General features: G+C 43.6%; 4 protein-coding genes across 7 annotated transcripts in view; 2 read left to right on the top strand and 2 right to left on the bottom strand.

Annotated features, from left to right (window-relative positions):
* The first annotated feature begins 2,434 nt into the window (after positions 1-2,434).
* On the top strand, positions 2,435-24,387 carry ppp1r1c (protein phosphatase 1, regulatory (inhibitor) subunit 1C). The gene is made up of 7 exons (XM_054750426.2): positions 2,435-2,574; positions 5,405-5,462; positions 14,189-14,226; positions 14,812-14,866; positions 17,948-18,151; positions 20,296-20,313; positions 23,860-24,387. The coding sequence occupies exons 1-7, from the start codon at positions 2,494-2,496 to the stop codon at positions 23,925-23,927; spliced, it is 522 nt and encodes a 173-aa protein (XP_054606401.2). The 5' UTR covers positions 2,435-2,493; the 3' UTR covers positions 23,928-24,387.
* Positions 24,388-35,639: 11,252 nt separating this feature from the next.
* LOC107396801 (putative leucine-rich repeat-containing protein DDB_G0290503) lies at positions 35,640-40,908 on the bottom strand. Its single transcript, XM_054750425.2, has 2 exons — positions 36,030-40,908; positions 35,640-35,904 (listed from the first exon to the last, which is right to left on the bottom strand). The coding sequence occupies exon 1, from the start codon at positions 40,634-40,636 to the stop codon at positions 37,076-37,078; it is 3,561 nt and encodes a 1,186-aa protein (XP_054606400.2). The 5' UTR covers positions 40,637-40,908; the 3' UTR covers positions 35,640-35,904; positions 36,030-37,075.
* Positions 40,909-41,094: 186 nt separating this feature from the next.
* On the top strand, positions 41,095-43,831 carry LOC107396955 (uncharacterized). The gene is made up of 3 exons (XM_054750802.2): positions 41,095-41,112; positions 41,238-41,510; positions 41,887-43,831. The coding sequence occupies exons 1-3, from the start codon at positions 41,095-41,097 to the stop codon at positions 42,391-42,393; spliced, it is 798 nt and encodes a 265-aa protein (XP_054606777.2). The 3' UTR covers positions 42,394-43,831.
* An 11,603-nt stretch (positions 43,832-55,434) lies between these two features.
* Positions 55,435-60,948, bottom strand: part of nckap1 (NCK-associated protein 1) — a 59,432-nt gene continuing 53,918 nt past the window's right edge. For all 4 annotated transcript variants that reach the window (XM_054750418.2, XM_054750419.2, XM_054750420.2 and 1 more), the window contains 8 exons: positions 60,922-60,948; positions 60,755-60,837; positions 60,594-60,674; positions 60,427-60,520; positions 60,241-60,357; positions 56,274-56,383; positions 55,752-55,841; positions 55,435-55,663 (listed from right to left, as the gene is read on the bottom strand). The exon at positions 60,922-60,948 is cut by the window's right edge and continues 67 nt beyond it. In XM_054750418.2, the coding sequence (XP_054606393.1) occupies positions 55,547-55,663; positions 55,752-55,841; positions 56,274-56,383; positions 60,241-60,357; positions 60,427-60,520; positions 60,594-60,674; positions 60,755-60,837; positions 60,922-60,948 (719 nt within the window). In that variant the 3' untranslated portion in view covers positions 55,435-55,546. The remainder of the gene's footprint in view (positions 55,664-55,751; positions 55,842-56,273; positions 56,384-60,240; positions 60,358-60,426; positions 60,521-60,593; positions 60,675-60,754; positions 60,838-60,921) is intronic.

The raw sequence follows: 60,948 nt of genomic DNA, 5'->3' as shown, positions 1-60,948 counted from the left end.
AATCTGGATTGGGAGGTAACATCAGATTTCGATCGAGCCTGAAACCAGGTGATTAGTACCGATTTCCAATCAAGTGATCGGATCTGGACATCCCTAACGTGCCCATTTGTGGCCCGCTGGAGGTCATCTTGCAATTAATATAGTGGTTCTCTCACATTTATTTAAAAGCCTCCACCAATAACAGCGCTCGGATCAAGAGCTACTATTGGACCATCCGTTTGTTCGTCTCACTGAATCGTCACACTTTCGCCCTTCCCAGTGCCTCCACTCATTAGCACCAGCTTATTTAGCAACAGAACACCACTGGTGTGAGAGGTCCTTGACTCAATAGAGAAGCTGCTACCACTTCAACTTTAGTACAAACTACCAGAGTCCCGAACAAAAAATCACCAATTGAAGTCACAGACAACAGAAGACATTTGGACCTAGAAAACGGTGACTGCCAGGCAATGAGCGAAACTAGGAAAGACACCCACGGGGAGGGGTGAGTGGCCCGTGACTGTTTGCGTTCAAAACATAACTTGTTTTGTAGATGCACTATAGACCCATTGAAAGTTACTGTTTACATCTGGGTAACTGCGCACATCCACACATGCTGGAGGACAAGAACGTGTCTCCAGCCGTGATCCAGAGCTGTATCTCTGCAATTTAAGCTAACAAAATTAAACCTACGGCTTTAGATGCCACTACTTTAGATAATCTAATACATCTTTGTGCAGACGAACAGAAAAAATAAACATTTTAAAGCTAACAGTGTTTTGCACCAAGCTTCCAGATCCACGTTTGAAATAGCTAGTGAGCTGTGGGCCAACAATCCTCAGAACCGGCCGTCTGGGCCTCTCACAGCTGAACCGAAGGTGTAACCGGATCTCTTCTACGTTTTGTAGGTTAATGCCGAACGATCGCCGTGACACTGCTCGTCTTTAGAGATTAACGGCTGCTCTGTTTATTCTGATGAGCAACGTAAACAGAAACACAAAAAACAACAATAGCGCCTGTCTACTCCAATTACACAACCCATTTTAACCCTAACCCTAACCCATTTTAGTGTAATTATTAGGCGGTTACCGCGGGTTACACACAGAACTACACACCACACTGGCGTGTCTCTTTCTCACACGTTTATTTCTCAGGTCTGATCAGCAGCACTAGGCTCGGTCGGTCGCATGTCCTTGTACTCGTGGTCGCGCATAATAAAAGCATATGTCATTAGATGGCGGTAACTTGTTTGTTTCTGATCATGTGAGGCAGACATTTTACTTTTTCATTCTGCCCTGAGACTTTGTCTACCACGATGTGGGTGTTTTATCCACTAGAACTGGCCGTTAACCACTGCCGTCAGCATATTTTATCAGCTGGAAACCAGTAAAATGTAACTTTACTGTCCTTACATGTGCAGCCTACAGCTCTATGTGTGTTAACCATGCTGATCGATTTCATTTCACCGCTATTTAGCTCCGTTTACTGACAACTAACAGATAAACAATGATGGTCAGCGAGGAGGTGCCGGCTTTTCGCCCTCCAGCTGGGTGCTGGGGGTGGGGGTGTGGGGGGGTGACGTCAGGCTTCAGTGGGTCTATAGCAGCTTTAAGAGTTGTTGTTTGAAGTTTAGTCTCGTTTTGTCTGAAATGCTGAATCAATCAGGCGCTCGCTGATTCACAGACACGTTTTCATTTGAAAGACTTGACGTAACTTTGAGTCTTTGAGGCAGAAATACGTGGTTGTAAGAGCAGCTGTGAGAATCCCAGCTTCCCTCTGCTTTTATCACATCAGATGAGGACAGAGTTGTTGACGTCATGCCTCACACTGAGCTATGGGAAATAGGTGCTCCTTTACTACCAACAACAGAGCAGTCTTCTGTCTCACCTTCTCACAGCAGAGGTGGACGCTTTCCAACAGAGTGGAAAATCACACAAGAGGCTCTTTGTACAGTGTGAGAGGAGTTTGTTCCTCCTACTTTAAGCCTCTCCAGATGTTTTCCTAACAGACGTGCAGATAGACTCTGGTGTGTGAGGGACAAGCAGCTTGTTGAGCTGGGGACAAAACCTATAAATGAATTCTCTCTAGTGCCTCCTTCTGGTCAACATTTGAATCTAATCAACATTTTCTTATAAAAGAGTTTCTAGCTTGAGCAAATATTACATGATGGAGTTTGATGATGTCATCATCTGTCACATGGGCTCTTCAAGCCCAATGGTACACTGAGAGCAGTTGGGATGGATCTGGGACTGAAACATGCAGAAACATGCAATCAGACTCAGAACTAAACAAAAACATCATAAGCAAAACGATGATTTCCCATCTGATCAGATGGTGGTTTGGAAAATGCTGCAGTGCCTTGGCTGTTGTTCTTGCCTCTCTCGGCCTGTCAATTAGTGATAATGGACCCCATCAGCCCAGAGAAAACCACTCCCTCTCCCTCCCTCCCTCCTTCTCACAAACACACTTTCTCTCCCTCCATCTGTCTCTTTTTCCACGTCTCAGTCAGTAGTAATGGAGCCCGGCAGTCCAAAGAAGATCCAGTTTGCTGTGCCTCCGCTGCAGGGGCAGCTGGACCCACAGGCCGCTGAACATGTGAGTGTTTTACAGTTTCAGATGTTTGGAGTGAAGCGGGAGGCTGAGTGAGTCTTCTGAGTCTTGTCTGGAATTTTCTGTGTGGGAATGGAGCAGCATGCACGTAGGAATCAGAGCTCTGCACACTGACTTTTGTGTATTTAAACATCAGTGGGGGAACTTTTGTTGCAGTTTATTTTTTTATTTTTGCAAATAATTAAAAAATTTCCATGAGAATTAAAGAAATTGCTTCCCTTCCAGGTTCACAACCTCTCTTGTTTTCCATAGATGGGAATGCAGGTTGAGACAAACAATTTGTATCCGGTTTACTCAGGTTGTGATGGATAGTTTACGTCTCTTTTAGAGAAATAGGGATTTTCCGGTGGAGGAGAAAGAAGGAATTTGTAAGCAGAGGAGCAAAATGTGTTAGAACTGCAGCTTGGAGCTGGTCCTCATGCCTCAGGAAGTTAAAAGTGCTGCTCTTTGCTCTGCTGACATCTTTATGAGGCGTTTAGTCGATGGATGCAGAGATGCAGCAAATAGTCACAGAATCCCACCTCTGTCTTCACTGGGAAAACCTTTCCCTCGGCTTAACGACGGACTGTACTGGATAGTTTTACAGGTACATCGCTGAGCCAAATCTGGCCTTTCTGCAACTACAAACAAATCACAACAGTCATGCAGATACTGCACAACCTTCCTGTTCATTTTCAGAACATACAGGAAAGTCAGATTCTGGCTGGTATGCAGCATTGCAGAAGATACAAGTTACAGAAATGTGTTCGATTTTTCAGTAACCAAGTAACGTAAAGCATAAAAACAGATGGCAGTGTGGGATAAATAAATAGAATAATAGATATCTTCAGGATCTGTTAGATCATTAGACGAGGATAAGGAAGAAAAACAGGTGGTCCGAGGAACTCTGAGGATTGTGTTTTATTCAGCAAAAAAAAAATAATTAAAAAGCGGGCCGTGACCGAAACGCGTCGGCTTTTCTTTCTCAATAAAATACAATCCTCAGGATGACCCGTTTTTCTTCTTCGTCCTCATTTAATAACGTAAAGCATGACTTTAAAGATCTTGTTCACTAAAAAAAACTTTTTACTTGTTATTTTTGAAATGTAATCAGTCATTCTGAGTTTAACATGCAGGTTGAACATGAAAATAGTCTCCTGCACCTATCTCCTGAAACGCTCGGATTGAAAAAGCCAGTCAGATCTGTGTCACACTGTATACCAGCATTCATGGACTCACCCATCTGGGCTTACAACCTCAGAGGGATGTGTGGGTTTAGTTTAGTGTGGGTTTAGCGTACAGGAAAGAACAGAGTGCAGTGTGTAACTCAGCTGGTAGCTAACTGTTAGCATTAGCAACTCCACCACACTGCAGAACTCCTTCAGGCTTGTGTTATTTGTGGAAAGAAAACATCATTGTTAGTTATTCAGATAAAGTGTTGTACAGTGTGTACACACACACACACACACACATGCACGCATACACACACACACACACACACACACACACACACACACACACACACACACACACACACACACACACACACACACACACACACACACACACACACACACACACACACACACACACACACACACACACACACACACACACGCACGCACGCACACACATATTCCAAGCTCGTGTCCTTTTCCAGAGACGGGGGAGCTTGAGGGTTCTGCAGTATCTTAGCTGTTCCTAAAACTACACTCTTCTGGACTGAGATGTCTGATGTTTTTTTTCTGAGATCTGTTTTAGCCACTCCTCCATTTTGGGGAGAAACAAATGGCAACCTCAATGAAGCCAGAAGTAAAGGAGCCACAGCCAAATACCTACAACAAATAAGGCAAGTCCTAAGAAGACAGCTCAATGGCAAGAACAAGATCTGGGCAGTAAGCAGCTACGCTCTGCCAGTAATCAGATATTCTGCAGAAACAATGAGCTGGCCAAAGGAAGAAACACTGACCACGAATGTTAAGAGATGGAAGCTCCTAACCATGCATGGAGGGTTCCATCCCAAATCCAGCACCTTAACAGTGTACACTAGCCATAAGGAAGGAGGCCGAGGAATAGTGAGTGTGAGAGCCACTATTCAAAATGAAACATCCAAAATCCATAAGAACATTAAGGGCAAGGCCCCGACAGACGTGCTACCTGAATGTCTCAGACAATGATGAACAGAGGAGAAGCTGGAAATACCATCATGGGAGGACATGGGATGTACCACAGACAGATAATTGAAGTGGCTGATATCAAGAAATCCTACCAGTGGCTAGAAAGAGCTGGTCTGAGGGACAGCACAGAGGCTCTCATCATGGCTGCACAGGAACAGGTCCTGAACACCAGAGCAACAAAGACCAATATCTACCACACTCAGCCTAGAAAAGTGCATCAGGAACAGCTAAGATACTGCAAAACCCTCAAGCCCCCAGGCCTCTGGTAGAGGACCCAAGCTTGGAAGGATGAGACCACCAGCAGAGGGTGAGATGGGAATTTCACACATAATGTCTGGGGACACTTTCCTACTGTAGTGTGGGGAGCTTCGACTGCTTTAGGTGATAAAACCATCTGGATTAAGATAATTTAGCCCACATTAGCTTTAAAATTTGTATTTTAAAGATTTATTTCTTTTGATAACCATTTTAGTCAGGTTAACAAATGTTGCGAAGGCTGGATTTATCACATTTTGATCATTGATGACATTTAGGTCATCTTTGTTCATCTGGAGGGGCCAAGGGAAGTCTTATTTCAAACATTTAAAGGTTAAACACTGTGTGTGTGTGTGTGTGTGTGTGTGTGTGTGTGTGTGTGTGTGTGTGTGTGTCTGCCTCAGATCCGTCGCAGAAGGCCGACTCCTGCTACTCTGCAGATCTATAGACAACCTGGTCCAGGTGAGAAGCAGAGCCAGATTGAAGGACTGTGTAAGGAGGAGGAGAGCAGAGCAGCAGTAATGGGAGTTTTATTAGATTACTTCTGGTAACGTGATCTGGATGTCCAGGCCTGGCTGATGGATTCGTAGTGAGGGTAGAGTTTGTGTGTTGCTCTGAGCTCCTCTAAATCCTTCTACAGGGGAACTGATTCAATAATGGGCCTGATTCCATTCTGTAACTGGGTGTTCAGAGTCGGGTTCCAGTTCTGGTATGTTCTGAGCTGCTGTTCTCAAAAGAAAAAAGAAAAAACACCTTCAGATGATCCATGTCAACAGAATCTAAAGTCTTTTTTCCTAATTATTAACCCTCTCAGGCTCAAAATAAGTTTTGATAAAAGGACGAACAACTAAGTCCTTCACGGGTACTTCTGAGTTCAAAAATGCTCATGAAACACGTATGTGGAGTAACCAGGTAGGTAGGTTTTAATGTTGCAAATCTGCAACGCCTGCCTCCAGAGGGTTAATGAGGTGAATATGGGTTTGACTTGTTTCTGATTCAGTTTGGTTCCAGCTGGCAGCTGAGAAAACACAAAACCCCCTCGGCTCTCAGCCTGGAAACAAACAAGCTCCAAACACTCAAGCTGTTATTTTTAAACCGATTTTGCTCAAAGAAAGGACATACTTTCTATTTTTACTGATCAGCAGCATGGATTTACTACACAGTGCTTTGTGCTAAATTCATTACAGATGGCACACACACACACACACACACACATATATATATATATATACACATATATATGTGTATATATATATATATATATATATATATATATATATATATATATATATATATATATATATATATATATACATACATATACACTCTTGGCATTCTCTTGATGAGCTTCAAGAGGTAGTCACCTGAAATGGTTTTCCAACCGTCTTGAAGTACTACTACTACCTCTTGAAGCTCATCAAAGGAATGCCAAGAGTGTAGTAGTAATCAGAGCAAAGGGTGATTTTTTTGAAGAACATAGAACATAAAACATGTTTTCAGTTATTTCACCTTTTTGGTAACGTACATAACTCCACATGTGTTCATTCATAGTTTTGGTGCCTTCAGTGAGAATCTCCCAATGTAAATGGTCATGAAAATAAAGACAACACATTGAATGAGAAGGTGTGGGCCAACTTTTGGCCTGTACACACACACAAACATAAAATAATAATAATAAATAATGTGAATCGGGTGGCAGACCAAGGCGGGAGCCTTGGCGGTCCAATCCCCGGACAAGGAAACTAGTTTTTGGGACATGGAACGTCACCTCGCTGGCGGGGAAGGAGCCGGAGCTTGTGGCAGAGGTTGAGCGGTACCGGCTAGATATAGTCGGACTCACCTCGACACATTGCATTGGCTCTGGAACCCGAGACCTGGAGAGGGGTTGGACACTCTACTTTGCTGGAGTTGCTCCGGGTGAGAGGCGGAGGGCTGGGGTTGGCTTTTTGTTAGCCCCGAGACTCTCTGCCTGTGTGTTGGGGTTTACCCCGGGGGACAAGAGGGTAGCTTCCTTGCGCCTTCGGGTCGGGGAACGGGTCCTGACTGTTGTTTGTGCTTATGGGCCAAATATCAGTTCAGAGTACCCACCCTTTTTGGAGTCCCTGGGACGAGTGCTAGATAGTGCTCCATCAGGGGACTCCATTGTCCTGCTGGGGGACTTCAATGCTCACGTGGGCAATGACAGCTTGACCTGGAGGGGTGTGATTGGGAGGAACGGCCCACCTGATCAGAACTCGAGCGGTGTTTTGTTATTGGACTTCTGTGCAAGCCGCAGTTTGGCCATAACGAACACCATGTTCGAACATAAGGATGCCCACCGGTACACTTGGTACCAGGGCAGCCTAGGTCACAGGTCGATGATAGATTTTGTAGTCGTATCATCTGACCTGCGACCGTATGTTTTGGACACCCGAGTGAAGAGAGGGGCGGAGCTGTCAACTGATCACCACCTGGTGGTGAGTTGGATCAGATGGCAAGGGAACATGCCGCGTAGACCTGGCAGACCCAAACGCATAGTGAGGGTCTGCTGGGAACGCCTGGCAGAAGAACCTGTCAAGACGGTCTTCAACTCCCACCTCCGGCAGAGCTTTGACCACGTCCCGAGAGCAGTGGGGGACATTGAGTCCGAGTGGGCCTTGTTCCACTCTGCGATTGTCGAGGCGGCTGTTGCTAGCTGTGGTCGTAAGGTGGCCGGTGCCAGTCGTGGTGGCAACCCCCGTACCCGCTGGTGGACACCAGAGGTTCGGGGAGCCGTCAGGCTGAAGAAGGAGGCCTACAGGGCGTGGCTGGTCTGTGGGTCTCCGGAGGCAGCAGACAGGTACCGGATAGCCAAGCGGGGTGCAGCAGTGGCAGTTGCCGAGGCAAAATCTCGGGCGTGGGAGGAGTTTGGTGAGGCCATGGAGAAAGACTATCGATCGGCTCCAAAGAGGTTCTGGCAAACTGTCCGGCGCCTCAGGAGAGGAAGGCAGCAACTCGCTCACACTGTTTACAGTGGGGATGGGGAGCTGCTGACGTCAACTGAGGCTATAGTCGGACGGTGGAAGGAATACTTTGAGGAGCTCCTCAATCCCACCAATGCGCATTCCGAGGAGGAACCAGAGCTGGGAGGCCTGGGGATGGACTGTCCGATCTCGGGGGCAGAAGTTGCTGAGGTAGTCAAACAACTACACAGCGGCGGAGCCCCGGGGGCGGATGAGGTTCGTCCTGGGTATCTTAAGGCTATGGATGTTGTAGGGCTGTCATGGTTGACACGTCTCTACAACATTGCGTGGTCATCGGGGGCAGTTCCTAGGGAGTGGCAGACCGGGGTGGTGGTCCCCATCTTTAAGAAGGGTGACCTGAGGGTGTGTTCCAACTATAGGGGGATCACACTCCTCAGCCTCCCTGGAAAGGTCTACTCCAAGGTACTGGAGAGGAGGGTCCGATCGATAGTTGAATCTCAGATAGAGGAGGAGCAATGTGGTTTTCGTCCTGGCCGTGGAACTGTGGACCAGCTCTATACCCTTGCAAGGGTGATGGAGGGGGCATGGGAGTTTGCCCAACCAATCCACATGTGCTTTGTGGATTTGGAGAAGGCTTATGACCGTGTCCCCAGGGGCACCCTGTGGGGGACGCTCCAGGAGTATGGGGTGGGTGGCTTTCTGTTAAGGGCCATTCAGTCCCTTTACCAGAGGAGCGTGAGTTTGGTCCGCATAGCCGGTAGTAAGTCGGACCTGTTCCCAGTGAGGGTTGGACTCCGCCAGGGCTGCCCTTTGTCACCGGTTCTGTTCATCACTTTTATGGACAGAATTTCTAGACGCAGCCGTGGTGTGGAGTGTGTCGAGTTTGGTGGCAGGAGAATCTCGTCTCTGCTTTTTGCGGATGATGTGGTCCTCCTAGCTTCATCCAGCTCTGACCTTCAGCTCTTGCTGGGTAGGTTCGCGGCCGAATGTGAAGCGGCTGGGATGAGGATCAGCACCTCCAAATCTGAGACCATGGTTCTCGACCGGAAAAGGGTGGCTTGCCACCTCCGGGTCGGGGGAGAGGTCCTACCTCAAGTGGAGGAGTTTAAGTATCTCGGGGTCTTGTTCACGAGTGAGGGTAGGAGGGAGCGGGAGATCGACAGGCGGATTGGTTCGGCGTCTGCAGTGATGCGGACGCTGACCCGATCTGTCGTGGGGAAGAGGGAGCTGAGCCAGAAAGCCAGGCTCTCGATTTACCGGTCGATCTACGTCCCAATCCTCACCTATGGTCATGAGCTTTGGGTAATGACCGAAAGAACGAGATCGCGGATACAAGCGGCCGAAATGAGTTTTCTCCGTAGGGTGGCCGGGCTCAGCCTTAGAGATAGGGTGAGGAGCTCGGACATTCGGGAGGGACTCGGAGTAGAACCGCTGCTCCTCCGGATCGAAAGGAGCCAGTTGAGGTGGTTTGGGCATCTGGTCAGGATGCCTCCTGGACGCCTCCCTGGGGAGGTGTTTCGGGCATGTCCTGCCGGCAGAAGGCCCCCGGGTCGACCCAGGACACGTTGGAGAAGTTACATCTCCAATCTGGTCCGGGAACGCCTTGGGGTCCTGCCGGAGGAGCTGGTGGACAAGGCCGGGGAGAGGACGGCCTGGAGCTCCCTAGTTGGGATGCTGCCCCCGCGACCCGGACCCGGATAAGCGGAGGAAGACGAGACGAGGCAATCTGTGCTTATGCACCATATACAGTTCAGACTGTGCACCCTTTTTGGAGACCCTTGAGGGGGTGCTGGAGAGTGCTCCTTCCGGTGACTCCCTCGTTCTGCTGGGGGACTTTAACGCTCACGTGGGCAACAACAATAAGACTTATGGGACATTCCCATCTGTACCGGGTCGGCCCGGGCCGGGTAGCGTATGCTGTTTACATATCTGGGTGGCCTGGTATTTTTCCGGGCCAACCAAGGCTCATTCTCAGCCCTCTTCTCGAGAGGGTCTGCTTCAGGCCGACCAGGGCCAACACACCCACTGCTGACAGCAAATTCACACCTTCCATTAGAGCAAGCCTCTGATTGGTGGGTAGAATCAGCCCACATGGGCTTAAGACAAGGATGTGTGGAATCAACCGGGCCAGGCTGGGGCCGACTGGGGCTACCCGGCCCGGGCCGACCCGGTACAGATGGGAATGGCCCAATAGAGAGGCAGGTTAGGGATGCTATTAAGCTGAAGATAGAGTCCTCGGCTGGGATGAGAATCAGCTCCTCTAAATCTGAGACCAGGGTCTTGATTCGGAAAAGGGTAGAATGCCTTCTCCAGGTCAGGGATGAGGTCCTGCTCCAAGTGGAGGAGTTTAAGTATCTCGGGGTCTTGTTCACGAGTGAGGGAAAACTGGAGAGTGAGATTGAGAGGCAGATTGGTGCTGCAGTGATGCGGGTGTTGTACCGGTCTGTCGTGGTGAAGAGAGAGCTGAGTCAGAAGGCGAAGCTCTCGATTTACCGGTCGATCTACGTTCCTACCCTCACCTATGGTCATGAGCTTTGGGTAGTGACCGAAAGAACGAGATCGCGGAAACAAGCGGCCGAAATGAGTTTTCTCCAAAGAGTGGCTGGGCTCTTCCTTAGAGATAGGGTGAGACGCTCTGTCATGTGGGAGGGGCACAGAGTAGACCCGCTGCTCCTCCACATTGAGAGGAGCCAGTTGAGGTGGCTCAGGCATCTGGTCAGGATACCTCCTGGACGCCTCCCTGGTGAGGTTTTCCGGGCACGTCCAACCGGGAGGAGACCTAAAGGTAGACCCAGGACACGGTGGAGGGACTATGTCTCTCTCCTGGCCAGGGAACACCTTGGGATTCCCCCGGAGGAGCTGGCCCAAGTGGCTGGGGAGAGGGAAGTCTGGGCCTCTCGACTTTGGCTACTGCCCCCGCGACCCGACTCTGGGTAAGCGGATGAAAATGGATGGATGGATGGACATACATATGTTTATAGGTATTTATATATCACATTTCATACACATAGGTGAATCAGTGTGCTTTCCATTAGCAGAAAAACAAGAACATTAAATCAATATGACAGCACAATTAAAATACACACAAATTAAATTAGGATCTAAAAATTAAAGATAAAAAGACAAAGCTACATAGTGAGCAAGTACAGTGCAGAAGGTGCAGCATACAAACATTTGTTCAAAGGCTGATGAAAACATAAAGGTTTTCAATTTTGATTTAAAGGTTATTAGAGTTTGGACACATTTGAGGTCATGAGGAAACTGATTCCATCTGTGTGCATCAGAGTAGCTAAAAGCAGCTTCACCCTGTTTGGTTCTGACCCGAGGTTCTACCAGCTGACTGTTTCCCAAGGATCTTACCCCGGGTTTCCACGGGAGCCGTCAGCAGCACGTTACTGCAGCAGCACGTCTAGCTGCTGCTTGGCCCTTCCCACGAGACGCGAAGCAGCAGGGGAGCAACTGTCACCGACCGAGCACGAAGTCACACGAGTGACTTCGTCAGTAAACACAACAACAAGCAGGAGAAAATTACAACATGGTTTGTGTTTTATGTTCTGTCCGTTTTATAATCGCCAATACGGACCTGAAAAACAAAGGAGCCCGCTAGCTAGGTGATAACTTCTCACGGGGCCGCACAGTTAGTAACTTTTTTTAAAAGTAAAGCAACCGGAAAACAGTACGTTCTTTATTCTGAAAATCTCCGGAGCTTCTCTCCATTTCCGCGTCCGATTTCCTGTCTTTCCTTCCCCAAAAATGTCGAACTTGACCCGTTTCAGAGGCGTCGCGCGTAAAAAATAGAACCGGCGCGTAAAGGCCGCGACATGCTGCTCCTGAGACGCGGCCGACTCGCGCTGCTGACGGCTCCAGTGGAAAAGGTTCTGTTGACCACAGCGGTTTCTATCAGCAGCTATGACGTGCTGCTGACGGCTCCTGTGGAAAGCCGGGGTTAGAGCCCTGCTGGGTGTATGTACCTGAAGGAGATCTGACATGTATTCTGGCCCCATGCCATGGAGTGATTTATAAACTAGTAGAAGTACTTTGAACTTGATTCTGTAGTTTACTGATAACCAGTGCAGAGATGTAAGAACAGGAGTGATGTGTTCAGTTGTCTTAGTTCTTGTTAAGACTTTAGCGGCAGCATTCTGAATGAGCTACAGTTGCTCCACAGCTTTTTTGGGAAGGCCAGTCCAAAGACCATTGCAATAGTCCAGCCTGCTGGAGATGAACATATGAATGAGTTTCTCTAGGTCTTGTCAGGACATGAGATCCCTGAGTCGTGCTATTTGATGCAGATGATAAAACACTGATCTAGTTATAGCATTAATGTGACCAGTGAAGCTCAGGTCTATATCAATTATAACACCAGGATTTCTAACCTGGGTCTTTGTCTTTATTTCTCTGGAGCCAAATTGAGCAATAATCTTCATCTTGTCCTTCTTATATCCAAAGACAATATGTTAAGTTTTGTCTTTGTTTAGCTGGAGGAAGTTTGACTGCATTTAGTCATTAATTTGCTCCAATCACTGATAGAGTGAGTGTAGGGGACCACAGTCATATGATGGAGCTAGGTAGATCAAAGTCAAAGTCATGCACACTGATATTTGTGCAAATTTGTTCTCTGCATTTGACCCATCCCCTGGGGGAGTGGTCAGCTGCAGACAAAGCCGCACTTGGGAACCATTTGGTGGTTTAACCCCCAATCCAACCCCTTACTGCTGAATGTCAAGCAAGGAGGCATTGGGTCCCATTTTTCAGTCTTTGGTATGACCCAACCAGGAATCGAACCCTGATCTCCCAGTCTCAGGGCAGACACTCTACCACTAGGCCACTGGGGTGTCATCTGCATAACGCCGGGGACACACTGGCCGCGGAAGCGCCGCGAAAATAGGACCGCCTTCATTCGGCGCCCTTGTTAAGCTATTCTATAGACCACATGGGCCGCCGAAGCGCCGCGAATCGCCTCGCGCCGGCGCTCCAGCCCGCGCCGTGCAGCGATCATTTCGGCGTTGGCTCTATTTTTTTCGCAAGCCGTGGGTGAATCGCGTCAATTCTGGCAGGAAGTCAAACGTAGACATAAGAGGCAGGCCGGTAAAGTTAACAAAATAAAGCATTTCAAAATAAAATTCCGCAATAGTCAAATGTGTTCATAAACAGACACTGCAGAAAAACCACACGAACACACACACACATCGAACTTGTGTGCGTGTGTGACCACGTGAAGGGGTGTGTGGTTTTGGGTGTCTTTTCACCAGAGCAAACAGGACAGAGAGGCAGAAAGTCTGAGGCAAGCAGTTAGGATGGATGACTTTAAATTAATTATGGAAGTTGAGAAACACAAGGAGCTGTACGCCCCCCGAAAAACATGCTTATTTACGTACCCATGTCGGAAGAAACTGCTAGGATACAGCTGCAGAATTGGAGCGGGTTCCTAGAGATTCAACTGGCAGAAACAACTCATACCATAGGTTCACACACACACACACACACACACACACACACACACACACACACACACACACACACACGCACACGCGCGCGCACACACACGCACGCACACGCATACAAACACTCAAACGTAGAGGAAAAGAGCTGAGAAAAGGCAGAGAGGAAATGGAGGACACCAAGTGTTCAAAAGAAAAACTACAGCTGAGCCGAGGCGCGCCTCGACTGGGGCGCGTCTGATCTGAACTGAGGAGCGGCGAGCAGCGGCCGAATTTCGTGAGCGATTCGCTTCTCGGCGCTTCGCGGCGCTTCCGCGGCCGGTGTGTCCCCGGCGTAACTATGATAGGTAATGTTGTTACTGTTTATGACCTGACCCAGGGGGGCATGTAGAGATTGAAGAGCAGTGGTCCAAGAATTGAGCCTTGGGGGACCCCACATGTCATATATAAAACCAACATAACCCCTGTCTTCGATATAAGAAATATATTACATTTCTTTTTTTGTAACTGAAGCTTCTACCAGCTGGACAAGTCTTACTCATTACAGAGGAGATCACCTGCATGAAGGGATTACTGAAGAGGCACAAAGAGACACCAAAACCTAAAGGCTGCTAAATGGTTTCAGAGAGGAAAATAAAGACCTGTAGGAGTATCGTCTCGCACCGACAAAAGAAAATAACTTCATGCACAATCTGGAGATGATTCACGGTTATTGTCACATGATGTTGTAGCTCAGTGTCTGTAAAAACATTGTTCGATTACTTGTGGCGGCCATCTTGAACTGATGATCTGGTCTCTTCTGCAGATGTTGGAGATCATCAAAGCACCAGTGGAGAGTCGCAGGTTTGTATAAACGATCAGAGACACACATGAAACAGAGGGAGAGGAAAAACCATTTCACCACTCAGATAAGCTCTTTGCTTTACACAAGAGCAGCAGGTAACACCTGGTGACAGACTTCCTGGTTTCAGCATAAAAAATGTTTATTCTCAAACAAAAACATCATTTTATGGAAATAAAATGAACATTTAATTGAGTCTTGAAAACAAGACTAAACAGATAAAATGTGTCAATGATTAGAAAAAGTTTAGTTTTATTGACTAAACATAAAGGGCTTCAAATCCCCATAGAGAATAATGGGATTTTGTTACTGATATTTAACTTTAGAGCTTCCAGAAATTAAGCATATTTACACAAATCTAAACTTATAAGACTAAAATTATTATTTAAAAAACATTTATCCTGCACCATCACAAACTTTGGTTCGTGTTTATGAATCATGAATTTGAACTTTTTCCAATTGTTGATTCCTGTAAGCAGAAAGTTTTCTCCTCACATGCTGGGAGGGAAAACCTCGGCTTCAAGTACTTGAAATGATATTTTTCAGCATTTGGTCACGTGGTGATCCTCGTCTCTTTTGTTCTGCAGAATTCAGACACCTCTCAGAGGAAGCAGAGCGCTTATGCCCCGCCCACAATGAAAGGTAAACACAGGACAGTTTTCATCGCATGATTTAACTGCATGTGCATAATTTATGACAGATTATCAGAGGGAGAGGAAAAACCATTTCACCACTCAGATAAGCTCTTTAGTTGCTTTACAGATTTTGTGACATTAAATGAAAAACTGGAGATAAAAAGGAAGATGCTGAAAAAAAACTGAGTGATTAATGATTAAAAGTTTCATTTTGCTGAGAAATGCTTTTGGAAGCTCAGAGAGCATCTTTCATGCTCTTTAATCTGGATAATTAGCAACTGAAGCATGTTTTGTTCTTTGTGCCGTTTTTAGAAAGTCGTGATTAAAGTTAAATGAAACCATCTGAAAGTCAACATCATGTTGTAAAATGTTGTTTTATGGAGATTCGGACTATTTGAACCAGTTTATAAATCAGAATAAACAACAAACTTGTGTGTGTTTTTAGTGTTTGATGCTTCTTCCTTCTGAGTTTGGTTTTGTTTCTGTTTTACTTACAGGATAAAAGTTTGTTTGTTTACTTTAGCATCTTCCTTTTTCAACCTTGGTTTAAGGATTTTGTGTTTGCCCTTTGGTACAGTGGGTCAGACTTCTTTTATTACAGCCAAACAGACAAAAATCAAAACTGCACCGAATTTACTAAAGTATGTTTTGCCTTCAACCCCCCCTTGATTTTAAGGAATCAAGTAAAGCTTGAAAATGATTACATTTATGGGGTGGGGGTTCATCGTGGAAGTTTGTCCATGGGAGTGTGTTTTGTTGATCTGGAGAAGGCTTACCAGGCCTTTACCCCAGATGCGCTAAGTGTCTCACAACGTCCGTGAAGCGTAGTATGCAGCAATTAGCTGCCAGTTTAGTGGATGGGTGCATTTCCACTGAACGCTAAAGCATTGCTTTTTGAACGCATCCCACTGCATTGTAAACACGCTACACACGTCAAAGTAGGCCAGGCGGGAAGTTAAACTGGAAGCAGTGTAAAGCATTCAAAGACTTCCAAATTAAATGCATTTGCAGATTTTCAGTTGCTTAACTAGTAAAAAAAAGTATGTTGTCACTTGTGAAACCTCCATAGCTGTGGTAACGCCCGGGCAGCCCACTAGTGGAGCTGGTGGAGGTTGATGGAGGACCGTTTGGGCCTCTAAGCTGAAGCTGCTGCCCCCCCCAACCTGGGCTCAGATAAATGGACAAAAATGGAAGAATGAACAAACAGAATTGAGTTAAACTCTTAAAAAGTCATTATTGAATGAAAATCTAAAACTAGTCAGTAAAACGCTCTGGTCTCCTGAGATCTTTCACATTTATCTTGTCTTAAAGCTCCAGATAATTGTCATATTTCCATCTGTCTAAACATCTTCTTCCTTGTCATTTCTGATCATTATTCCTCCACTCACTTTTTGAAGACCTGAAACTTTACATTCTGCTTTAAGTAGAAAGTCGTGGTTGACTGAAAAAATTTTTAATTATTAATTCTGTTTATAATCAGTCACTCTGAGTTTTTTATGCAGGCTGAACATAGGACAGTCTCCTACACCTATCTCCTGCGTTAGCTTTCGATAGAAAATAGACGTAAATGCTAGGATTTGAAAATCCTCACACTGCGATGTCACACTGTGAATTTGCATTCATGGCCTTATCCGTCTTGGCTCGCGCCCACCCACAAGACAGCTTTAAAAATTATTATTTTTTGCAACACAGAGAGAGAGCGGAGTGTCTTGGTGATAGTGACTTTGCAATATGACTGTAAGCATTCTGTTAGCCAATCAGAAGAGAGGGGAGTGCACATCGTTAATAATAATGAGCAACACTGCTGTTTTCAGCCCACCTCTGCACCACCAAGCATCTACATCTCAGAACAGGACCATCATAGCTTTTTTTAAAGACTCATCAGGCATTGATTTACACTAGAGAACGCTGCAAATGTATTGATTAAATGAGTAAACCACACCTTTAATAAACAGGCATGATGACAACCTTTGTTTTTACTTTCAAATCCAGACTGAAATTTTTATTTTATAAAATAAACTAACCTCAAGCTAAAAGTCTTCAGTAATTTAATTAATATCCAATATTGTTTATTTTGTTGTCAGGTGACCTAAATCTTTTATGTCTTTGCTACAAAAAAAAATATTTTTAGGAAAATAAAAATATTTTTAGGAAAATATAAAAAAAATCAAACCCAGGTAATAAGCTGCTTTTTAGGGCACTTCAACTGAATTTGTTAAACCACCAACATCCACCTGTAATAGCCCGCTAAAGGAGATGTAGCCAAAAACAAATGTAGAAATAACATCATTTTTGTTTTTTATCAGAAAGTATTTGGAACATTAATTGAGTATCAACACTTCAATCAAAGCGTGATTCACTTGGTTCATGCGGTAATGTTTTTGTTTTTACAACTCATGCTTGTTGGTGCATGTTGAGCAGCTCTCCCTCAGCTTTCTGCACCTGTCTGATGGTTTTTATCTCTGAATAATTGATCTGAGAATTTCCTGCAGGTCAGATTTTTTTAGCTTACCTGATGAAAAGTTAAAAATTTGACCAGAAATGTGGCAAACCGTGTAGGAACGGTCACAGGGAGAAGAAAGCGAGCTATAGATGTGTATGGAGCGCTGACTTGGTTCTGGGAAGACTAAAAGCTTCTAAAATCGATTCAAGCTGTGTGTGTGTGTGTGTGTGTGTGTGTGTGTTTGAGAGACGTTGCTAAAAGCATGCTGAGGATCTGCCAAAGGACCAAACCCATAGTTATGTTTCCATTCTGCAGGATTAAAATGAAGTTTGCACATCAAGTTCTCACAGGATCAACATTTTTATAAATATCAAACCTAATAAAAGACAACCTTCTTAAACTCTTATCATTATATTATTATTATTATTATTATTATTATTATTATTATTATTATTATTATTATTATATTAACTAACTGTGAAGCTGGAATCCATTTTAGTCCGTTAGTTGTTTTTAGTTCAGTTGAGATATTTTTTTATTTCACTATCATTTAAAGTCCATTTTAGTTCCAGCTGTTTTTTTGCCTTTCAGAAATGTGCTTGTAGTTTCAGTGTTTCTCCACTAGAGGTGATCTTCTCTTCTCAGAGCTCCAGCTGGGGGTGGAGCAACACCTTCTGGGGACGGGGCTCTGTGAGGCTGACAGCCAGCTGAGCCCAATCACAGCGCAGGGCTATGCTACTGCTTACACCTGGGCCAATCACAATGAGCCAGAGGAAACCAATGGGAATGAGGCGTGTTTGCTGTTAGCCAATCAGGAGAGAGGAGTGGCAGAGAGCAGCAGTTCAGGGGGTAAAACCCTTTTCAGATTTAAAACAGTAATAAATGTCATTATCAAACATTCACAACATCTAAAACAAACTTTCTAAAGACTAAGGCCCTGTCCACACGTAGCCGGGGATCTGCCAAAACGTAGATATTTTTCTACGTTTTGGCCTGTCATCCACACGAAAACGAAGTTTTTTCACACGAAAACGGACCTTTTTAAAAACTCCGGCCAAAGTGAAGATCTGCGTTTTCTCCGTTTTGGGTGTCTGCGTGTGGACGGACAAAACCAGAGTTTTAATGTCCGCAGCGTCACTTTCTGCGACAAAAAAATGCTGACATCACATGTGCGACCTGTGTTTACACTAGCCGACAGCATGGATGCCCTCAGAGCTGCGCTCTGTCACTACCCGATCCATCAATTGTCCAAGCGCTTTCTGCTTGTTTGTTTTTGCAAGTGGAATTACTGCTCCTTGTGAAAGACCACAGACGAAGGACGAGGTTAAGAACGGGGGAAGTACTGCCGCCTACAGGTCTGGCATGTCCATAACAACGTATTTATCCGGGTACGTGTGGACAGAGTTTGTTTTTAAAACGCGGTGGTGTGGATGCAAGTTTTTGGAGGGGCGGATATTCGTTTTTAACAAACCCCGGCTACGTGTGGACTAGGCCTAAGTTGACCGAGAAACCATTTTTACTTGTTTGCTTATTTTTAAATAAATAATAATATATAAATGAATAAATATTGAATGGTCACTCAGAGTTTAACCCTCTGGAGGCAGGTGTTGCAGATTTGCAACGTTAAAACCTACCTACCTGGTTACTCCACATATGTATTTCATGAGCATTTTTAACTCAGAAGTATCCCTGAAGGACTTAGTTGTTCGTCCTTTTATCAAAACTTAATTTGAGTCTGAGAGGGTTAACATGCAGGCTAAACGTGAAAATAGTCTTCCACCCCTAATTCCTGCATTAGCCATCAGTAGGATATAGACGGGAAATGTTTGGATTAGAAAAACCTGAGATTTGCACATCTATTAACATTCATGGGCTCAACCATCTTGGCTCACATCGGGGAAGGCTGTTGGCGGTTTAGTGTCCAGGAGAGAGCAGATCCAAGGGAACAAACAGCTGCAGCAGCCATATTGGATTCAGTGTGTCCAATCCCAATACTCGCACTTCCACACTTACGCCCTTCAATCGCACGATCCCGACCAGAGCAGAGAGTGCGTAGGCTGTCCCAATTCTCAAGTGCCAAAGTTGATCACACCCCTTTTGCACCCTTGATCCGCACGTCACCCAAGTCTGCATCGATGCGGACTTGGGTGACGTGTATTACCCACAATCCTTCACAGCGGCCTTTTCTGGAAATATGTATTTTCTAATGAAAGAAGTTCATTTTAGGACGATTAGTTGATGCTCTGAATGTTTTAGACAAAGCAGCAATAAATTTAAATTTATTTCAAATAATTGTTTGATTGAAAGTTGTTAATAAAGTTTTTTTTTAAATGTGTCACAGCGACCAGCATCCCGACATGCGTTGTGTACTTTGGTACCATGCACTCGAAGCCTCGCTGCACACTTCCCCCAAGTGCACTTTGCTGAAGACCGCAGGGGCAGTGCGAGTGTCGGGATTGGGCGTTAGAGAACAGTTCTGTCATCTGATTTTCAAATTTGAAGGATTTTATGATATTATGAACCAATTAAGGAGAATAAGTTTTAGCTTGTTGCTCAAATTGAAGTTTGAATTTCAGTCTCTTTCAGTGTCTTGGAACTAATCCATAATAATAACCAGCATCAAATACTTCTTAATTCTTATGTTACTCAACTTGAATGGTGACCATGAATAAAGAGCTAAAATAAACACTGATGTTCTTAGTGCAGAAAACATTTTAAACACCAACTTCTCAGTTAAACATCAACCAGATAATCATCCATTTAGTTAATCAGCATGTTCTTTTTGTCTCATAGCTTTAAACACGCCATCCCAGTTGGATACCGCTGACAAACAGCACTTATGTTTACATTTGCTACAGTTTATGACACTTCTGCATTTGGTTTCTGAGAACGGTGGACTAACAGCTCTAACTGTGTCTCTTCCTCTTGTCCTTTCTCTCCTTGTGGCTCTGCATGTTGCTCCTGCACCTTCACCTTCTCTCCCTCCTTCTCAGACCTGTCCTGCTCTCAAAGTAAGGAAGCGCCCAGTCCTGACTCCATCTCCCGATAGCCGCCTTTCGTCCGACTCCGCTGTCATTCTTTTGTCTCTCAATAATCAACTTTCCCCCTCATCCACACTGCTTGCTGTGCAACACTTACACTTTTATTTTCCATTAGAGGTCAGACTGACACGTGCACATGAAGAGTTTGAGTTGAATGTACTCAGTCTGAATTTAAAAACTGTGGTTGTGAATAAAGGAGCATTATGAACAAACATTGGTGGAAGGAAGTGTGTTTTCATACGGTGACCCATGATGGTCCGTCCTCTAGATCCCAGATGAAGCAGCTGAAGTGGTGTTCAAACCCAAAGCCATCCTGATCATACGAGCTTCTACCACTACGCTTTATGAATGTGCTCAATGGGAACACGTGTGATAACTGGGTGGGCTTGAAGCTGCACCAACAGCTGCAACAACATGTGTGTTTATGTCTGCAGGGGGGGGGGGGGGGGGGGGCAGCATGTTTAACCACCAGACCCAGAGAGGGGCAGGTTATTTTCTGTTCGTGGTACCAAACCCTTTCAGCAGGGTCCATCAGTCATAAGCTACAGGATGCAGCCAGGATTGTAGACCAGCATCAGGGCACCATGGGAGGAGGAGATTCACCTAGTGGGGCTGAAGACTCTGGATGTTGTGGCATAGAGGAGCAGACCTGAGTGGTCCCATAGGAGGACCAGCCATCATGAATCACAGTTCACTGTTGGAGGCTCTGAGTGATCAAAACTGAGACTGAGAAGAAGATGTGTTGCTTTAATCCGGGTTGTGGAACAGATCGTACCACTAGTGGAGCTGCTGGGGAGTCAGGAGAGTTTGGCTCTCCAGGTCATGCGTGTTTAAAGAGGCATGCTAGAGCAGGGGTCACCAACTCCTCGAGGGCCACCATCCTGCACGTTAGCTCTTTCTTTGCTCCTACACACCTGATTGAAACGAACGAGTAATTAACAGGCCTGAGCAGAGTTAAACGAGGTAAGGAGAGGATCAGATTGTTCTATTCAGGTGTGGTAGAGCAGGAAACACAGAAAACTAGCAGGATGGTGGCCCTTGAGGACTGGAGTTGGTGACACCTGTGCTAGAGTCTCTTGGCACCCGCATTCTTCACACAAGGTTGAGTCAGCCGGAGTTGCCCCTTGTCTTCAGTCTTGTCTGTGGTCTTCATGAACTGGATCCTAACATGTTGTCATGGAGAGGACAGTGTCTGGGGGCCTCGGTCTCATCTCTGAGATTCACTGATGACTATGAAGCACACCTCCAAGTTGGAGGTCATGGTTGACCAGAAAAGAGCAGAATGCACTCTTTAGGATGGAGGTAAAGGTCTGCCTCAAGTGGAGCCGTGGTGTCTCGTTTCTAAGTGATGGTAGGAGGAGGATGGACCGATGGACTGGGGCCTTTGTTTGCAGTAATGATGGGATTACTCCAGAAGCTGAGCCAAAAGGTAAACTACTGGTCCCTCCATTCTCTAATACTCAGTAGTGGCCCTGAGATTTGGATTAAAACAGAAAAAAAAACCAAGATCCTGGAAACGAGCAGCTGAATGGAGGTTCCTCAGTAACGAAGGCGCTCCTTTATCTAGGACCATGTATTGTTTTCCTGCTTTAACACACATGGTTTTAATCAGCAGGTGATTAGCAGCCTGAATGAGTGTTTCAAACCATGTGTTGGAGCAGGGAAACATCTAAAGCATGCTGGATAGTGGCTCTCATGAACCAGTGTTGGAAAATCCTGATCTAGGAGGAGCTCAGAGTAGAGACATTGCTCCTTCTGATAAAAAGGAGCCAGCGGAGGTGGTTTGGGATCTGATCAGGATGCCTCCTGGTCGCTTTCCTCTGGGAGACATCCCAGGGTAGACTCAGAACTGGCTGGAGGAATTCTAGACCTTGTAATCTGGGAATGCTTTGGTATTCCTCAAGGGGAGCTAGAGCCAGGGAGGAGGGGGTCTGGGTTTCCCTCCCGTTGTGACCCACCCTTGGATAAGGGAAAGAAAATAGATGGAGATAAGTCTTTAAAAGGTTCACATAAGAACCATAACCCAACTGTTTTGTGATCTTCGTAATATGAAATAATTTAATCCTATGATTTATAACATGTACTCAGACACGTTGCGGTGTTCATCTAATCAGCCCTGGCAGGACCACATTTAAGCTTCTAAGTGATGAAGAAGACTGGCTAAAGTTCAAACTGAGCACCAGAACGATGAAAATGAGATTTAAAGGACTTTGACTTTGGTTGTTGGAAGCAGATGGGCTGGTCGAAGCTGCTGATCTACTGGGATTTGAACCCAGAACCATGCCTGGGGTCTTGAAATGAGAGCAGCAGGTGTGTGGATGAAAATATCTGGCCAGACTGGCTGTAGATATTAGAAAGAACTCAGATCAGCACTGGTTCCCACCAAGGTCTGCAGGAGCACCCCAGCTGCTCCAGGTGGACTCCAGCAGCAGAGGACCTCATCTGGACACCCCTGATCTTCACTACCTCTCACACACGTGACCTTGGTGCTTTGGAAGTGTTCTGTAGAAACCGTTTAACAACATGAGAAGTAAATAAATGCTGCTAGAATGAGCTGACCTAGAAAGGTTGGACCGCATCTGGCTTCTGCTTCAGACAGTTTAAGCTTTTTAGGACCTTGTGGTCTTTTAACCTTGGAGGTCTCTGGACATCCATTTGTCAGGTTAGAAAATGGAGGTGAGGAGGAGCCTTTCTGCAGCAGAGTATAAATGTTCCAATGGCATCACAGAGACTTTATTCACTCCTCTTCAAACAGTTTTTTGTTTTGTTTCAGCTTCACAAATTAGGACTGTTACCCTGATGCTGTTTGAATCTCATCTATGGTTCTTACTTGTACTTTACTAGTTCTCTTCAGCAACGTTTGCTTTTCTTAACGTGTTTAAACAAATCCAATGACCAGTATCCAGAAAAAATCCTGTTCACTTTGGGGCGTAACCTGTTTGTTTAAAACAACGTTTCTTTGAGACCTTAGTTAATTAGTCCTGAGAGGGACATGTTTTGGGGAAGTGAACCGGCAACCATCTGGTTGGCTGTCATCTGCAGTCCCCATGTACCGATGTTTTTGTAAGATTAATTATTAATCTAATTTTTAAAGTAACCACTTAAAAAATTGTGACATTTTTAATCTTTGGAATTATTTTACTGTACAATAAATAGAATTATTGTAAATCTGAGCTTCATTGGGAGCTTAGATTGAGAAAAGTCTAATGGTAGATTATTTTTTTCAAATGATAAAACAATATTACCATTAATGTTAATAATAGTGTGTTTCTGGCACAATAATCCCATGTCAGCAGTAACTGGCACAATCTGTGTGATATTGAACATCAGTGCGTTGAAAAAAAGGTTGAAACCAAACTAAATGGTAGAAAAACTGTTAAAATGATCTCATCCTCTGTATGTGTTTATTGGTTATTTAATAGCTCACTTCTACTCTGTTTTGATCATTTCTCAGTGAATTAAACTGTAATTCTATCATGGAGAGTTTTAGTCATGACTGTGTGGTTTTGCATTTAGGTAAATTGGAAAATACTGTACCGGAGGAAGAGGGGGAAGAGGAAGAAGGTAGCTCTCATGATGTCTGATCCAGCAACACATCAGCTCTGAAGAGGCAGTCAGTATATTTTTGATACCTGGACATAAAGACATGGATCCTGACATCCGTCTGGTGTAGCACCTGGATTTATTAGGCCGGAAGTTGACCCATTGTGCTTTTAAAATGACAGAAGTTCATGTTTTAAGTTGAGCAAGTAAAGAAATGTTTTTATGGTCCCAAGTGTGTGACTCAAAAAAACTCACCCAGTCCCACGGTCAGTGTTTTCTAAATGAAATACTTAAAACAGTCCTCAACAGCTAACCTGTTTTGCCCATATTTGTATTCATTAGACATTTTTCAGGCAGGCAGCAACTGAATGTCATCTGAGCTGACCACTGCAGTAATGTTTAAACTTTTGTTTATTATCAAGAAAAGTTCTAAAGTTGTCATCTGACACCAACTTTTACCAAATTACAGGTAAAATATGAATAAAATGAAATAAAACAACATGAACCGTTTATTTTTTCATTCAGTCAGTTAGCTAGGTGGTATATATTTAGCTAGGGTTAAGTGCTTCAGAGATGGCAGCACAGAGTGAAAACCTCACACACACACACACACACACACACACACACACACACAAAGTAGCAAAGTAGGATGCAATATCTGAGTCAGAGAATCTCCAAAGCAAGACTGCTCAGGCCGCTTTTGTTTAATAATGGAGACTTCTCTGCACTCTTTATCTCCGCCCACATGCTCCAAAACGCACTCATGACATCACTGATATCTATTTTTTGTGCTAATTTTGGAGACCGCCTATGTGCTCAATCACGTCTGCATTCCTAAGGCAACGTGGGCGGAGCTGAGTGGGGTGGAGTGGAGCCAATGCTAGTGTGTAAATGACATTAGTAAAAGTGGAGCAGACATGGAGCTGTAGTCTGCTTCCAGCACGTTTGAATTTTTTAGATCATGAACCCAGCTGATTAGTTTGATTTAGTGATGAACCAACCCTGTAGACGCTAATGAAGGCCGAGGAGACATTTAAACTGTTTAAGGTGTTAAATAGACAAACACACAGCAAGAAGATAAGCTTCACGTTTGCTTTCACTAACGAACACGAGTGGGTGCTAAAATCTAGCCAAATCTGCATAGTTTCCCTTTAATGTCAAAGAGGTACTTAATTGTCAAGAAAGAGAGAATTAGCTTAATGAGTTCAAATAAGGGTGGTGGCATGTATCATGTTGGACTACATTTCCCAGAAGCCCTGTCAGAGACAGGTGGATGGAGCCAGCCCCATTGCACAGGTTTGAAGTGCAGCAGCATTGGAGTTGGTGCCAGTGAGGGTCTTTCCACACAGGTCTGAGTCCAGGCACCCACGGGTCTGCAGCTTCAGTGTCCCAGTGGTGTTAGACTCTGAAGCAATCAAAGCCAATGATAAATGCACAGATAAAAAATGTTGTTTTTTTTAATCAGTAAAATCCTTCATCAGTTAACTCAGTAATTACCTCTGTTACAACTGATTGATTAGTTTTACTTCCTTTTACTTTAAATCAAAAAGTGTCTTTTTTAAAGGTAGTTTTCAGTCTTTCAATCTTTTATTTTTGTGTAAAACGTAACTAAAGATAATCTACCTTTTTCCATTCCTGGAATTTATTATGACGTCAGTTAGACTTGTTTTATAACTTATTAAAAGAGGGGTTAAACAAGGGTGTCCTATCTCTCCCTTTCTCTTTATAATTGCTACAGAAATGCTTTCTATCTTTATTAAAAATTCAGATATTGCTCCCTTAAATGTTATGGGATTACCTGTAATCATTAGCCAACTTGCAGACGACACAACTATTTTTATGAAACATCTTACAGAGACTCCTAAGATAATAGAAGTTCTTAAGGTGTTCTCCCAGGCCTCCGGACTTAGTCTTAACTTAAAAAAATGTGAGTTAATGCCAATTCATCAAAGTGATTTAACAGAAGCATATAACATTCCTATTAGGTCAACGGTAAAATACTTAGGAATACATATATCCAAAGACCCAACTGAAAGGGAAAACTTGAATATATGGAAAACAATAGCAGAGTGTCAAACTAAACTAAACTCCTGGTTGTTGAGAGACATCAGTTTACTTGGGCGTGTCTTTCTTACTAAAATGGAGAGCATATCTAGATGTATCTACCCCACATATTCACTGACCATTCCTAACAGAGCCATTAAAAAGATCAACCAAATCAACTTTGATTATATATGGAGGAAAAAAATGCATTACATTAAGAGAGCAGAAATGACCAAAGAATATAAAGATGGTGGACTACAAGCTATAGACTTTGAGATCATGGATGGAACACTGAAAATTAACTGGTTAAAATCCTTCTTTAACAATAAAAGCTTCTGGTATCATATACCCAGGGAAATCTTCAAAAGGTTTGGAGGCATTGACCTTTTGTTAAAATGCGATTTCAATATTAAGAAACTTCCGATTAAATTATCCCAGTTCCACCAACAAGTCCTTTTATATTGGAAACTTTTATACAACCATAATTTCACTCCACACAACACGCCAATTTGGAACAATAGATATATTACAATTAAAAACAAATCATTATATAAGAAGGACTGGATGGACAAAGGCATTTGGTCCCTAATTCATTTAACTGATAATGATGGGCGTGTGATGACCCATGAAAATTTCTGTCATAAATATAATATCACAGTTGATCAGAATTCATTCGCTTCCATAATAAGAGCCATCCCTATTCCTACATTAAATCTAATTCAAGAAATTGTTTCGAACTCTCATTCAGTCTCCCCTGCTCTTCCTCATCTAGTAGCTGGGAACTTCGACTTCAAGAGCGTTAAAACTCCTAATAAAACAATTAGAAAAATGCTTGATGATATTTCACACCCTTCACTGCCTTTCAGAAATTCCATTAAACAAATTTTCTCCATAGATATTATATACTCATTACGCTCTAAATACCTCAAATTTCCTATAACTCCAAAAGCCAAAGAAATCCATTATAGAGTTTTAAATGACGTATACCCATCTGGGGAATTCTTACGACAGAGATGTGGTTTTGAAACAAATAAGTGTGTATTTTGTGATGATATAGAAACCTCTGTTCATTTATTTTTTCAATGCATCTACTCTGAAGCTCTCTGGACTGATATACATGACTGGCTATACACAAAGATGCGTATTGAACCCTTGTCGGAGAACGATGTCATTTATGGAGCCATATTAGATAATACTGAGTGGGACTTTCTGGTAAATAACATAATCATTGTTGCTAAATTTTATATTCACAAATGTAGATATGGAAAGGTGAAACCTAGATTCTATGCATTTCATAACGAGTGTCTTTCTTTCTCCAAAGCCCTTAAATTTATGAAAAGTAAACATGCAATGAAACTCCTTAATCTTTTTGAAAAGTATGATTTGAAAACAAAGCCCTAGCTCTGTCTCTTTTTTTGTTTGTTTAATTTATTTATTTATCTTTTGTTTGATTGTTTCCTTCACAAATATTCTTGCTCTCTACGCAAAATCTCTTTTGTTATCCTTTTTTGCACCTGATCCCGGGTAATGTAAAGCAAAGGAATTTATGCCATGTTGTTTGTAAATGAAAAAGTTCAAAAAAAAAAAAAAACAACTTGTTTTATAACTTCCAAAAACATGGTGGGAAAAAAAAGTCTGAACTTGTTTTGAACTTCCGCAATCAGGTGCTGCCTGGGCTACAGCACCCCCTGGTGGTGGATGAAGAACATTGTAAATTACAGTCAAAAGGAACCTTTAAAAACTTATTTTTTTATCTGTGAACAAAAATATTAGCAATAGCACCCTTATGGAGGTAAAAAGATCAAAACAATCTTTCAACAATAATTTAATTTCTTGTTTTTTTCTGTTTATGTGTTAACTAATGTTAGCATCTTAGCCTAAAAGCTACAAGAACCCAAAAAAATACCAGTAATGTGACACTGACGTTAGTCCAGGCAGTGTTCAGAAAGAAAAAGTTTAATCTGGTTGCTTTGAGTGTTTTGACCTCTCCACTGGACAAAAGTAACAATAATTGCTGTAAAAATGCTCAAATAACAAGAAAAAGTCACAAGTTTGGAATAATTACTGACTTCTACTGAAAAAATGGCTTTCTTATATATATATATATATATATATATATATATATATATATATATATATATATATATATATATATATATATATATATATGTTTTCAGCTATCTTGGTTTATTTTTAGCCTCAAAAAAAGTTTATATAGTCAGTGACACATCCAGTAATGGCATTGCTGTCCTCTTCATATCCTTGGCGGAGAGTCATCCAATCTGTGGTCTCAAAACAACTCTGCAGGTTTTTTTTTAGCATCCTGTGACCATTTTCTCACAGCTCTTCTTGTCACAGGTTGCCTCTGAACAAGTGGTTTGTTATTGTGAGCAGAGAAAAACAAGATTGTGATCTGATTGTCCCAGAGGATGCCTTGTTTTGGACATGTATGCATTCTTTACATTTGCATAACACAAATCCAATGTCTTGTTTTCTCTGGTGGAGCAGCTGACAAACTTGAAATGTTGGAGGTGTAGCAGAGAGCGAGGCATGATTAAAATCACCAGATATAGCCACAAATGCATTGGGGTGCTGGGTTTGTAGCTTAGCGACAACGGAACTGATGGCATCACATGCATTCTCAGCAGTGGCTGAAGGTGGAATATAAATGGTTGCCAAGACAACACTGGTGAACTCTCTTGGCAAATAATATGGGCGACAACTTACTGCCAAGAGTTCAACATCTGGGCTGCAGAGACGACATTTCACTGAAACATGACATGGATGGTACCATCTGTTGTTGACAAGCACTGCCACTCCACCTCCTTTTCTTTTCCCGCTCCTCTTCAGATCTCTGTCTGCTCGTACAGTCAGGAATCCTGGCAGAGCGACGCTGGAATCGGGGATATGGTCCTGCAGCCACGTCTCAGTGAAACACATAACACTACAATGCCGATACTCTGGCTGAGTCCTTGAAAGGGCTTGGAGTTCCTCCATCTTGTTGGCCAGTGACCCCACATTGCCCATTATGATCGATGGAAGAGATGGTTTGAATTCCCTCTTTCTCTTTCTCCGTTTTGCTCCCGCTCTGCACCCACACTTCTTGCATTTTAGCTCATTTGGGATTTGTGGCTTCAGTTGAGGTATTATTTCAGCCGTCCCATTTTTAAATCAGCGGCTCCCGATTCTAAACCAGCTTGTTGCCATGGTTACACATCATAACAAATGCTCAAAAGGTGAAAAAATAACAGTAAAAATCCTCCAAGCTTCACAGCACCAGAAACAGAAAAGTAAAATGTCTGAAAAATACAGTTTTTCTTGAGAAACTAGAAGAAAAAAATGTCCAAGAAAAGGCAAAACTTATGTTGGGGTTATCTGGGTAGCGAACAATTAGTAAGCTTTAAATTACTTTTGGATTCTTCAATAAATTCTGTAAATATGAGAATATTTACTGATTTATTAATTAATTAAGATATTCTTAGACATCTCGGGGGCACCACCCCGTTCTACCGGGGAAAAATTGAATCCAAAACTCTTATCAGTCTTTCTTGAAGTTCGTAGAATCCTTGGAGCAGAGACTTCTCTTCGACACAACAAAGCTACTGGAGACAAAAATCTGAATTTTATAACGTTTAATTAACAGTTTGTCAAATGAATGAACAGTGGCATAAATGAATAATAACCATGTGATATAATAAAAGGATGTATATTCAAAATAATGTTCAAGGTGTTTTGTGTGTATGTATGTGTGTGTGTGTTTCTAAAATGGAGTCTGTATACAAGATGGCTGACCCCTTTGTCTGGCTAAAGTGTGGGTGGCAACTTGCACTTTAACTTCCAAGGCACTTAGAATCATAAGTAACTTAACCTTAAATTCACTCAAAACACTTCAAAATGGTCATGAAACAACACAAAAGATTAATCACGAATAATATCTTTTTAGTTTAACCACGTGGCCAAAGCAGAAAACATTTAAAGATACCAAACAATGATCAATAAGCAGTTTATTCTTTCAAAATGACCCGACGGACGTATTTGGGAACGAAAAGAGAAACTCGTCTGGTAATTTGAAGCAATAGCGCGGTTTTATTGCTTATTCTGGACTATAGAGGAAACAGGAGAAGAAGGAGAGAGAGAAAGAGATGAGTTCTGATCACCAGAAGAGCGAGGCGTCCCTCACTCTTTGAGTTGACGGTTCTCCTTGTTTCTCTACAGTTTCCGGCGTCGTCCGTCGGTTTGATGGCTTTCTCCGCTGTTTTGGCGTTCTCCGTGAGTTTGACGGAGTTGCGGATTTTCCCTTCACGGTTCTGTGGTCTCCCTTCAGCAGCTAGTGCAGCGAGCGGTTAGACAGACCTGATGGGCTTGTAGCTTAGCTTTTCCAGCGGTTCCGTGTCCGATCTGCTCCAGCAGTCAGCCTCCCGCTGGCTCACGTTGATCGGAGTGTTCGACAAGCGTGTCCTTACCGCCAGGTATCCTGGGCAAAAGAACGAAGTTCCTTTGTCTTTTCTGATGATTTATAGTCTTAGTTCGCGGGAAAAGTTCCATGGCCTCCCGCACATGCGCAGAACGTGTTTCTGGTATTAGGCGGTGACATCATCCCAATGCTTCCGTGTGCAAAGCATCATGGGAAATGAAGTTTCTTGGCGCTGATGTGATTATTTGCTTTTCAGAGCAATTTAAGCACAGTCATTTTGGAGAAAATCACTGCATAGTAATTTCCTCATGAGGTCAGACCCTCAACACTTACATATAGTCAACAGAGCTACTCCAACATGCAGCCACTTACAGCAGCGCAGTTTTGGAACTGTGGATGTGGATAACAGCGTTAAAACGATTGAAAGTAAAATAACTAACAAAACATATGTAAGGAAAATAGCTACATACCGGTAAATGGCATTTCTTGCAGAAATGCTGTTTGAATGCTGATTGCTGAAAAGCTGAGCAGATCGATCAATGTAACATGTAAGGATTTTAGGATTCTGGGTTGGAGCAGAGGCAGAAATTTGATTTATTTTTTATTTTTTGGCGGGGGGATAAACCTTGTAGTTTCAGAGAATAATTTGTGTGGGGGACATAAAAAATGTCTTCTTCCTGCTGTTTTGCAACTTGCAGGGTGGGCTTCCTGCATGAGCAAGTTCACAGAGAAACCAGCCAATAAGAGGTGTCCGACTATCAGGAAATAATAGGGAGCCTAAGTCACTTCTGTACCATGGGTTCCCGGAAGAACGAAAAAATGAATGCAATTCAATGGGCCTAAAAACGCTATTTTCTAATTCCACTTGTTTTGTGCGCATCACGAAAGTGACATCGTCAAACCAGACCGAACCAGACATGGAGAAAACTGAAGGAAAAGGGCTGTAAGTTCAGCAAACCTCACACAGGAGGAAAGAACCACCATAAATCTGGTCATTTGGTAAGTAGCAGCTACGCTAGGGGAGAGGAGATTATGTGGTGACGTGACATCACATATGCAACATGCCGATTTCTAGTTTGTAGTCATGCTAATTACAAACTTTTACAAGCTAATAAATCTCAAAGTACATGACTGGCGTGGTCGAAACACCCACCATTACTTTCATTTAAATTGCAGTACAACATATGTGTGATCCAGGGCGTAAGGCAAAGTGGATTAGAAAATAACGTTTTTAGCCCTGTTAACTTGCATTCATTTTTTGTTTTTGCCTGGGACCCATGGTGCGGAAGTGACTTAGACTCCCTATAGAGTATTAAATCCTGCTGTTTCTTCCCTGAAACAGGAGCATCAGAGCATTTTACCCAAAGAGATGGACTTACAAGGCTTTTATTTATACGAGAAACCACTGCAAATGTTTTAACAAAACAAGTGAACTTGGTATCTCAGTAAACATTGGCAGAACTTGAGGTAAAGTACCACAACATCTCTGGAACATTTTCACACTAAAAAGAGAGAACACCATCTAAAAATGAAATGTCAAAACAAAATTTCATTAAGTCTCATGATGTGGAAGCTATTGTCAAATCTATAAATGTCCCCATCAAAATAATAATATTAAATATGGAAACCATCTGTATAATCTAATAAAACAATTGTGGGGTGAAGTTACTTAAAGTGAAATCTGTTATATATTTTCAATTGTATGTCTGTGATGAGCAGCAACACAAAAAGATGATCAGATCTGCTGTATCGTGTCACAACTTTGTGAAACATTTAAAAACCAGGATTAACATGTCTGTCATATTTACAACCTAAAACTAACTTCAGGGTGATTTTATTTTGCTTTTCATGGTGGCGACACTGATGTAGATGCTTCAAAAACAAAAAGTTTAGGGACACTAAAGAAAGTGATGTTTTAAAATATGCTGCTCATCTGAGACGTTAAATAGATGTATAGTGGTGAATATCTGGAAAAAATATTCAGTCTGCCTAAAAATGGTTAAACTTCCACCTGTTAGATTTTTAGGGATTTGAGATTTTTCAAACTTAATTCAAATTTCTGCAGTGGTCAGTAAGTAAAAGTTATTTATATAGCACTTATCACAGAAAGAAAAACCAGTGTTTCACAGAGATCAACAAAACAACTTATAGTCATTAAATCATCCTAAGAACTAAATAAAATGTCATGAAACAATTGAAAGAATTAAAATCACAACATTTTTAACACTTTTAACATTTGAGACCCTTTGCAATCAGGGTTCCGTCCCGGTCATAGTACTGAGACTGCCCTTCTTAGAGTTTTTAATGATGTTCTGCAGTCCTGGACAACCCGCTCTACTTCCTAAAGGGTCAGAAAGGGCCTTACTATAGATGATCAGACATTTAGTCTTTTCAGAGTTTAACTGAAGGAAGTTATCTTCTAGCCAGCTGGTGATAGCTGATAGATTCAGACCGTATACAAAAGTCAGAATCCTTTTATCTAGAACAGTTCTAGAGATCCTCACATGGTTCTGAACAGTGTCAAAAACTGCAGAAAGATTCGACAATACTAAGACTGTGAATGCCTGGTTGCCTGCAGCCACCATGATATCCTCAGAATTTTTCACCATCTCATTCAAAGATGTTATAAGCTCCTTAAAATGCTGCCTATGAACCTTTAACCTAGTGGATTTCACCTTTCAGCTTGGCGGCATGTCTTTCTGAAGCTGTAAATATTTGACCCAAAGACAGTTTCTTCTGTGAGACCTAACGCTTTGACAGAACCACAGTAAATAAGATACACGAGGCTGATGGATAAAAGAGTTTGGGTCACCGCCATGAACTAAGCTGTTGTCAAATAATGCAGAAAATCTGTCCACTGCTGACGTATTAACCCTCTGGAGGCAGGCGTTGCAGATTTGCAGCAGTTAAAACTAGGGCCCGACCGATATATCGGCCGGCCGATATTGAGGTCATTAACACTATTGGCTATCGGCCAAAAAGACGGCCGATATTGCGCTACCTATCCAGCAGATGGCGCCAGCTTTATGAATAAGTTTTGTGAATAAGTTCACCAAGTTAACTTCCACAGAGTGTTACTTTGTTACAAAGCACAACTATTACGTTTTATTTATTGCTGATTTTTATTATTTTAATATTCTTATAGGGATCTTCTGTCCCTAAACTTGTGCGTGTTGTTAGATTTCCCAGAATTAGCTAAGTCAGAAAAAACATTTTGTAACCAGTTGTTTTAGCATAAAGCAATGGAAGGGAAGGCTTGCATTCACCTACATAAAAAACACTACAATATATGTGAATTCACTTACATTGTTTTATGCTAAGCTAAGAAAACCAACTGCTGCCAGATCATATTGGGCTGGTTATAAAATGCTTTTTCTGACTTGTCTAACTCTGGGGATTCTTAACAAGACACAATTTTACTGAGTCGAGTTGACGAAGAGACCCATCCTTTTTGGCCACAAAAAAAAACCCCAGCTCCCAGGGGCGAGGTAGATGGTCTGATGGTGCCATTGGTCAGAGCTTCGGTGATGTAAGTCCGCATGCAGTCTTGTTCAGGTTTGGACAGGTTGTAGAGGCGGCTGGATGGGAGCGGAGCTCCTGGCAACAGGTCAATGCCACAATCGAAGGGGCGGTGAGGTGGTAATGTGTCTGCTTGGTCTCTACTGAACACCTGCTGTAAGGCATGGTATTCAGGGGGTACCTGGGTGAGATCGGACGGCTCCTTCTGAGTTTCGAAAGAGTCCTTGGGTCCAGAAGATGCAGAGGTTAGACAGGTCAAATGGCACTCTGGACTCCAGGTCTCGACACGGTTGGCTCTCCAGTCCAACTGCGGGTTATGTGCCTTGAGTCAGGAATGGCCCAGCACTACTTGATTCTGCGGGGAGGGGAACACAAACAGTGAGAGCGTCTCCGTGTGGTTACCTGAGACCTGGAGCTGGAGTGGTAGGGTCCGGTGTGTGATGGTAGACAGAGACCTCCCATCCAGAGAGGAAACTGACATTGGCTCCGGGAGCAGTTCTGTGGTATTCCCCACTCACACACTAGTTGTGGATCCACCAGCGACTGCTCACTTCCCAAGTCCACTAAAGCAGTCGTCTGGTGACGACGGCTATTGAAAGTCACAAGGCAGTCTATGAGGAAACGGAAGGTTCTGTTACCTGAATAGCTGCCCACCAGAACTCCCGGACCTACTGGTGGGCACGCCCTTTTAACGCCGCCGGGCAGGTCTGCACAAAGTGTCCCGGTTGCCCACAGTGTAAGCACAGTCCTTTGTTGAGTCGGTGTCTACGTTCCTCAGGCATCAGGTGAGTCCGTCCCAACTGCATAGGCTCCTCAGAAGAGTCCGGAGGAGGAGATCTATGGGCTGAGCGATGAAGAGGAGGTGGCGGTGACAGGTCCCTCGTTGAAGACCTCTGTAGCTCCCGATGTCTCTTGTCTATCGAGATGGACAACGAAATTAATCCATCCAAGGTGGATGGCTCGGGGCACAGAGCCAGGTGGTTCTTGACCCGGTCACTCAAAGCCTCAATGAAGGCCGACTTTAGTGCATCATCGTTCCATGACATCATAGCAGCCAAAGTCCTGAATTCCAGGGACAAATCCGCCACTGTCCTCCGTCCCTGCGAGAGGTGTAAGAGTCTCTTCCTGATATCGGTGGTGGTTTCAGAACTACAAAAAGTCAATTTAAAATCCTCCAGGAAATCAGAGTAGGAGCCTGACAGGAAATCAGGATTCCTGCTCTTGGCCTCCGCCCACCTAAGTGCCTTGCCTCTCAATAGTCCCACAATAAAAGAGATCTTCATAGAGTCTGTTGGAAAAGATCTCGGAGAGCGTTCAAAAGCGAGGTGGCACTGAAGCAAGAAGCCATAACAGTCTTCGAACTCACCGGAGAAAGTCAGACATGGCAGAGGTGGAGCCGAATGGAAGTGGGTGACTTCCGGAGGACCACGCACTTCCGGTCCGGGTGGAACCATTCCTCCAGAGGCGTGAACTGGTGGTTCTGTTCCAGACGCCGGAGCAGTGGCTGATGCTGGAGCAAGGGCAGGAGCAGAGGCTGGAACAGGAAGTCGCTCATGAAGCTGCTGGATGACGATCTCCAAGTGCTGGTAACGCTGGTTAGCGATGTTAAGCTGCTCCATGAGGACGGGAAGAGTCTGCTCCTGCTGCGACAACTGGGTAGCCAGATCGGCGAGTGCAGATTCCGCTGGGTTAGTTTGATGGCCGGATGATTCTGTCATGACTCGAGGTAAGTGTCTAACCAAGACATGCAGAATAAATACTCGTCGGGCAGATGGAGTAAAAGTAAAGTTCTTTATTATTAAACGGGAACAAAAATAGCACAGGGAAGTCCTGTGGGAGTGAGCGGTGTAGCTCGAGTCCAAGTAGCGCTCGGGATGAATGAGGGAGGCGGGGGAGCCGAGGTGAGCGTTGGGCAGAGGGTGAGCGATCCGGGATGAGTGAGGTCGCAGAGAGGGGCCAATAGGAACAACGGAGGAGGATGGGACGTGGTGTATGAATCCCGAGTACAAAACAGCGAGAGGGAAGCAGGTTGAGTGAGGATGCTGAAGGAAGGGAAACAAACACCAGGCGTAAGGGATAATCCAAAAACAGTCAGAGGTCAAAATCCAAGTATCCAATAACGAGACAAAGCGAGCAAACAAGAACGAGTACAAAGGGCTGGGGCTACTTAAACTGGTGCAATCATCCAACGTAGTGAAGTGTCTCCATCCTCCTTTTAAACCCAAGTTCCTGATTGGGATCTTCTGCAGCTGCCGCCCCCTCCGCTCCTCACCTGAGGGAAATCAGCTCAATCACAGTTAGAGTGGAGATGGTGTCACTCACCTCGGCTCGGGAACATGACATGCTTTTTTTGTACTTCATCTAAAACCTAACAAACTAATGATTTATCTATTGACTAACGAACTAAAAAAACTCAAATGTCGTAGCCGACCTTTCCAAGCTGAATGCTTTGACCACATTTGAGTAAACTGCTGAAAAATTGTAGCTCTACAGTAAAAAATGTACGGAAGAGTCATATAAACTGAAACAGAAAACTAACTAACAACTAACTAACTAACTAACTAACTAACTAACTAACTAACTAACTAACTAACTAACTAACTAACTAACTAACAACTAACTAACTAACTAACTAACTAACTAACTAAAAGAAACACCTTCAAAATATAAGGAAGTCCAGGCTTTTCCCCTATATATAATGGGTTTCCACTTTACAGGAGGAAGAACGTTCTTGGTGATTGGCTCAATAGGTTTCCCTCTAATTGGACGTAGAACGGTCCGTCTTGGTTTGGGGTTGAGACCAGATTGTGTGCGTGGTTCCTTCCTCAGTGGTCTCCTTTAAAAAGCAGCTGAAGACTCACTTGTTTAAGCTGGCTTTTGTATGACCTTCTTCACCACTCTCTCTATTCTGCTCTCCCCACCTATTCCACCTTCCTCAGGATCCACTGATTTCCCTCTTTCTTGTTCACTCAGTCTTTCTTAATATTTTTTAATCACAATTGCCTATTTTTGCTCATTTTAAATATATTTTTAAACATTTTCTAAATGTTTTTTTTATATTTTTACATTTGTTGTTTTTGTGAAGCGCGGCATGATTTTTATCTTCAGAGGCACTGTAATAGAAACTTAACTTTCTTTTTCTTCTTCTTCTTCTCAACATCTTCAGAACCAGCCTCCACCTTTTTCAGACAAGAAATTAACTCCTTCTCCTTTTCAATTTTCTTTGGAGAAGCGTCCAACTTTTTTTACTTCAGCCCCCAGTTCATTTGTAGATTTCGTGCTTTTGGCTTCCTTGGGAGATTTTTCATTCCTATGGCCACCATCGGAGCCTGGCAACAATCTGTCTTCAGTGATATCGTCAAGCCAACCAAATTCCTCCAACAATGAATCCAAGATCTCGTTGGTAGACTTTTTCTCAGGTGAAATGAACTCTTTCTCCTTTTCAATTTTATTTGGAGAAGCGTCCATCTTTTTTACTTCAGCCCCCAGTTCATTTGTAGATTTCGTGCTTTTGGCTTCCTTGGGAGATTTTTCATTCCTATGGCCACCATCGGAGCCTGGCAACAATCTGTCTTCAGTGATATCGTCAAGCCAACCAAATTCCTCCAACAATGAATCCAAGATCTCGTTGGTAGACTTTTTCTCAGGTGAAATGAACTCTTTCTCCTTTTCAATTTTATTTGGAGAAGCGTCCATCTTTTTTACTTCAGCCCCCAGTTCATTTGTAGATTTCGTGCTTTTGGCTTCCTTGGGAGATTTTTCATTCCTATGGCCACCATCGGAGCCTGGCAACAATCTGTCTTCAGTGATATCGTCAAGCCAACCAAATTCCTCCAACAATGAATCCAAGATCTCGTTGGTAGACTTTTTCTCAGATGAAATGAACTCTTTCTCCTTTTCAGTTTTCGTTGGAGAAGTTTCCATCTTTTTTACTTCAGCCCCCAGTTCATTTGTAGATTTCGTGCTTTTGGCTTCCTTGGGAGATGTTTCATTCCTAGAGCCACCATCGGAGCCTGGCAACAATCTGTCTTCAGTGATATTGTCAAGCCAACCAAATTCCTCCAACAATGAATCCAAGATCTCGTTGGTAGACTTTTTCTCAGGTGAAATTAACTCTTTCTCCTTTTCAGTTTTATTTGGAGAAGCGTCCATCTTTTTTACTTCAGCCCCCAGTTCATTTGTAGATTTCATGCTTTTGGCTTCCTTGGGAGATGTTTCATTCCTATGACCACCATCGGAGCCTGGCAACAATCTGTCTTCAGTGATATCATCAGACCAACCAAATTCCTTCAACCATGAATCCAAGAACTCGTCATGAGACTTTTTCTCAGATGAAATAAACTCTTTCTCCTTTTCAATTTTATTTGGAGAAGTGTCCATCTTTTTTACTTCAGCCCCCAGTTCATTTGTAGATTTTGTATATCTGTGTGCCCTGGGAGATTTTTCATTCCCAAAGCTCTTTTCAAATTCATCTGTAGGAACTGGTAGAACGTTTTGGGGGAGATCAGTACGTCTGCTTCTCACTGAAGGTAAAGGGGTTTTTCCTTGTTTGGGGTTGAACCTGGATAGTGGGCTTTGTTCACTTATTTTGCTGTTTTCAGATGTTTTGACTTGATTTTTCGGAGACCATCTCTCAGGTAAAAATAAGTCAATATCCTTTTCAGTTTTCGTTGGAGAAGTGTCCATCTTTACCACCTCAGGCCCCAATTTTTTTGGTATTTTGGAGCAACTGTCTTCTTTGGGATGTATTTCATTGCAAAAGCTCGTTTGAACTTCATCATCAGAGTCTGAAGACCATGGGTCTGTGAACATTTCTTCATTCTTTGATGTTTCCTGAATCCCTGCATGATATTTAGGAGCCTTTTTCCCTGGCGAAAGCACTTCATTCTCCCCTCCATTCTTCTTTAGAGGCGCTTTTACCGTCTTCGGTTTGGAAGGCTGTGCCTTCAAAAATCTCTCTTCAAATTTTCCCTCAGAGCTTGACTTCCCATTATCGGCGCTGAGTTGACTGATTTGTTTCCTGAGCTCCTCACATTCATTCTGTTGCTTGTCGTTTATTCTCTGAAGCTGTTTTTGCTTTCCCTTGCTAATCAGGAGCTCTAGAGTCAGTTCTTCCACCTTTTTCGGGAGTTCTTTGTCTGGCTCGAAATCTGGACTTTTTAAGTATTCCAGTTCATTCTCTGCAGTTTTAATTGCGTCCTTCAGCTGGCTAATTTCCCTGATATATTCTGTAATTCCTTCTTGTGAAGCCAATTCCAGCTCAATTAGTTCCGTGTTGTGCCTTTGTTTCATCTCCTCGAGCTGAATACGCAGCTCATCTATAACCTTATTACTGGACTCCAGCTCTTGTTCTGCCTTCCTTAGAGCGGCGGCTTTCGCTGCTAGTTTTTTGTGTAAATTCCTGCGAGAAACGAGGCCCTGCGAAGTGTTATTGATATAAACTTTGATTTGTTCCAAGGCTGTTGATATCTGATTACTGACAGGTTCCTTCTTATTCAGTAAGATTCCTGCATTATCAGAAACAGTTTCTAAAAAACTCCAGATGTCTTTGTGAAGCTCCTTGTACTGCTCTTGTTTGTTTTCTAGCTTCATCTTTAATTTATCTAATTTTAACTGAAGTTCGGACGATTGAGAATCTTTTTTCAGCTTATTTTTATCATTAAGAGACTGATGCATTTCATTTCTTCCCTGCAAATCATCCTGCTTGATCTGTTGCCCCTGCAGACTTATCGTTTTCTGCAAGTGAGGCTCTTGAATGTTCATCTCTTTCTGCTTTTGGTAACTGTCCCTAAATGAGGAGACTATCTGCAATTTTTCGTTTATCTGTTTTAGCTCCTCAGAAATTTTCTCTGCACTCATTTTCTCACGTTCAGCCTTTTCGATGGTTTGAGAAAGACTATTAATCTTTTCATTGCACATCGAGCGCGTTTCCTTCAGCTCATGAACCTCCTTTAGAAGCGCTGCCTCGGATGTCTGCAACTCTTCAATTGTTGATTTGAAAGAATTGCATTCCTCTTCTCTGTGGCTGTTTTCCAATTTTCTTCTCAGTTCCTGAATTAGTCTTTCATTCTCATCATTCTTTATGGTCAGGCCTTTAATTTCAGACTCTAAATCTATATTTCTCTCTTTTATATCACTCAGTTCTGATAAAGGCACATTGATTATGGTGTCGTTTTGTTTGGAAACACTCATGTCTTCACCTTCTTTCACCAGGTCCCTTAGCTTCGCCTCTAGGTGACTTATCGAGCTGGTCAAGGCGTCTGTCTTACCATGTATGGTTTTAATTTGACCTTTCCACCCACTGAACTCATTAAAGGCAGCCTGGAGACCAAAGATTTCATCTTTATAGTGCCTCAGTTTGATTAAAATGTCGTTAAACAACGTGTTTTTTTCATCTGCTATAACATCGACTCGTTTCCAGTCACTGGTCTTTACAATTTCCAGCTCAGATCGCAGGATTTCAATGTTCTGAACAAGTTCGCTAATGTAGTTTCTGTCAGCTATGCGCATCGACTCACTTTCCATAAGCTGATTTTGAGAAGCCTGAAGCTGTTTTTCCAAGTTAATACACCGTTGTCTCAGCTGGTATCCATCAAGTGGAAGTCCTGTAGCCTTGCTAAAGTGCTCCTGTGTTTCTTCAAGTTTGCTTTTCAGTTTGTTATTTTCTTCTGTGAGAAGCGTAATTTGCTCGAGCCTTGATGGGTCATACGAGAGTTGCTCGTATTTCTGAGCTTGCTGTCTCTGCTGTCTTGACATAGCTGGTCCTTGAATCATCCTGAGATAAGAAATTAAATTCTGTGGTGGGAGTGAGAAAACACGTAACCTGTCACAAAGTCAGATGCCGTCTGATCGAATCCCTCAGAGAGGTGGGTAATACAGTGATGCAGCTAAGTGATGACGTCACTGGCCTTTGATGTGTCATACAAGCTAAGTTCCTTAACGTAGTAGTAGTAGTAGTAGTACTAGAAGCAGGCACTTGCTTCTACCCCTTTTGCTTCTACCCTTTTAATTAATTAACTAATTAATTAAATTAATAAATAAATACATACACAAATACATAAATAAATTAAAGGTGTAGCAATCGATGTTTCTGAAGAACCGCCCACTCAACTTTCTTTAAAATGCGCATGCGCACCCCTCTACCAGTCCGTGGAGCGTGCTGCGTGCACGCTGTTTCCAAGCAACTGCCGGCTTTGCACCTGTTGACTCTAGTAAATTATTTTTTTCCCACAATGTCGGATTCTCCACCAGTAAGTTATATTCCATGTAGCATTACGAGCATCTTCATATCTAACTATAGCATTACAAAAAAGCTATCAATTAGCATATAAGTTATATTGTTTTGCTGATTGGTTTAGAGCTTTCCTGAGGAAAGTCTGGTTGGTTCCGATACGGACTACGAGCCCGTGCCCAGTCCATCCCGACCAAGATTCAGGATGAGGGGGGTGCACCTAGAGACCGAGTGAGACGATCCAGGACCGGAAGAGCCACAGCTTCAACAACCCGCGGCAGCCGAGAGCAGGAAGGAGGCGGCCGTGTCAGAGGTCGATGTCGAGCTAGAACCCGCGAGGGTCTGCTCGCTGACCTTACACGGGATGACTTAGAAAGGGTCCAACAACTCCGGCAACAGCTGGTGGCAGTGGAAGAGGTATGCGTGCACCTCTAACTACTAACTTATCATAATTTTGCGCAAAAAAAAAAAACGCCAAAAGCAAAACCTTTATTTTACATTTGCTCCATTACGAGTCCAGTTATTTCATCTGTATGATTATCCCGATTTTGAATGTGTGAAATGTTATGTGGATTTATTCTAACGTATTCATAACATACTCTGCTCCATCCAACATTATGAGTTACATTGTGCTACACGGAATACACAGAAACATGTTGTGAATGTACTTCCTTCATTTTATTCCAAACATTTTGCACTCAAGGTCCTTTTGCCTGTAACATGTAGTATCTGAAAGTTTTATGAGACCATTAGCCAAGCACAACAATTTAAAAGTGTGATTTTGCATTCACAGGCTAGGATAAAGAGACTGACGCTAGAAGAGTGCCAACAGCTTCTACAAAGATGTCTCACATGGGAACCTAGTCTCATCTTTGACCTGATGATTCTCACCCCTGATCACCCTCAACCTGGACCTTGTCCTCCACAGTCACCCAGCTGGTGTGTCTGTCTACAGTGCAGAAATATGGCAACACCGCTGGAACAAAAATGCTGTCAACAACAACCACAGAACTGTACATCACTGTTGCCACACATGGACTTCTACATCTTGAATGAAGGTGCATTGAGACTGGCCAGACGAATCTGGAACGACCTTAGAGCGGAGGCTGACATCTGGGATCCAGGAGAAAGCCATAGGCAGTTCCGCTATGCAGCATACAGGAACTTTATTGTCTGGCAGTGTGGCCTTCTGGGACCAGGTGTTAGAATTGTTATACCTTCATGTTGTGTGTGGAAAATTAGAGATGGTTTCCCAGATCCAAATGGACAGTATGTAGGCTTTCTTCCATCAAGAGTGTAAAACATTTGTAGATGCCTAATACATCTTTTTGTAATTGACCTAAAAAAAGAGACCTCCAGAGCTTTACTTGCACACTCATAACCTGATTAATTACACGGTTGTATTCTGACACTTCAAATATGTAATATTTCCAGGTTTTAATTTAAAAAAGTCTTCCAGGGTTTGTTAGGTGTTCAAACACAACTTTATTTACATTTATAAATACATAAACAATTTACCTCAGCAAGAATGTATTTAAATAATTTATGCAGAAATATAAACAAACGGTTATGAATTTTTTTATTAGCTCTTACGTGTAAAATCAATGTTTTATGAAAGGCATACATCCACCAGAAAATGTTTGATATGTTCAGTCATGCTGTTAATTGCTCCCACCTGCCTCTCGTTTTCCAATCACCCAAGCTTCCAGCCCTCATGTATTTAAACCCTCTCAGTTCTGTGTGTTTTGTCTATTCATTGTTTCCATGTCCTGTGTGCAGTTACTATTAAAAGACCTTTTGCATGTCCAGATTGCCTGCCTGCTTCCTCCCCAGCATTTGGATCCTCACAAACGGCTCAACTCACCTGCACTGTGACAGAATGAACCGACCTCCCGAAGGATCCAGCGGGGAGGTTCTCCCCTGGGAGTACCTGCTCCGATGGCTCACCCCGAGTCACCAGCCGGCTTCTCCTCCTCCAACTCCGCCACGCCGCCATCGAACCTCGGCGTTCCTCTCCACCCTCCCGGAGCCAGATGAGAGGTTGGACTGGGAGACGCAGCCGGACCGATCCTGCTATGTGGGCACCAGGCTGGCTGTGTGCTCCCCCGGCGTTGGTCCACGGCTCCACCAACACCTCCAGCACGTAAAAAAAAAAAAAGATGTAGCTGGAGGAATCGCATTCTGTATTACATTTATGCCACAAGTAATGTTTAAAATCTTCCTTACAGTGAAAACAAAATGACTTCAGTATAGCTGGTAGACTATGACAAGAAACGTACTGATGTGAACCATCTGCTTTGGTTAGTTCTCCTCGGTGTAGGTGGTAGTTATAATCCAGCCCTGCCAACTTGGTCCAATGTCTTGTTTTCTCTGGTGGTGTGAAGGAGAAACGCTTGGAGGCATACATAAGAATGTGGTTAAGAAAGGACTCCAGGTCTGAGGTAGATCTATTAAAAACAAGGTAGAAAGGACAAATGTACTAGAATCTGATAAAAAGAGCATTTGGCTGGTGTAGACAGTGATTTAGAATACAAATAAATTTATTTATACCTGAACGACAGATACTTTGGTATGTTTTTCAACCAGCGTTCATCAAAAACTATCTTCTGGAGTCTTGTTAGTGCTGCAGAGCTCTTTGGAATCCACTCTTTATCCCTATCTTCCTCCAATGGACCATGTCGACAGGCCCCGAAGTACCACTGACGTTCATCCGTCACATGATGCAGAATTCCAGTCCATAGATCCTGTAATACAATTTATAAAGTTAGTGAATCATGTTCACTATGAAATTATTAGAAAAATACCATTTCCACAATTTCTTATAAATTATATCTAAGAAATAAAACACAATAAAATCTTAAAAAGATGTGGCTTCCTTACAGCAGTACCAAAAGTGGTTGCAAACGTCACTGTTCCAAATCAGAAGCGGGGCACAGTCCTTCTCTCGTCCAGCCTGAATAAATAAAGAATATAGGAATGAAATAATCCGTATCTTACCAGAATAAAAGAAGAGCAGGAACAGCACACATACAGCTTGAATGTTTTACAGAGGTTCTTTGCACCGTGCCAGATATCCAGGCTGTGTTTATCAGCTTCTCTGTAACACACACACACACACACACACACACACACAAAAATACACAGCTAACACATGGTAACTGGTATGCCTTTTTCTATGCAACATTCTTACGCACATGCACAACTCAGTTTGTTTGCTGGGAACTTACCGATCCGACAGTGAATCCTGAATTGTTGATACATCTGGAGGCTTTGGTCTTGACCACTGAGTGTGAGTCAGCGGAGTGGAGGTGATGATATCATAGCTGTAACAAATGTAGAATTTTAAACATATTAGTTCTTTGTTTATACAAAATCCAAATATAACAAATATTTCATATGGATGTCCACAGATATTCTTTAAAGTATATTCTTCTGAAGGTCATCCAGCTCTACATTTGAAACTACCTCTAATAAATGTATGATATACTAAATATGACGTTCCCTTACGTGTTTTACTTTATTGTTTGATTCATGCATCAGGGCATTGTCTTTAATGTCTCCGCTCAAAGATGTGTTCAGATTCAGATGCAGCAGTCCCTTGTCCGCATGTAAAAAAAAAAAACGGTGCTTTGCGACTGTTTCCACTACACTCTCGAAGGATTCAGGATACAGACGGCGGAACGGTCGGAAGGATTCTGTGCCAGCAAAGCGCATCTCTTTGGGCAGATAGGCATAAAATCCTAGACCGCTCCGTCTTTGCAGCCACGTACACATACTTTCCGAAACTTGAAATGACGATCGCGGCGACGCATCAACAATAAAACAAGTGGAAGCATTTCCCCTATTTACAGCTCTCTCGTTTATTTTTTCACATGCAGACAGGGCGCTGCCATGTTGGAATCACGCCAGCTTTGTTTGGCCAGTAGAATATTTCAGAAGCTGATGTGCGCCCACAAATATAAAACAGGTTTTATTTTCATACAGTTTTTCTAGCAGTAATCTCAAATGCATTCCTCCAAATAGCATGCCAAACTTTAGCTTACCTGTCGAGCAGAAAAACAGGCAACCGCAGCATCTGTGGACAGCCCAACCGTCTCTTTCAGCGAACGCCAACGTTGAAAGAAGTCTCCTAAAAACACTCTGGTCTTATTTCTCACTTCAGAGGCCTTTCTCTTCTCGTAGACTTTGAAGACACCTTTTCTCTTGCGACTCTTAGCCATTTTCAAAAGAACCCGAGTGCGCATGCGCAAGGAGAACACTGACCCGGGGGCGAGCACGTACGACGTACTCACGGTGGCTTCGCCAGAATGATTGACAGTTATGCGGACCAATGGTTGACGTGATCCACCCAGAAGTAAAAGATCGATTGCTATACCTTTAATTAATTGCACTTATAATTAATTACACTTGCTGTGCTGCCCTTTTAAGGCAGACATGTAAATTTAGCTCTGTGTGTGCGTAATTTGTACCGGTAGACTTGCCATAGTTATTCTCAACTGGAGATGACCGTTAAGCTAACTTATATTTTCTGCATATTGGTTCATCTTTTCTTGCTAAGCCTGAAAGAGCACATGCCTGTAAGTCATATATGTTTGTTCCGTTGAGCGTATTTATTATAATTTTATGTAACAGTAGAGAATCTTGTGTGTGGAAGTTTTTATCTCTAGTAAAAACGGTCACGATGCTAATGCGTTAGTCCGTCTATGGGATTTTACATATATTCTTAGCATTGAGCTAACCACTAGGTTCTTGGGGAAAAACTTGTGATTGTTTTATTATATCTTTATGAAATACACATAAAGTACATGAAAGTTTAAATACATCACAAATGTAACATTATTCATTTATTGTTTTTCTGTATTGCAGTTTTACAGTGCCTTCTACGGTAAATATCTAAAACGTCCCTGCTGACTCCTGGATGTTTACCGTGGACCTGTTAAGCTATCTGCCAAGCTAGAACCCAGCTTCATCGTCTAGTGAGGGCAGAACTTGCTTCTACCCCTCTAATAATTGCAGCAGTAAGCAGGGCTCTTGTTGCTATGCACCTGTGAGGGTTTTGACATTAATCACCTATATTTATCACCTTTGTTGTTATTCTTCCGCATACAACGCTGTTCGTACGGCTGTGTGCACCCCCACAAATTATATATCAAAACGAGCGGCTCGGCCACGGGAGGTGTGCTGTTACCTTTCTAGGCAGTTTGACTTACAATGGTGAAATATTTAGCAAAAAACCTTGAAAGGTATCTAATTTTGATGCTGTGACGATTTTAAATTTGCATAATATTTGCACAATGATCAATTAAATGTGCACATAATTAAGGGGTAATTAGATGGCAGGCCCTCTAAAGGAGCAGTTTTACACATGCACGAATAATATCATTATTTTGGTTTTCACCTTAATGTCACCCAAAATCCATAGTTTGGGTTGTTCACCCAATATCAGCCAAAAATCTTTATTTGGCCTCTACAGCATGTGGCCAGTATCTTGACCTGTAATATTATTTTTTCGCGGAAGCTAATGTGGCTCAAACGGCAGCATGCACCCTCAAAAATTATACGTCAAAACGAGTGTCGGCCATGGGACGTGTGCCATTACGTTTCTGAGCGTTTTGTTTTACCATGGTGTAATGATTAGATATTGATATTTTTTATCCACATTTAACCAGTTAATTAATTGTTGATATTTTGGGCTGATGCCTTCTTTTTGGTGTTGTCTTTGTAAAAAGATAGAGTGAGTCTTCTTTCATCAAATGCATTGTCTGACATCACGGGTCTGACCCATTGGTCTGACCTTTATTTACTTCCACCCAATTTTTATTACAGCACACATGGCACAATATGCATTCAGGAATGAAAAATGATAGAAAACGCATAAAACAACAGCCATACTCCAAAGAAAAATACAAAAATAAAACTCAGAAATGCCAAGTAAGGCCACTTTAACATGCTATAGGAAAGTCTGGCTGCTTGGAAGCGATAAAAACAAAATAATTCAACATTCATAAGTAGCTTAGTGTTGATAAAAAGCAAATGACAAATGTTTGTGAAGTCCTCACATGGAGTTTTTCTAGTGAATGTTACCCTCTGCAGACCAGCTCAAAGCATCTCACCTGAGCAGGTGAAACATTTGCCCCAACCCTCTCATCCTTCATCATTCTGCTGAAAGACCCGCTCAAGTGATCTGACCTTTTTAATATCACAAACTAATATTTTAAAAAATCCTACAAATATCCTGATCATGTTGAAAGTCAGTTAAAAAACAGCCCTAACTTGTTATTCCTAATGTTAAAGAAACATTAGATTTTTTTTTATTTTGGTCTTTTTTATCAATCACGTTGGCTTATTTTTCGTTTTCTTTGATTGGTTTGCAGTGAGATAAATGGCCACAAGAGGGCAGCATTGCGCTTGTGATTGTCATTCCTAAAAGTCAGTTTCACTCTACGTGACCCCTGTGATCGCTTTTCATTTTAAACATTTTCACAACAGTTTGAATATTCTTGACAAAACATTTACACACACATAACTATAAACCTGCAAATGAAGAAATGACACAAAACCAATGACTTAATCCACTTTAGAAACACACACACACATGCACGTGCGCGCGCGCACGCACGCACACACACACACACACACACACACACACACACACACACACACACACACACACACACACACACACTTTTATGACAGTGATAATGAAAGAATCTTAATATTCAACAATCAGATTACGGAGACTTTGGGGTCATTACTCCTTTTCCATCTGATTTTTCTGTACATTAATTGTCATAACTTTTTTATTTAAAAAAATAACCACAAAAACTGCATTTATTGTCTTTATGCTACCATTGAAAACACAAAAATTATGGTTTAAGTTTTAGTTTGATTTTTGTTATTAAGGCACCATCTGGTGGCCTCAGCTTATTACAGCAGAGCTAGGCTGCTACAGTTATGAACAGGGTTGTTAGTGTTTTGGATACCTTTATGGAACAAGAGCCGATGCTAACAAAGACGTAAACAGAAACATTAGATTAATTTTGTATAACGTTTCAGGTAATCGCTTTCATGGATCAACTATTCCAACATTTTACATCTATTCTTTTTATCCAAACGTCCTCTGTCTCATCAGTCCACAGACATTTAGGAGAATATGAAAATGTTTTTGGTCAATGTACAATGGGTCTTTCTATTGTTTTTACTCAGCAGAGGTTTAGGTCTTGGAACTCTCCCAGGAAGACCCTTTTCTTTCTTGTTGTTGAACCTTTACCTCTGACTTGAACCAGGAAAAGCCAGCAGTGAGGAGCTTGAAATACCATTGTGGGAGAAAAAAAACCCTGGTACAGAACAAGAGAGCTAAATTCCTGTGGGACTTCCAGATCAAGACTGACAAAATGGTGATGGTGAACCAACTGGACATTGTGGTTTTGGACAAACAACAGAGGACAGCCGTGGTTGACGTGGCAATACCAAGTGATGGCAAGATCAAGAAAAAGGAACACAAGAAACTAGAGAAGTACCAGGGCCTCAAAGAACTTGAGAAAGCCTGGAGAGTGAAGACATCAGTGTTGCCCATGAACATCGAGACACTCGAAGCTGTAACCCCCCCAAAATGGCTAAAGCAGAACCCAGGAAAACATCAGACATCTCAGTCCAGAAAAGTGCAGTTCTAGGAACAGCTAAGATACTGCAGAACCCACAAGCTCCCAGGCCTCTGGTAGAGGACCCAAGCTTGGAAGGATGAGACCACCCATGGAGGGTCAGATGGGAATTTTGTTTTTACATATTCAATTGATATATATGTGACCTAGAGGGTTGGATGCTTAGATCCTAAAACCGTAGGTAATAATAACCCTTGATGAAAACAGCAGAGGCTTATTCACAAGTTTAACAATTTTATTTAGAAGATACAGCACAGGAGATTTATTAAAGACAACCCAGGTCGGGATAAAAATAGGCTAAAACTCTAAACCACGAGAGGGAGGAGCGACGACAATGCTGGCCCTGGGACTACACACAACGCCATCCATCTACTATTTAAAAGCACAAAGCCGCTGTAGGGAACCGAGACAAGAGACAATAATATAAAGAAAAACACTCAGTGCTCCCTTTAACTAAAGCTCATACACACGTCACCCAGAAGTGAGTAAACCCCCCCCCCCCCCCCCCGACAAACTCCTACAGCGGATACTCCAAAAGAAACTAGCCTCCCAGAGACAGCACTGTGCTTAACGCTAACCACCCGACTCACAAACAAGTTTGCTTCCTTCCCCCTCTGGAGAAAACGATTAGTAATAAGATAAAACCGGCAAACGGTTTAATAAAAGAACTAGAAAAGATTTAATAAAAGAACTAGAAAAACAGTAGCAGGCTAAGGTCTCATCGGCCGACCTCTTGCCAATGAAAATTCCGGCTGTTCACCCCTCAGTCCTGCTCACACACTTAGCTGCACTCACGTCCGCGCCCAAAGCGAGGCATTCCGCTTTTGCGGCTAGACCCCAGCTGCCCTAATTATAGCAGCCCTCTGATTACACACCTGGCCTCCCCTGTGTCAGCGGCATGGCACGTATAACCAGAATAACTTCCGGGAACTAAGGTGACCCGGTTACATATAGGGAGCAAGGGGGACGTGACATGAGGCTTGAGCTGGGAGGTATGGAAGACCGGATGGACCCTGAGGGAGGCTGGCAGACGAAACCTGTAGGTTACCAGGCTGATGCGGTGGGAGACCACATAGGGGCCCAGGAACTTGGGTGCGAGCTTCATGGACTCGCCGCGCAGCCGGAGGTTGTTAGTGGAGAGCCAGACTCAGTCCCCTGGGGTGTAGATGTGTCCAGGGACGATGGTGGCAGCCATGATGTCAGGAGTATTGGGCGTCGGCACGCCCGATGGCCGCCCTGGCCTTAATCCAGGCGTTCCGGCAGCGGCGGGCAAGCGTCTAAGCAGCCCGGACCCCCACGTCAGGCTCCTGGTGGGCAAAGATGGGGGCTGGTATCCGTAACACACCTCGAAGGGGAATAGTCCGGTGGCGGAAGAGACATGGAGGTTGTGGGACAGTTCTGCCCAGAGGACGGTTGGCTGGAAACAAGGCAGCGGAGGAACGGGCCCAGTTGTTGGTTGGCCCATTCTGTCTGGCCATTGGTCTGAGTGCGGTAGCAGGAGAAGAGGCTCGAGGAGGAACCCACCAGGCGACAGAAGGCTTTCCAGAAACAGGCCGTGAATTGGGGACCCCTGTCAGATACAACGTCCAGAGGGAAGCCATGGTGGCAGATGACATGGTCGAGGAGGAGTTCGGCGGTCCTCTTTGCGGTGGGGAGGCCTGGCACCGCAACCAGGTGGACAGCCTTGGAGAAACGGTCAATGATGGTGAGGATGGTGTCCTGCCCATCCACCGTGGAGAGTTCCGTGACAAAATCGACCCCCAAATGGGACCAGGGCCGTTGAGGCACCGGAAGAGGCTGAAGGGCGACCGGGAGGAGGTTGGTTGGCGGTCTTGCTGTGAGCGTAGGTGTCGCAGGCCGCCGTATACTCTCTAACATCTCTGGCCATGGATGGCCATCAGAGAGCCCGTCGGAGAAACTGCAGGGTACCAGTGGCTCCAAGGTGCTCAGAGAGCTTTGAGGAGTGGCCCCAGGCGAGGGCGTCCCTCTGGCACTGAGCTGAGACATAGAGACGATGAGGCGGTGTCTCGGAAGGTGCCGGGTCGTGGGCGAGGGCCTGGCGGATGGCATCCTCCAAGGGCCAGTGGAGTGTTGCCAGCAAGCGCACGGCCGGAGGATGGGCTTGGGATCCGTAGTGTGGGGCAAGTGGGCGAACTGTTGGGAGAGGGAGTCTGCTTTGGCGTTTTTGGAATTGGGGCAGTAGGCCAGAAGGAATTTAAATGGCTTGAAGAAAAGAGCCCAGTGTACCTGGCGAGGGTGGAGTTGTTTGGCTGTCCTGACATGGACAAGGTTCTGATCCATCCAGACAGTTAACGGGACAGCCGCGCCGAGGAGCAGATGCCTCCACTCTTCGAGGGCCCATTTGATGGCCAAAAGCTCTCTATCGCCCACCCCATATCTCTGCTCCGTGGAGGTGAACTTTCGGAAGAAGAAACAGCAAGGGTGGAGCTTTTTATCTGGACCATGTTGGGAGAGGATGGCGCCAGCTCTGATGTCCCAGGCACCCACCTTGACTATGAAGGGTTTGCTGGGGTCCGGCCGGAGGACAGGACAGGAGCCGACGTGAAGAGGCGAACGAGGTGCTGGAAGGCCCTTTCCGCCTCCAGGGTCAGTCGGAAAGGCCGGGGTTGGTTTTCAGTCTTAGTGAGGAAGGTGAAAGGGGCTGCGACAACGCTTTAGTTCCGGATGAAGCACTGATAGACATTGGCGAACCCCGGGAAGCTCTGCAGCTGTCTGAGACTGGTGGGAGGAGGCCAGTTGGAGACCGTCTGAACCTTCTGGGGATCCATCAGCAGTTCCCCGGAGGAGATGACGAACCCCAGGAAGGAGATGGTGGACTGGTGGGAGGTGCACTTCTCCAGTTTGCAGAACAGGTTGTTCTCTAGAAGGCGGGTGAGAACAGCTCGGACATACTGGACGTGGTCCTCGGCAGTGGAGGAGTAGATGAGGATGTTGTCCCTGTAAGCAAAGACCCACCGACCCAACGTGTCCCGCAGAGTGTCATTGATCAGGCGCTGGAAGACCGCTGGACTGTTGCAGAGGCCGAAGGGCATGACCCGTAGGGGTGATGAAGGCGGTCATCCACTCCTCCCCCTCCTTTATGCGGACCAGGTGGTAGGTGTAATGAATTATGAGGTGACTTGGAGGGTTTAATTACGACAAATAAGATGTGATGATTCTATATAAATATAGAATATCAAGCTGATTGATCTTTGAATATTAATCAGAAGAATTTAGGATTCTTTGCTTATTCAGGGACCATAACACACTTCCTATTAATTCAGACAGAGTCAAGCATATAATTAAAAATAAACTTTCTTTTCTAGACTAATTATAATACATGACAAACAGAAGACAAGAGGGGGAAGGAGACAGGAGACAAGATGAGGAAGGAAACAGGAGACCAGAGGAGGAAGGAGACAGGAGACAAGAGGAGGAAGGAGACAGGAGACAAAAGGAGGAAGGAGACTGAAGACAAGAGGAGGAAGGAGACAGGAGACAAGAGGAGGAAGGAGACAGGAGACAAGATGAGGAAGGAAACAGGAGACAAGATAAGGAAGGAAACAGGAGACAAGAGGGGGAAGGAGACAGGAGACAAGAGGAGGAAGGAGACAGGAGACAAGATGAGAAAGGAAACAGGAGACCAGAGGAGGAAGGAGACAGGAGACAAACAAAAAACATGCAGATATTTAACCCTTGTATCAACATGAGTAAGCGAGTTTTAATATTGACTGTTATGGTCGCCGCCGTTTTGGAGCCCCAGTGTGTGTGCAGCGCTTCCTTGGCCCAGGGTGTGCCGTTTCCCTGTTCAGCAGTGCAGCACCTTGGACAACTGCCCTTGGAAAACAACCAGCTTTCATCCAGGAACATGGACAGCACCAGGGCAGCAGTCACGGCCAGCTGGGCCGTTTTACCTCATCAGCTGGCCCTTCAAAAGTAGCCAGCTGGAGCTCATCAGGAAGAGAAATTGTTCGTGGGTTGCAGCAGCAACTGGTGTTCTCTTCCCTTGTGGTTCTTGGCTCAGTCTAAACCTTTTGCAGTTTTGTGCTTACTGCTAGAGAGAAAGTAGGTAGGATTTTTGAAGTTTGGACAATTTCAGTTAGTTTGGTATTTTTGGTTTGGTTTGTCTTTTAGCCAAACCTTGATTACCAGTTGGGGTTTTGGCCTAATGGATTTTCAGTCTCCTTTTAATAAAGGAGAGTCATTTTAGGATTTTTGGTGCCTGGACGTTCTTAGTTAATTTGGTAATCTTAGTTTGGTTTGTCTTTTAGACACACCTTGGTTAATCTCTAGGTGAGGGAGTGTTGCCGCTAGGCTGACCTCCTGCAAAAAGCTGTCAACCTTGATCTTGACATTCCGAGCCCTGTCCTGAAAAACAAATTGAAACTGCTTACTGTGGAGCGGTTAGAGGAATTGGGGGTGTTACAGGCTGAAAATGAGTCTGGAACGAAGACTGAACCAGAAGGCTCTCCTGCAGATCCTGCTGCAGGTGATGACCCTGTGGTGTCCCTGCTGCTGCCGAGGATGGCGAGAGTGAGACGACAGAGATGAGCAAATCTCCTATAACCCTACGAAAGTCTGCTTCGACCTCCCCAGGTTTGCCAACAGAAGGATCTCAAGACGCATGGTTCTAGGTGCGACTGGCACGTCTGGACATGGAAAGAGAGGAAAAAGCCCAGGCTAAAAGATTCCAGATGGAACTGGAGGTTCAAAGGATGGAGATTGAAGCCGATACGGCTGTGAGAATAAGGAAACTTTGACTTTACGTTAGACTCATCCATTTTATGTTGCCCCCTCCTCACCTTCCTAGCTGAGCCCACTGTAGGGGTGTAACATTGACAATGCTATGAAATGTCTAAAAAGTGCTTCTGGGTGGCAGTAATGTTGGGGGAGGCCTGGTGGGGTGGGGCTAAGCACATTGTGCCCAGGGGCCCCTGCAATGATAATCCGGCCCTGGGGCCATCATGTCTCACTCCATGCACCAGACTGTCCAGGAGTTGGCAGATGCTTTAGTCCTTGTCTGGGAGGAGATTCCTCAGGAGAACATCCAGCACCACATCAGGAGCATGCCCAGACGTTGTAGGGAGGTCATACAGGCACATGGAGGCCACACTCACCGAGCCTCATTCTGACTTGTTTTAAGGAAATTACATCAGAGATGCATCAGCCTGTTGTGTTTTCCACTTAAATGTTCAGTGTGACTCCAAATCCACACCTCCATGAGTTGATGCATTTGATTTCCATTGAGTTTTTGTGTGATTTTGTTTTTCAGCACATTCAGCTAAGTAAAGCACAAAGTATTTAAATTATATTATAAATTATAGTATTTATAAGAATATTTCATTCATTCATATCTAGGATGTCTTATTTTGTGTTTTTTTAGCCACACACACACACACACACACACACACACACACACACACACACACACACACACACACACACACACACACACACACACACACACACACACACACACACACACACACACACACACACACACATTAATAAATCCAGTGAAAACACCAGTCAGAGTGTTTACATATATATATTTATTTTGTCTTATTGCAGCTCCAGGTTCTTGTTGACTGTCACAGGTCAGAGATCTAATTTTATTTAGTGTGAAAGAACTGATCAAATTTACTTCCAAAACACCCCTAAGTGTAAATGTCCAACTCCCTACACCTCCACCCTCCACTCAGCTGATTTAGTTTAAAAATAAAACTCATTTACTGAATGCCTTCTGTCACAAGCTGCATGTTGGCAACAGAAACAAGGTTTTCTACTCGTCTCTAATTCAGAAAATGTTGCTAATAGCTGAGGGGATTCGACGTTTTCTCCACACTGTAAACGCCCGTGTGTGTTTTTCTGTTCATCACCCACCCAACACTGGAAAATGGCATCACACACCATTAATATTCAAACACTCCATCACTTCCAAGCCCTGATACACGAGTTTTAGTGTCAACACATTTGGCAAATTGTCATCATTGTCATCGTAAAAATGAACAAAACATTAAAAACAGACAAGTTCAGTTCACATCAAAGTAGGATACAGACAGCATATCTTTACCCACAAATGGTCATGTTACGACTAGCTAGAAAAGAAAAAGCATCACCATGTTATACAAGAGTGTGTGTCTGTAGAACGATTGTGTGTGTGTGTGTGTGTGTGTGTGTGTGTGTGTGTGTGTGTGTGTGTGTGTGTGTGTGTGTGTGTGTGTAAACAGGAACCCAGTCCAGACCTCCCCGATAACAGCAAAGTAAAACTAAAAACCCACATCACGTCAGAATCGTTTGCATTCCAAAAGTAAGCATCCAAATCAACGGCTGGACAATAGAAATCTCATAACGTTTATTAAAATAAGAGAAAAAAAAGAATATTTCAGTGTCAACTATATATATATAATATATCTTTATATTTTTGTTCTTTGAAACATCGTATATGTGTTGCTAAGTTCATGGTCCCCCGGCAACAACATGGAAAACAAGGATTGAAATAGACACTGATCCCCAACTTTGCCCAGCTAGTGTGTGTGTGTGTGTGTGTGTGTGTGTGTGTGTGTTTTGGTTTGTTCTGTAGTTGGAGCTCTTTCTTTAATGTGTCAGAATGTTTATGAGAAACATTAATTAGTGTGTTTAGTTTGGGTTTAGTGTACTCTGGTAGTGTTTTGTTTGGATCTATATCCAAGTGCCAACGCTCAAACAGTAGACAAACATCAGGTCTCAGCTGTGTGTGTGTGTGTGTGTGTGTGTGTGTGTGTGTGTGTGTGTGTGTGTGTGTGTGTGTGTTTATGCGTTTGCACTGATGCTCTGTTTATAGACAGCATGGTAGGCGTTTCGCAGCAGGACGTAGGGGAAGCAGGACTCCAGCAGGTCCATGGTCAGGAAGGGAGACTCCTGCACGATCTGAAGCACAAAATCAGCCCAGAACAGAAAGTCACTAAACTTTGCTGTAATTTTAAAAAACAACATCTCCAGTTTGAATTCCTCTCACCATGTCCAGCAGAAGGTAAACAGATTCCCTGTTACGCGTCGTCATCTTGTCAGTTTCTTGGCCGATCTTCAGCAAACTGGATGAGGCCAGCTACACACACACACACACACGCAAATTGAAAAAAAGTCACCTTTTTGAAGGTATCATGACCCGTAGAGCAGCACCTGCTGTTGGATGTGATCATAAGGAGTTTTAGTCTTTATTATGCCTGACAGAAAATATTTTAAGACTTTGAAAGACAGTTATGACACATGGTTTAATCCTTTTGTCTTAAGCATAGAGATGGTTTCATGTGCCATGGCTGGAGACACATAAGAAAAGCAACCATTATAGCTGATGTATGAAAAACAGGAAGCCTAAAGCAGCTGCAGCTGATTTAGCAAAGAACATCAAACAAAACAAAATAAAAACAAACAGCTCACACTGAAAAACAAAAAGAAGAATCCATCCTCAACTTTTTCTGAATTAAAGGACAAACATTTAAATCTTCAAGATAAAAATCTGTGTGTGTGTGTGTCTTACAGCCAGGAACTCTTTGAGGCGGTCTTCTATGCTTCCCTTATGGATGGTGAAGAGCGCAGCAGCGATCTGGTTGATGGCTTTGGCCAAACAGTGGATGTTGTTGCAGTGGCCTGTAGGGGGCAGCAAACACACACCCATAATAACTCCGCTCTGAAAATCAATTAACACTGGTTTAAATTCAGGAGAGTAACGTTAATAGTGGAAGACTTTTCCCACAGTACACCTGGATACGACAGTCCAGCTGGTAAAATCCAACTCTTATTTCATGGAGATTATTAGACTGTGTGAGGTGAATAAAAAAGGAGCTTACAGAATGTGGATGTGATTGTGAACTCACAGAATAGTTAACGTGGCAATAATGAGGCCGTGTTCCAAGACACGCCATCAGAGAAACCAATCGCTGGCCAACACGCCGTCTGCATACTAACCAGGGCGCGGGCCGTGATCCGTTATTATCCTCTTCACAAGGCCCTCATTAACGGGGCAGCCTTTCATTTCAAGGTTGTTAGGAGGCGACGTCTTGATAATTCCTCCTTGACAGACAAACCCCTCTGATACCTCATCTAACTACAATATGGTGTCTCCATTGTGATAAATATTAGCTTTATTTAACTGAACAGATGTCTATTAAAACCCAGCAAGTTTAATAAAAACTGCCACCGTTCCACAAAGAGCACATTACGAGGATTATCAGAGTCTTGTGCAAAAACGTAAATCAATCTAAAGGTTGATCCTATTGGAATTCAGAGCCAATTTACAGCCAATCAGGCTTCTTTAGGCGCTTATACCCACAGTTCTATCTGTTTAACATGTACATGTGGTGGGGATGCGCTGGTGAGGGAAGTTTCCTTATTGTGACATCACAATAAGGAAACTTCTCAAATGGCTCATGGAAGCACATGATTCCTGACATCAGACAGAAAAAGGATCAACATATTATTTTGCATTTAGAGTGTTTATAGAGGCATATAGTTAGATTTTCATAATAAGATCCCTTTAGCCCTCTGATGCATGAATTATGAGACCTTCAACCATGATTTTTTAAACAATTTTTTTCATTCATCTTTAGGTGTGAATGAAACAAATATTTTTTGTGACATTTTGTTAATTTACAAATAATTTATTACATGTCCACCTCAGTGGACAGCGTGCATTCTGAACATGAAATATGGTGGCTTGACTTACTGAAGTCCAAATGGAGGGGCTCACATGCAATAAAGTCTTCAACAGCTGTGCTTAATAGCAAAAATAAAGAAATAACACTTTTGAGTACCTGTCCACTGTAGTGACCATTATGCATCAAAGGGTTAAAGGCCCCGTGTGTGAAATCTATTGAAGTCGTGATGAAAAAATGTGACTCTTTAGCGCCGTGCAGTTCAGAGAAAGTATTGCAGCTAGTGGCTCACTGGTGATTTTGACTGTATAATCAGTTTCCACCCTGTGTAGCCTAACCCACACAAAGCTTCAAACAAGCTACTCGACCTCTTTAACCCTCCCACTGTCCTAATAGGTGTGACCCCGCAAGGAAAGTTGACCATTGAGCAGGGTTGACGGTTTATCCCTTGGGTCCATGTGGCAGGAGTGAGGAGTGAGCACCACCTCACCCCTGCCATGTGGACCTCAAGGGATAAACCATCAATCCTGCTCAATGGTCAACTTTTCTCACAGGGTCACCCATAAAGACAGTGGGAGGGTTAAAAAAGCATTTATAATTATGACCGTTTTATCAACCTGTCCTGAAGGAAGCAAGCTAGTTCTGTAGTTCTAAAGCGGTCACGATTCACACGCGGAGGAGGGGTGACATCAGCCGGGAGGTCAGGTGTTGTGAGAAATTGTGCTCTCCCGAAATAGTCTGTCCCCCGTGTCGGGAGATCGCACTTCTGGCTATTTTCACAACATCTGTAATAAACTTTTACGGTAAAATGATGTAATGTAATAATGTTATGCTTGTGATTTTTTATCTGTATTTCCTCCTAAAAACAATAAAAAGGATACATTAAAAACATTCTTGTTCACTCTTTTGCAGCAAGCTTATTTATCATTTTTGAAAGTTATGTAAAAAGATGTAATCTCACTCAGTTTAACCATCTTTTATTTGAGGTAGTTTAGTCCTCATAATGGACAATAAGTTATGTGAATTTGGAAATATTTGCTCTTGACTGTCTAAGGGAAACAGAATATTTCAGGGCAACATCATTTCCCACAACACCTGTTTCACGTGGATCACGGTGCCTCGATGTAAACAAACTGGCTGCCGCTACCAGCTTATATGGAGGATATGGAGCTATCACTGGCTGCTCTTTAACTACGGCTGGTGAAGGAGTGTTGGTAAGCCGGGGACATGCTGGAGATCACGTAAACAATGCTGACTTATCCACCAGCTAATCGTGGCTCACGGCTGGCGTGGTGGAGATCAGCATCACGAGCTACTGAGCTACTAGCTGGCCATGGCTAGAGCCGGGGAGACGCTGTGTACGCTGCACGTAAACTCCCACGGATTACCAGCAAAAGGAGGCCAAAGTCTAAAGGTAACATTTGAGAAGAAGCCCTCTGTGTCGGAGCGTCTCTGTAACGCGTGGAGAACTACATCGCCGTTAGTAAAGTGTTGTGGAGATAAAGTAAACAATGCTGATTTAGCCACTGGCTAGTGCTGTTGTGCGAGACGGCAGGCTACATGGGAAGAGAGGAGACTTGAGTAAGATTGGACACGTTGGGACCGGGTTGGGAGTTCTGGTACTAGGAAAAGATGAATGAACAACTTGAGGTGAGTTTGGGAGTCAGAGACCCTAATCAGAGGCTGGCGTCCAGCTAATAGCGGGCGGGGTGGTCTGAACATATGCAGCTTCCTTGTGCTGGACATGAAGAGGAACAGACAAATTATTTGTCTTTTGATTTAATAGTTTTTTATGCAAACTAACAAGTACAGCAACGGTGTAGCTATTATTTTCTATTTCTTAGTTGAAATAGCAGACTCCATGCTTCCAGGGCGCACTGCTGCCCTCTGCTGGTTCTCTCGGGTGTCAGTAACAGTCCAAACGGGTAAAGTTGGAACTCGTGTGTCCCTAAACAGCTACTGTATTTCAAGATGGTGGACGACCATGGAGCCTCAACCACAGTTTATGTATAAAAAAATGCAAAATTTCAAGTTGAGAGGTATATTTAGAATTGACGTTGGTGAGAAATATTAGTGAAAAAGGACAAGTTTGTGAACTGGAAACAGGATTAGATAGTAAACAGGTAAAAATATCACACACTGGGCCTTTAAGAACAGACTAGCTACAACCTGTGCACTGTGGGCTTGTGGAGCTATCCATCAGTTTGTGAATTTTAGTGTTTATCTTTCCAGCATTTCCTGTTGGCGGTGCCAACATGGCCGCTGTAAGCTTATATGAAGCTAAAGGACTAGCTGACTGGTTTGTAGAACGTTACACTTCTGTTTACGTCTCACCTCCGACCAGCACCAGCTTGGTGGTGGACGCTTTGAGCACCCCTGCTTTAGAGCGAGTCTGTCTGTTTTAGTCTTCATTACATCTGGAACCAAAGTGTAACAGCTCCACTCTAATGAACGCATTTCATTAAATGGTTGTTAAATTTAATTAAAACAGTGACGAAGACTCCTCCTTTGAGACCGAAGCCTTGAAACATCATCAGTCCCAAAGACTGTGTTACAGTGACACACTTCGGACGTTTTCTGGTGCAGATTCATCTGATAAACAGAAAAAAATAAACTGTCCAATAAGCTCCAGCAGCGCAGAGAAAAAACAGCTTCTTTAATTAACAGAAACAACGTTTCAGCTGAAGGCTTTCATTAAGGTCGTGGAACCAAATGGTTGTTTTTACTCAGCGGAGAAGCTGTGAAAAGCAGCAGCTCAGATTAAACTCTTAATTTTAATGAAAGCTGGGATTTTACTTGTTTTATTTTTGTTTTAACGATACGAAAAGAAGTCTCTAAAGAACCAAGGCCTACCCTCGATGGCGGGGCTGTACTGTGACATCACGTTGCTAGCGAGGGTTGGCAAGGAAACGGCCACAAACACCATCAGCAGGCAGGCGATTTTATACTCCTCCTCCGGACTGATGTTGTCTACAGACACAAACAGAAGGTCACACAGACAGGTCGTGTGTTTGCCGGGCTGACTTTGTGCTGACTCACCGCTTTTCTGAGAAGACAGCGCCACCACCAGGGCTGGGTCGATCTCACAGGGTAAACCTGCCGCTGAGGATAGCTCGTACACGTTCATGGCCACCTGGAAACAAACAGACCGTCACGTCAACATCAGACGGAACACCAGCGGAGGCAGGTCTGGGAATCAACTCTACCTTCATGTCGGTCTCTCTGGGAATGTGGTCCTTGAAGTCCTCCACTGAACTCACCAGGAAGGGAATGTGACAAGACAAGACCTGGGAGGAGAAGAGAAAGTCCCCTTAGACACGAGCATCGATGAGGAGATCACAGCTTAGCTAGTGTGAGCGAGTCTTACGTCTCTCAAAGCTTCCTGAGCAAGAGAGCGGAAGGACAGAATGACCCCGATGATGGTCATCCTCTTCAAAACGCTGTCCACAGCTGCAGCGACACAAAAACTCAGCGTTAGGGACAGATCCAGACACTCGGCTGTTGGAGGAGACAACCGTGAGCATTTCTGATTACAGGTGAGTTTTTTGAAGAGTGCAGCCA

Source organism: Nothobranchius furzeri, chromosome 12 (genome assembly GCF_043380555.1).
Source record: "Nothobranchius furzeri strain GRZ-AD chromosome 12, NfurGRZ-RIMD1, whole genome shotgun sequence".
Classification (NCBI taxonomy): domain Eukaryota; kingdom Metazoa; phylum Chordata; class Actinopteri; order Cyprinodontiformes; family Nothobranchiidae; genus Nothobranchius; species Nothobranchius furzeri.
This window is presented reverse-complemented; position numbering and strand designations above follow the sequence as displayed.

Excerpts from the sequence above, each read along its gene's own strand:
- LOC107396801 (XM_054750425.2), bottom strand. The coding sequence starts at position 40,636 with ATGATTCAAGGACCAGCTATGTCAAGACAGCAGAGACAGCAAGCTCAG.
- ppp1r1c (XM_054750426.2), top strand. The coding sequence starts at position 2,494 with ATGGAGCCCGGCAGTCCAAAGAAGATCCAGTTTGCTGTGCCTCCGCTG. Across the intron at positions 2,575-5,404 it reads ACCCACAGGCCGCTGAACAT|ATCCGTCGCAGAAGGCCGAC; the intron begins GTGAGTGTTTTA and ends TGTCTGCCTCAG. Across the intron at positions 14,867-17,947 it reads TGCCCCGCCCACAATGAAAG|AGCTCCAGCTGGGGGTGGAG; the intron begins GTAAACACAGGA and ends TTCTCTTCTCAG.
- LOC107396955 (XM_054750802.2), top strand. Across the intron at positions 41,511-41,886 it reads AGCTGGTGGCAGTGGAAGAG|GCTAGGATAAAGAGACTGAC; the intron begins GTATGCGTGCAC and ends TTGCATTCACAG.